The 72,089-nt window shown below is 38.4% G+C and overlaps 1 protein-coding gene and 1 pseudogene across 5 annotated transcripts; one reads left to right on the top strand and one right to left on the bottom strand.

Moving 5' to 3' along the window:
* The first annotated feature begins 14,950 nt into the window (after nucleotides 1-14,950).
* Nucleotides 14,951-63,029, top strand: NAPB (NSF attachment protein beta). 4 transcript variants are annotated; one of them, XM_081293165.1, is made up of 11 exons: nucleotides 14,951-15,144; nucleotides 33,843-33,922; nucleotides 37,781-37,897; nucleotides 39,752-39,798; nucleotides 39,947-40,024; nucleotides 46,496-46,551; nucleotides 46,728-46,812; nucleotides 57,281-57,385; nucleotides 58,543-58,611; nucleotides 59,002-59,052; nucleotides 60,920-63,029. In XM_081293165.1, the coding sequence occupies exons 1-11, from the start codon at nucleotides 15,047-15,049 to the stop codon at nucleotides 61,028-61,030; spliced, it is 897 nt and encodes a 298-aa protein (XP_081149291.1). In that variant the 5' UTR covers nucleotides 14,951-15,046; the 3' UTR covers nucleotides 61,031-63,029. The 4 variants fall into 4 exon arrangements, with proteins under 4 accessions (XP_081149291.1, XP_081149292.1, XP_081149294.1 ...); XM_081293166.1 differs by lacking the exon at nucleotides 57,281-57,385; XM_081293167.1 differs by lacking the exon at nucleotides 39,752-39,798 and having other exon boundaries at nucleotides 15,084-15,144.
* LOC308648430 (small ribosomal subunit protein uS8-like) lies at nucleotides 27,176-27,613 on the bottom strand (annotated as a pseudogene). The gene has a single exon. The product of its transcript is annotated as a small ribosomal subunit protein uS8-like (transcript).
* Nucleotides 63,030-72,089: the final 9,060 nt, after the last annotated feature.

Below are 72,089 nucleotides of genomic sequence, written 5' to 3'. Positions count from 1 at the left end.
ATAAAGTTTTGTTCCTGCTTGAGTGGCTCGTGATTCTGTGCCCAGCCAAGACTGCGGCATTTGGTGGCCCGTACGGGGAACACCTGAAGCTTACAGGTGAGTAAAATTGCTCGCCCCTGAGGGAAGGCGACAGGATGGGTGCCCATCTCAAAAAACAATGTGTTCTTGTTTTGATTTATTTTGTTTTTATTTCGAGCTCCCTAGCCCTAGAATTTTTTCAGGCGAACTGGGAAAAATGGTTGGCTCAAGGTTTGAAGTTATTCGGCCCTGAGAAAGAGAAAATCGATACAACCATTCTCTGCTCCGTTTTTGTTTCATTCTGTTTCGGCTTTGTTTTATCCTATCTTATTGGGTTACGTTACCTTTATAGTAGATTAGAATCCAGTAAAAAACAAACCGAAAAACTGTTAAGTAAATTGTTAGAGGTCCAGACTATGGTAGAAAAAACGCTAGGTCAAGCAAAAGAGAAGGTCTCTCAAGCTAGTCAGACAGAGGAAAATTTAAAGAAAGCAAGCTTAGAGGAAAAGCAGCCATCAGGTGGAGAATTACAACAGGAGGTTGCTACTAACTCCGTTCTATCACCAGAGGGCATAATTCAACCAACAGCTCCATCTACCGCTGAGCGGCCCTCAACTCCCGTAGTTGATGGACGGAATTCTGAGACAGAACCCCAAAGATTAGCATGCCCTGTACTTGAGCAGACAGGAGGGCAACGAATTCACCGTACTTTAGATTTCAAAACAATAAAGCAATTAAAGGAGGCTGTAACAACCTATGGGCCGCAAGCTCCCTTCACAATAAGCATGGTCGAATCTGTTACCAACTTGGACATGACACCAGCAGATTGGGCTAACATGTGTCGATCTGTGCTAAACAGAGGACAATATTTGTTATGGAAGGTTGCCAATGAGGAATTTTGCATGGAGACAGCTAGGCGAAATGCAGAAGCTGGTTACCCTCAAAGAAATATAGATATGCTATTGGGAAAGGGACCTTATGAGGGTCAAAGACAGCAAATTGAATATGACCCTGGCGTATACGCACAAATTGCTGTAGATGCAGTTAGGGCATGGAAAACTTTACAGGGGCATGGAGACTTACAAGGTCAATTATCTAAGGTAATACAAGGAACTAATGAACCTTACGCTGAATTTGTAGATAGACTTATTCAGTCAGCCTCTAGGATATTTGGTAATACAGAACAGGTAATGCCATTTATAAAACAACTGGCTTATGACCAAGCAAATCGTTGCTGCAGAGAGGTCATTAGACCATGGAGACATGAAGATTTAAACACATATATTAAATTATGTAGAGACATTAATGAACAAGGGCAAGTCTTAGCAGAAGTACAACAGGCTTTAGATGCCAGGCCAAAAACATGCTATAATTGTAATCAAACAGGACATTTTAAAAGGAGTTGCCCCATAAGAGGAGGGTTTAACAAAGCTGGGTATCAAAGGAATAGAATACCGGGTATTTGCCCACGATGCCATAGAGGGAAACATTGGGCTAATGAATGCCGTTCTCAAACCACCATAGAGGGTATTCCATTATCAAAAAACGGACAAGGACCAAGTGTTTACCCACGATATCGTGGAGAAAGGTATCAGGCTCCATTGCCAAAAAACGGACTAGAGGGCCCAATGCCCCGGGGCCCAAAACCACAAATATATGGGGCAATGGAGGAACCCAACAGCACCATCAAGGTAGTGCCCAGGACGCATTATCCATTAAATCCCTCATCAGACAAACTAGAGGGAGCGCAGGGCTGGACATCTGCGCCTCTGCCAGAGCAGTACTAACTCCAGAGATGGGAGTTCAAATCATTCCCACAGGAGTAAAAGGACCTCTTCCCCAGGGAACAGTAGGCTTATTATTGGGACGCAGTTCTTCTACACTAAAAGGACTTATGATAAGTCCTGGGGTAATTGATCCCGATTATGAGGGTGAAATAAAAATTATAGCTAGTTCTCCAAGAGGTATATCAGTAATTTCACCAGGAGATAGAATAGCACAGTTATTAATAATACCCAGCCTGCATGATAAATTTTCCAGTTGTATTGTAGAAAGAGGTTCCAAGGGATTAGGCTCCACAGGTGTAGATTGGGCTATGCTGTCTTTAAATTTAGATTCTCGCCCAATGCTAAAATTAAATATTCAAGGACATGACTTTAATGGGCTGCTGGACACAGGAGCTGACCTTAGTGTCATCTCTCGTCAAGAATGGCCAAAACATTGGCCATTACAAAAAGCCACTCAAACGCTTCGAGGCCTAGGAGTGGCGACTAATCCCGATAGAAGCGCAATGGTATTAGATTGGAGGGATCCTGAAGGATGTGAAGGAACTATACAGCCCTATGTATTAGATCATCTTCCTGTAAATTTATGGGGACGAGATGTCCTAGATCAATTAGGATTGACATTAACAAATAACATCAATCCTAACGCGCCCACTACTAGGGCTAAACAAGGCTTTAGGAAAGAAAAAAGATTAAGAGAACAAGAACAAGGTATGACAGCACCTATTCAAATAGATCAAGAAATAAATAGACATGAATTGGGTTTTCAGAAAGGGCCACTGAGACAATCAAAATTACTTGGAAATCAGAAAGACCAGTGTGGGTTCCTCAGTGGCCCCTGACTAAAGAAAAGATACAAGTAGCCCATGACTTGGTCAGACAACAATTAGCGGAAGGACATATACAACCTTCCGTATCCCCCCATAATACTCCCATTTTTGTCATTAAAAAGAAATCTGGTAAATGGAGATTATTACAAGATTTAAGAGCCATTAATAATGAGATGGTTATTATGGGACCTGCTCAATCAGGGATTCCTCAATTGTCTGCTTTACCAAAAACCTGGCATGTTTTAGCTATAGATATTAAAGATTGTTTCTTTTCAATTCCAATTCATCCCGAGGATAGTCCACATTTTGCATTTACTATCCCTGCACTGAATCATGAAGGTCCTGATCAGAGATATGAATGGAAAGTACTCCCTCAAGGGATGGCTAACAGCCCAACTATGTGTCAAATTTATGTTAATAAAGCAATCCAGCCACTTAGAAATCAAAATCCTGAACTACAAATATTTCACTATATGGATGATGTGTTATTGGCACATAAAGATAAAAACACATTACTAGAATGTTATGCCACACTTACAAACTTATTGAAAAGTTATAATCTAGAGATAGCAATAGATAAAGTACAATTAAATCTTCCAATTAATTATTTAGGAGTTCTATTATCCTCAACCATGGTCCGTCCACCAAAAATTCAAATACGAGTAGATCAACTCAGATCACTTAATGACTTTCAAAAGTTATTGGGAGACATAAATTGGATAAGGCCTTATCTAGGCATACCAACAGGAGAGTTAGGACCTTTATTTGATATTCTAAAAGGTCCATCAGATCCAAATTCACCCCGCATGTTAACGCCTGAAGCAAGAAAAACATTAAAAATCATTGAAACATATATGGAAAATATGCATTTGGATAGAATTGATATAAGTTTGCCTTTATTATTTATTGTACTACCAACAAAAAATATTCCTACAGGAGTATTTTGGCAGGAAGGTCCATTATTGTGGATACATTTATCTTATTCTCCTAACACTATTCTTACTAGATATCCTGAGGCTGTAGGACAATTGATACTCAAAGGAATAAAAGCAGCTAAGGGAGTATTTGGGATTTCTCCCAATAAAATTATCACTCCATATACTATGGATCAAATTGATGAGTTAGCTAATGAGTTAAATACTTGGGCAATAATCATGTGTAAAACTAGTATTTCATTTGATAATCACTTACCATCTAATCCTTTGTTGTCTTTTTGGTCTAAGCATCCTGTAGTTTTTCCAAAAATGACAAGAAAAACCCCTATCATAAATGCTCCAAATATATTCACTGATGGGTCAAACAATGGTACAGCAGCAGTAGTTACTCCTGATCAAACTTTTACATTTTTAGTACCCAAGCAATCAGCTCAAAAGGTAGAGCTTAATGCAGTATTACAAGCTTTTATGATGTTTAAAGATTCTGTATTTAATTTATTTTCTGATAGTCAATATGTAGTTAATGCTATAGTATCCCTTGAAGATGCTGGTAGGATTTCACCTTCTTCTACTGTTTTCTCTTTGTTTTCCGCTATACAAAGTCTAATCTGGGACCGAAAAGATCCATTCTTTATAGGTCATATCAGGGCACATACAGGATTGCCTGGAGCCCTTAGTATGGGCAATGAACTAGCAGATAAATCTACACATGACATACATATTTTCTCCACAATAGAAGAAGCTATAAATTTTCATAAAAGGTTCCATGTCAATGCTAATACTTTACAAAAACGTTTTAAAATAACTAAAGAACAAGCCAGACATATAATAAAACAATGTCAAAATTGTGTGACATTTTTACCACAAGTTAATCTTGGAGTCAATCCTAGAGGACTGATACCTAACCATATTTGGCAGATGGACGTCACACACTTGCCAGAATTTGGAAAATTAAAATATTTACATGTTACAGTTGATACCTCTTCCGGATTTTTGATGGGCTCCCTTCATGCCGGAGAAAAAACTAAAGATGTTATAGCTCATTGCTTACAAAATTTTGCCACTGTGGGCGTTCCAAAACAGTTAAAAACGGACAATGGTCCTGGTTATACTTCCACCTCTTTTAAACAATTTTGCTCATCATTTGGCATTACTCACATAACAGGAATTCCATACAATCCACAAGGACAAAGCATAGTTGAAAGAGCTCATCAAACTATTAAAATATACTTATTAAAACAAAAGGAGGGAATTGGAAAGGGGTATATATCCCCCAAAGATAAACTTAAAATAACCCTTTTTACTCTAAACTTTTTAAATTTGGATTCATCGGGACTTAGTGCTGCGGAAAGACATTTGTACCCAAAAAATGTACATAAGCCTAAGGTACTTTGGAAAGATATTCTAACAGGACAATGGAAAGGCCTGGATCCAGTGATAGTCTGGAATCGGGGCGCTGTCTGTGTTTTCCCACAGGATGAACAGCAACCGATTTGGATTCCAGAGAGATTAACTAAAACAATTTCTACAGAAAAAGAAGATGATTTGACTCAAATCCATAACAGCTGACATCCAGAGCTCCAGCTTGGCTATTCTTACATCTGCGACAGTGATTAACCAAGGTTTTTTTTTTTCAATATCTATTTTATTATTGCATTTTTCCTACATCATAAAGTTCTATTTTAATTTTGAGCTCATACAAACCTAGGTTAATGTTTTTCTGATCAGTTTTATTTTTTGACTGTGTTTTATTTTTTTGACTGTGGAGTTTTTAAACATTGCAATGGAGATTTCACCTAGGTATAGTTACAAGGCCTTTATTTACTATTGTCTTATGTGTTGTATGTTGTGTGCACACTTCTGTTTTGTGTTGTATGTCTGTATGTGTGTATGTCCATATTTCTTATATGAGGAGCGCTCATGAAAAAATGGATCCGAATTTTTTCTTTATTCACGTGATTTATATGGTTTAATTTAAATTAGGTGAACAGCTGTTAATGATTGTTTTTAGAGATGGTTAACAGATCTGTTTGTTTACTAATTTAAATTAGGTAAACAGCTGTTAAGGATTGTTTTTAAAGGAGTTTAACAGATCTGTTTGTTTACTTTCACCTTTCCTTTTCATTATATTTAATAATTCTGTTCAGGATAATGTCTCTTTAGCATCATTGCCAGAATTTCCATCTCCATCCCAATTCCGGTGAAGACTGAGATAAAACCAAACTACAGCTTCTATGATAGCTATCACAGTAAACTGTATAAACTGATGCATCAATGAACATAACTCAACAAGTAATGCTCAATCAAGGACTTGATTTACTTTGGGAGGAAATGGACATATTGATAGACTCCTCCAATTTGAACTGCTTGCAGAACTTGCCTGGACTATATATCAGTTGCATACATTGTGAAATATCATCTGGTGCACCGAATTGTGGCACTGCTGGCATATCTTTGCTGATGGTGTCACCAGTGATGCAATTTCCTTGCCAGCTCACCCCATGTTTATTGTGGTAATGCTGGCATATCTTTGCTGATGGTGTCACCAGTGACGCAATTTTTCCAAAGGAGCCATCAATTGGCTTGGTGTCGTGGCATTTCTGTATCCTCCTCCCTTCTACTAGTGATGGTCTAAAATTTGGGGGCCAACAGAGGTGAGGCAAAGAACCTCACCCCCCCACTGGCACCAAGGCTAAATTTGGGGGCCAACAGAGGTGAGGCAAGAACCTCACCCCCCCACTGGTGCATAGGCCTATCCACAAGCATGGCTGAATGCTGGACCGGTAGTCAGTGACGGGTTGATCTGATTACAGTGGATTCAACCTAAGACAGGAAGCTGACGCCTAAATGTCAGTTCTCCCATGACGGGTAAGAACCATATGTTAAATTGGACAACCTACCAGGCACGGTCCCTAGCCACATTGCTTGTTGCTTAATTAAACAGAAGGGGGCAGATGCTAGGAGCCACAAGCAAATATACGATGTATGGCACCTTTGGTTGTAAAGTGACGCCAGCTAGCCACTGAGATATGATTATGTTAAGATTTACATTCATATGGAAATTGGACTCCCGCTGTTCACCTTGGCCTGCTACCGGACTCATGTTACGGGACTCATAGAGAGTTCCCATTGGTTGGGGAAGGATAATAGGAGGAAATTCCGGGGGAGGTCTGGGGGACCCCCGGTTCCGGGAGACGGGAGGTTCCGGTAGACGCCCGCGTGGGAGGACCGGGTTTAGCTTGCCGGCGCCTACAGAGTCTTGGCGGCTTTTTCAAAATAAAGTTTTGTTCCTGCTTGAGTGGCTCGTGATTCTGTGCCCAGCCAAGACTGCGGCAAACAGAATGTGAAAGGGACACTTGTTAAAAGTATGAGAACTGGAACAAGAAGGCAGAGAACACTGTGACCTTAGCTGGGAATGTATGTGTCAGAACATTCATGTTTTTCACCACTCTGAGTATATCCAGGCATGACTGCAAAAGCATCGCAAGTTGTGGTTTTAAGATTACAAATATATTTAAGTGGATTTGCAAATATGTAATCCACGAATAATATGATAGGCTGTAATTTCAAAGCTAGTAACTGCAATGCAGAGCAGGTTTACATAGACTCAGTTTCCAACTGACTATGAAGGATTGCTAGTACTAACCCATTAAATAAGCCTGGCACAGTGTGGTCCAGCTAAGTAAACTCTCTCACTTTTCAGAACGAATGTGAATATTTTCCATAAGAGCCAAATTTGATACAACTCAAACATGACACAATGGGAAAGGGTTATGTAAAATGCAAAGCATTCAATCATTGGCAATTAACAAATAGTCATGTGTTGTGTTATGGTTTGGACAATGAAATATCCTGAGCCTGAGGGGCTACTGGGAGGTGGTGGAACCTATAAGAGATGGGCCCTAGTAGAAGGAAATTGGGTCTTTGGGGGCATGCCCTTGAAGGGAATAGTGGGACCCCCTGGCCCTTTTCTCCTTTTGCTTTCCAGCTGCCATGACGTTAACAGTCTTTACCTCCACATACTCCTTTCTATGATGTACTATGCCACTACAGGCCCAAAGCAACAGAAAAAGTGACCATGAACTGAAACCATGAGCCAAAATAAGTATTTCATCCTTTTAAATTTGTTTTCTTAGGAATTTTGTTTCAGTGATAAAAGCTAACATGTCATTTAATGACAGGAAAACATTCTGAGAAATGTGTCATTAGGAAAATTGTCATTGTGAAATATCATATAGTTACACAAGCTAAGATGGCTACAGTGTTACTAGGCAATATAAATCTTATGAGACTACTGTCACATATGTTGTTCATCATTAACCAAAATGTCATTGTGTTAGTCAACTTTTCTATTACTACAATGAAATAATTAACTTATAAAGACACAAGGTTAATTCTGGCTCACCATTTTGGAGGTTTCAGTTTGTGGTCAGATGGATCCACTGCTTTTGGGTCTATGACAAGGTAGCACATCATGGCAGGGAGCAAGTAGTGGAACAAAGAGAGAGATAGGAAGGGGATGAGTCCGACTATTCCCTTAAAAAACACACCCTCAATGACCTAAGAACTTCTAAGCCTCACCTCTTAAAGTTTCTACCACCACTACTGCACCATGCTAGGGAATAGCCTTTAACATATATAGTTTTGGGAGATAGTCCAGATCCAAAACGTAACAGTTGTTATGTAGCACATGACTAAAATTACAAAGATCTATAGCAACACAAAAAACATGCTTCATAAACAAAAAATATAACCTACAAACCTACACCTTAATAAATAATGAGCATATATCTGGAAGTTTGATGCATGAAGATAAGAATACATATGTTAAAAATGAAAACACTCTCAATAGTTATGTAGAATTATGGGTGAATATCTTTTTCCCAAAAAATTTCTTTGTAACATTAAATAATAAGGTGAAAGAAAATTAAAGGGCCTGGGGGAAAGAAATCACTTTTCTTTCTAAGCAATTATGTCTGCAGCTCAGAACCATAGATTTGAGAAGATCTATCTTAAATATAATGAGAAAGATCTTAGAATATATCATATTAAATTGTCTATTTCATTATATTCCTATTTGCCATCCTTAAAAGCACCAAGATAACTTCAAATTTGTTTATAGACTTTTATACCAACTAATAAAAAGAATATCATTAACCAATGACAATATATAAATAATATGTATTTTCATGTGTTTACTATTTATTATGTTTTATCTAAGATACTTATGAATATTTAAGTTTACCTTTTTCTAATTTATGTGGTCCAAATTTTACAGAATAATTTCTTAAAGAAATGTTAAATTAAGCCAGGCAAGTTGGTGCATGCCTGCAATCCCAGCGGCTCAGGAGGCTGAGACAGGAGGATTGCAAGTTCAAAGCCAGCCCCAGAAAAAGCAAAGTACTAAGCAACTCTCAGTGAGACCTTGTCTCTAAATAAAATACAAATAGGGCTGAGTATGTGGCTCAGTGGCTAACCCCTGAGTTCAATCACCAATACCCCCCAACAAAAAAATATATATATTAAATTATATTTTAAAAGCTGTATCTGGGAATATTTGTAGCAATTTGGAAATAATGTAAAATATCAACTCCCCTACACACAAATACACACAAGCAAATTAATGGTGTTTTGAAAAGTTTTCAATTAAAAAAGACATACCTAATTATTCCTCTGAAATTTGCCATTCATAGGTTGTGGGATTTTGCAAGTCCATGAAGAAAATAAAAAGAATTCACTGTAAGCAGAACAATTAAATTCTGTTTCTAAAGCTGCACAATCTTTGTTATCAATTGTATTTCTTCTTCTGTGAAGTGTCTGTTCATTTATTGACTGGGTTGTTTAGGTTTTTTGGTGTTAAGCTTCTTTTGAGTTCTTTATATATCCTGGAGATTAATGCTCTCTGAGGTGCATGTGGTAAAACTTCTCTCCCATTCTATGAACTCTCCATGTTATTGTTTCATTTGCTGAGAAGTAGCTTTTTAGTTTAAATCCATCCTATTTATTGATTCTTGATTTTATTTCTTATGCTTTAGGAATCTTGTTAAGGAAGTCGGATTCCAAGTTGACATGAAGATTTGGGCCTACTTTCTCTTCTATTAAGCTCAGGGTCTCTGTTCTAGTGCCTATAGAGAAATGCAAATCAAAACTACTCTAACAGAAAATTGGAAAACTTTAAATAGAGAAATTTACTCATCATTTCAGCATTCATATAAAACCAACGTTTTGCAGCATTCCTTTCTAGTCTTTTCATACATGTCGACTGTATACAGAAGGCATATATCTGTGTGTATGTCTATAGATGACATTGTGCAACATTTATCATTTAATGTGTAATGTGTTCTTCATTTGATTAAATCTTCTTCAAAAACAAACAAAAAAACTACTCTTAAGATTTTTATCTCACTCTGATCAGAAAAGCAATTATCAAGAATACAAGCAACGGGCTGGGGATGTGGCTCAAGCGGTAGCGCGCTCGCCTGGCACGCCTGCGACCCGGGTTCGATCCTCAGCACCACATACCAACAAAGATGTTGTGTCTGCCGAGAACTAAAAAATAAATATTAAAAATTCTCTCTCTCTCTCTCTCTCTCCTCTCTCACTCTGTCTTTAAAAAAAAAAAAAAAAAGAATGCAACAACAATCTGAAGCAAGGAATAATGGCCCAGGGCGACGCTGCCCCAGAAGTAACCCCCATTTCCCTCAGCAAACGTCTCCTCTTTGTGTGACTACCTACTACCACCAGAGCACACCATAGCCCTGACCCGGGATCGGCGCGGGCTGCACGCTATGACCTGTACAGTGCTTATGATTATAGCACTTCCTTCTGGGTGTTATGGAAGAGTAGCTCCACGTCCTGGCTTGGCTGCAAAACACTTCATCGATGTAAGAGCTGGTGTCATAGATAAAAATTATAGAGGAAATGTTGGTGTTGTATTATTTAATTTTGGCAAAGAAAAGTTTGAAGTAAAAAATGGTGATCAAATAGCACAGCTCATTTGTGAAGAGATTTTTTATCCAGATAAAGACACTGAAAGGGATTCAGGAGGTTTTGGTTCTACTGGACAGAATTAAAATTTAGGTCAAGTATAGAAAATGAAAATGTTATTTTCTTCTTAAAAATAAAGACTTTCTGCTTAAACTGTTGGTATTTTGCATGACTATAAAGCTAGCTTTAGCTTCTAAAAGTTTACTTTTTTACGATAAAGGAAAGAGTTCCTTTGTTAGTATCACACAGAAACTTTCTTGCATTTTCTTCAGTTTATGGTTGTATGTAAATCTGCTTTATAGTAATCTAATGCAAATTTTTTAAAAAATCAAATGTACATTAATTTCAAAATTTTAAAAAAATATTCAATTAGTCATATCCTTTCAACTTAAAAAAAAAAGAATACAAGCAGTAATAAATGTTGGTGAGGATGTGGGGGAAAAGTTACATTCATACATTGCTGGTGGGACTGCAAATTGGTGCAACCATTATGAAAAGCAGTATGGAGATGCATCAGAAAACTTGGAACAGAACCACCATTTGACCCAGCTATCCCACTCCTTCATATATACCCAAAGGATTTTAAATTAGCATGCTACAGTGGCACAGCCACATCAATGTTTATATATACACAGCTCAATTCACAATAGCTAAACTATGGAACCAACCTTCAACAGATGAACGGATAAGAAAAATGTGGTATATATACACAGTGGAAATTACTCAGCCTTAAAGAATGAAATGATAACATTTGCTGGTAAGTGGGTGGAGCTGGGAATATCATGCTAAGCGAAATAAGCCAATTCCAAAAAACCAAAGGCTGAATGTTTCTCTGATATTCAAATGCTAATTCACAATAAGGGAGGGGGAGCTAGGGAAGAATAAAGTTACTTTGGATCAGGCAGAAGGGAAATGAAGGGAGGGGAGGGGGAATAAGGATAGGAAGGATAGTAGAATAAATTGGACATTAATACCCTATGTGCATATATGATGATGTTAATGGTGTGATTCCACATCATGTACAACCAGAAGAATGAGAAGTTATACACCATTTATGTATGATGTATCAAAGTGGATTCCATTGTCATTCATGTATAACTAATAATAAAAAATATTTTTAAAAAGTTGCACAATCTTATTCACATTTATGGAAGATATTTATTTTCATTAATGTGTTGCTTAATGATTTTGAATGAATAACCTTTTGAAATGGACTCTATTCTTCCCTACTTTCTCAAGCATAGCACACTGCTTTAGAATGGTCTGGCACGGAGCCACTCTACCATTTGTAGACAAAACAAAGGCTGAAATGTCATGAAAGGGGGCAGCTGAAGACTCTGGCAGTAGCCTTAGGAGAGCAAGACCACTGTGAGGAGGGCTGCTCCTCAGCCTTGGGGCTCCAGCTTTATAACTTGCTCAACATAACCAGAGCGGACATAGTGAGGACTGACTTTCTCACCTACCAATGGTTTTAATCTATCTACAAATCTGTTGAAATTCCCTGGCCCTTATCCAGAGTTGGTGTTTCTTATCTCTGCTTGAATGTTTGTAAGCTTTATCAACTTGTTTTAGTGTAGAAAGTGATGCCCTATAACTTTCAATATCATAAAAGGTATACCCATCTGTCAGGAGTGTGATTTGAATCACACAGTGGCACGACTGCACTGGGAACTTCTTGTGCAAAGATGCAAGACAAGACTGCCCAGTTGCTATGGTGACATCCTGCTTAAAGGAAGTTCTGTGCAAGCCAAGGGACTATCAGTCTTGACCCTGAGTTCAGACACCAGCTGCCGGGGTAGAGAATTATGAGCACAAAAAGACAATTATAATAGAACTTAGTCCTTCAGACTGCTTGCTTTGAAGAAACTTTCTCACAGAAAACCCCCTTGATGTTAAAACCTATATAATAAATGTGCTGAGCTAGCTCTGGGTCATGCATCCCTCATCATGGGATGAAGCACCACCCAGCCCCAGCTTTTCTATGTGTGTCTGTTTGTCGTTTCTCTATCCCCCATTGCTTTTTGCCAATTTCAAAATTAATGGCTTGCAGGTTGCAGCACCCATCTGCCAAAAACCCTTTTTCCCCTTCTAGAACACATGCAGATGGCCGCACCTTTTACCCACACAGGCCATTTTCTGACCCTGCTTCTCTTAAGAGAGAGGTCTTCTTAGAGGGCTTCAGTGCTGCCTCTGTGGACAACCCCTTGGAATGGGTATGTGGACATTTCTTCTAATGTAGCCTCCTGTGTGCTGATTCAGACTGAGAGACTATGTGTCCACCCCAATCTGCTCCTGGGGAAAGGTAAGCAGGCTCAGTTTTGTTCTTCCTTGTCCAAGGTGCGTATTTTCCTGCTTGATCTCAGAAAATGACTGAAGCTTATTCCCCTCTTTTCTTAATAAATGTCCAGAGCTATAAGTCAAGATGCTATAGTTCTAATCATTGTCCCCCAAAGGTCCATGTGTTCAACACTTGGACCCTAGAGAGGTGCTTTGGGGAGGCATTGTGAACCTTTAAGACATATGTCTTAGCAGGACGTCCTTAGATCATTGGGGTCGTTCCCTTAAAGGGGGTTGGGGGATCCATGGCCCTTCCTGTCTTTCTCTTGAGTCATGATGTAAGTGATTTCCTCCAACATGTGCAGCTGCCATGATATTCCAGTAGGAGAAAGTACCCATAGACTTACTGTAAGAAAGAAGAGAATGAGGTAAATAACCAGAAACAACAAAAAATGTTAAAATATATCCCTGTCACCTTTCATTGCAAATTTTAGGTTAGAGGAGATTATCCATTCTAGCTCCTTTTCTGCTGACTACAGATTTAAGAGTCTAGAATTGTGATCTTCAGGATGGAGGTAGAGGGCTAGGGATGCAGCTCAGTGGTACAGCACTCGCCGTGTGTAAGGTCCTAGGTTCCATTTCCAGCATGGTGGGGAAAGAAGAAGTACTCTCTATATTAGGGGTGGAAAATTCTTTTTTAAATCTGCACTCCAACTCCAAGAGATACTGACATTAAAAGATAGTGGTCTAGGGATCAGTATTTTCTGAATATCCCGCATAGCTTCTTTGTTGAGCCAGGTTTGGGAACTCTTTTGATCAACACAGTAATAACTTGGGAGTTTTTGAGTTGGCCCAACATGCTCATATACTGCTCTACTTTGCAGATGCCTCTGTCCACTTTTTGCAGCCTTTCCTCTCTTCGCTCATGAATTTACTGCCACCTCCAATTTCCCGCCTTTTCCCCTATTTTGCTCCAAAACACACAAATTCTGCTCCAAAACACACAAATCAGTTTTTCAAAGTCAGAATAATGCACATAGTAACTGCAAATAAGCTGTCCACAAAGAATTGAGATTTCCTTCTCTCTCTAGAATGTCCTGTGGTATATGAACTTAGTGACATGCTTTACTAACTTTTCCTTCTAAGGTTTTGGCCCCTCTTGCTTTGCTTTGTAAAAACAGGCTTCATTTTCTTATGTAAATTTTGCTTACCAGAACCCACAGTGTATTTATTTAATAGCTTAAAATTGTCATAAATTCTCATTTATGATATAAAAGTGATATAAAATTAAATATAAGTGATTTTTATGTTTGCTTTACCACCTCTGCTTTAGCATTACCAAACACAAATGGCCTAGAAATTATGTTAAGAAATAATTCCCTCTGGAACAATCCTGGAAACCATTGGCACAGTATTGCTATCTATGGATACTTCTCTTAGGAGATTATAAGTCTTACCAGCAGATAGGGATTTTGTTCCAGGAGATCCACCCTCTGTGGCAGGCATTATGTAAGGGATAAAAACACTCAAGGGCTCACATCCACTTAATAGAATTCAGTCAATAAAAAGTAGACCGTACACATATGGCATATATTCATTTCTAATGAAGGAGGAAAGGACCAACAAAAAGTTGCAGTTAGGAGAAAATCAGAAACAACTTTGAATTTATATCAGGAAGATGAGCATTCTTAGACGTCTTGTTCTGAGACATAAAAATAACTTCGCCAGCTGTTACTCCTATTTTGAAGAGTTGTGGGGTAGGCATCACATGGTTGATGAAATTGCTCTCAGTGGCTGCATTAGACTTCGTTTTGCAGGAGGCTGAGAATTCCTTCGTCCATCTCAAGTTGAGCAGGGAATCCTGATGCTGTATGTTTTAAGTTATCTTTACAGGAAGCCACAGGTCCTTTTCCAACTCCCGATTCTTAAAACATTCAAGTCCACCTTGGCTCCGGACACCTCCCTAGGGCCACGCCCCCAGCTCCATAGCTGAGGAGTCAACGGTCTGAAAACCCGGCACCTGGCCTTGCCCAACGGCCTTCTGGGAACTGTAGTCGAGCCTCTCGCGACGCCGCAGCCAGGGCAGGGTCGCGGACTACAAATCCCAAAAGGCCTTGCGCTCCGCGCCTGCGTTCCCGCGACCGTGAGAGAGGGCGAAGGCGCCGCGGGCGCTCCTGAGCTGCCGGAGCAGGCTGAGTGGACTGCAGCGGCTGACATGGACAACGCCGGGAAGGAACGAGAGGCGGTGCAGCTGATGGCGGAGGCCGAAAAGCGAGTGAAAGCCTCCCACTCTTTTCTCCGAGGGCTGTTCGGGTGAGCAGCGGAGTGTGCGTGCCCTGAGGGATCTCCGTACCGGGCCCCCTCCCCAGCCGGCAGCCACCGCAGAGTCTCCCACTCGCTCCCTGTGTCCCCCAGAACGTACCTGAAAGCCCTCAGCTCCAAAAGCCCTCTAGAGAACCCCCTCATATCCTCAGCGACCCCTTAAGTCCCCCAGAACGCCCCCGAGGTGCTAGGTGACCTCCGGCGAACCCCTTGGGGCCCCCAGCATCCTCCTTGAGGCCCCCAGAACGTTCCCGGAACCTTTGGGCCCCACATGCCTTCCAGAGACCCCTCTTGGCCTCCAGTGCCACTTTATAGGCTCCTGGGGGCCCTATGCGCCCTCTAGATATCTCCTCAGGCCCTCAGTGTCTCCCTGGGTCCTGGAGAGTGAACCCGGGGCCCTATATGACCTCCAGAGAACCCCCCTTGGATACGAAGAGCACTGGGGCATTCTGGAGGGCCAGGAAGACCCTGCTAGGACCCCCAATGCCTCCCTCAGTCCTCCCAAACGCCCACCCGGACCCATTGACCCCATGCTCCCTCTAGAGACCCCCTCCTGCGTTCTTAGAACGTGCATAGGGGTCTCCAGTCTCCGCGCACACTTTAGAGCCTTCAACACGCCACGCTCTCGGAGTCCCCAGAACCTTTTAGGGGCCCTTAGCCCCCCACACGTCCGCAGAGAACCCCTGGGGTTCTCCAGGAGTCCAAGCACTCGTGGAAACCCCCAGAGGTTCTCAGCCACCATCTGCCCTCCAGAGACCTCCGGGTACCCACTCCCCATTCCCTTCGGCCCCGGAGGTGGCCGCGCGTTGGTGCGCAGGGACCCATACCTTCAGTAGCTAATGCTGGCAAAGGACCCCACTGGCGTGGCGGGTGGGATTTTGCTTTTGGCCGCCTTTAAGCCCACATTGGATAGTGGCGTCGGGGGAGGGGCAGTCAGGGGACTCATCCTGGCGCCTGCCCAAGAGTCTGGTGGCTGTCCGCTGGGGTGCAAGGGGTGGAGCCCCCATTCCAAGCGGTCGTGCAACCGCTGGCCTCTGCCCAGGGGCCTTGTGCCCAATGGTCATTTAGTAGATACTCCTTGGATGAAGAAATGCATTTCCTCAGCATAGTATTTTTCCTTTGCCAAAGATTGATTCATAGCCAGGGCCTCCTGTTTGATTAAGGATAACGCAGCTCTTATTTTAAGTCAGGATCTTTTGGGAAATCCCATTAATTTCCTGTAATTCTTCAACGCTGTCCTTGGGAAGGTTTTAAATTCGGACCTCTTGAAAAGCAGAGGTTGCACTGGCAGCTTGTTGAAGAAATCTGGGTTGTTGATTCTGTGAATGATTCAGCTGTTTAGGATGACAGTGGCAGAAATTTTGTGTGCATGCTTTCTTTTTTTCCTTTTGAAAATGAAAAATCCTCTGCCATCACCGAGAGCAAATTTTTATTCTTGAGAAGGACCAGTGGTACATATTTAGCCATTGCATTATAGACACAATTTTATTTCTATACAAATTCAATTGGCACTCTTAGTTCAGAAAACACACTCAATAGGTTTTGACTTCTTTTTGCCAGCCTGATTCTATACAGTGCCTGGTAGTGCAGCCTTTAAAGATTCATAAAGAAAAGGGGCCCTGTCCTCAAGGACACATAGCTGGTTTCTAAATCTCTCATGTGATATGTGGGTTGAAGATATGGCTATAAATTATGTATTGTATTTCTCCTTTAAAGTTGTAAAGAGTATTGACTAGTATTTGGTGCTAATGCCAAATAATAACACTTTTTCAATTCACAAAACATTTAAAATTTATGCAGATAAAATTGAATGCCATAGCTTCTCACACTGGGAGGTGATCAGTGTATTAAATCAGGATATGCCTGCCTGCGAGAATTTGTATTTGGCAGAGGAAAAAGCATGACAGTGCTGAATGCTTGTCTCAAGACAAAAACTCCATTTGGTCAAAAGGTATTTTGTTGTGTTGGAAAAGTAGGTCAAATCTTGAGCCAAAAATCCTAAAAAGTATTTTTAAGAACCTTTTTGTTTTTAAAGAAACATCTCTTTGGCTGTTGTTACCCTGTCTTATTGTCAGGCCATATAGGAAAACTTCATCATTTATACTCAGTTGGCACAAAAGCTGTTGCATTCTGTGTCTGACACATAGGCACAGCTGGTCAATTTATTATCCTAGCTTTGAGAACTGGTTTGCTTTTCTGTGCCTCAGTCTCTGCTATAGATGGGGATATGACTAGTACATGTTCTAATTTGTGAGGATCAGCGAGTTTATATTTGTAAAACATTTAGACCGTGGATTTGGAGATGATTAAGGGAATATTAATGTGCATATTTATCAAAACTTTAAAATATTGTCAACTTCATTACTTATCAAGGAAGCATAGGGCCAAATGGATTAAGTGACTTTCCCAAGATTTCAGAACCAAAGACTTGGTCATTGACCTTTTAGTGAAATAAACACCTGAAAATCCTAACCAGGTGAAGTACCATGCAAGTGTTATTTGTGTTCTGAGGACTGTTATATCCAGTAATATTTGACTCCTGAAAAGTTCTGGGAAAGAATAATACTTGGAGTTTCATGAGTTTTAATAATACTATATAATTACTTGAAGTAAAAAACTGGACTTAGTTTCACTATTTTAATAGAAAGACTAAGATATAAATTACCACTAAACAGGGAAGAGAGGTGGGAGGGAATGGGAGGGAGAAGGGGAATTGCACGGAAGATGGAAGGAGACCCTCATCCTTACACAAAATACGTATATGATGGTGTGAGGGGGAAGGAAAAAAAAGAGAGAGAAATGTCTCACAGTAGATTGGGTAGAGAGAGGGGAGGGGGGGATAGGGAGGGCAGCCGAATACAACAGACACTAATATTGCTGTATATATATACATGGCTGTATAACCTATGTGATCCTGCAATCTGTACACTTGGAAAAATGAGAATTCATACCCCATTTGAATCAAATGTATGATATGTCAAGATCATTGTATTGTCTTGAGCAACTAATAAAATAAGAAATAAAAAAAAAACAAAAAAAGAAAGACTAAGATATATATCTTATTATACAGATATTATATCAATTTTAAATGTTTAGAGTCCTTTGTTACATGTGGCATCATATGTTCTTGTAAGCATCACCTTTCTGGACTGGAATATGTGTCACTCTATCCTGACTTCCTCCCCATTATCCTGTATTTAAAATATTATAGTCTGTCTCCCTGTCATACTCCTGAATTAACAACACAGAATTAATAACACACATATTGACCTGAGCACCAGCAGAGCTCACATATTTAAGAACTGATTAGCTGGTGCTTTCAAGGGGACAGGTGTTACTTTGAAGAGGTGGCGCCTATTAAAAGATACTTGGCGTATTGCAGGTTTCTTCACATATCATAGATATTCTTAATATTCTAACTGCAGATTAAAGTCTTTCATTAGTTCACCTCCTCCTTTACTCAGTATTTACCCCCCACCCACACTGCTTTTTATAGCATTATTGTATTCTCAGTGCTATTCCATAGCTCTTGCTTTTTTGTTGCTTTTAGAAAAATTAAATAAAAATATTCATCGATACAAGAAAACATCAAATAATTGTTCTGTGTGTAATACACAAATCCATTATTTGTCTGCTTGGTAGGCAAGGTGTCAGTGTTCTTTCCCAAAAGATTCCCCCTTCCCCACTACCTGCAATCCCCCTATAAGGGATGCAAAATTGCAAGAAACCACTGTTAATTAGTGTTCTGTTTTTCTGTTTGACTGCAAGTTAGTTAAATAATAATGTTTTTGTAGCTATGGAATCAAACCTTACTTTTTCTGAAGGCTGTAGTATAATGTAGTGAAACTGCTACCAAAAGAATTGTGTTGTCATTTAATTTGTTGCCACAAATGAGCTATGGAATTTTGTAGTTAATTTCAAATTCTAATTTAGAATCTTAATGAGTTACTAGTATGATCTTAAATTGGCCTGAGTCTGACAGTAAGAGTTTTGAATTGGAAAGATCTCTTTACAAGCTTACCATCTTGTTGCTAGGAGACCATAGATTGAGGATTAGTAACCTTACCAATGCATATCAAGAAGGTGGTACTTAAGAATGACAGTGGAAAGATGTTCCTGATAATGCTATCTTCCCCTTTTTTTTCAGTGTTCTCAATCTCAGAGGTTATTTTTTTAAAAAAGCTAAAAATCTGGCAGTGTCATTGTAAATTTACTGAAGATCCTTACAATCTATAAGCTATTTGTAAAAATTGGGACTATTTCTTAGCATTATAAGCTCTTATCAGTATTCTTCACTAGGCTTTTTCAATGAAGATTGTATATCTAAGTTTTTCCACAATATAATGGACCATATGGTAGCCTTCATAAAACATTTAGTTCTTTCTCAAGTTGTGATTCATAGTCAAATGTAGATTGAATTTTTTAAAAATCATTAATTTCAGATTTATTTATAGAGACAAGTGATATAGTATAAGCCAATACATGTATATTTCTTATAATTTAAGAACTAGAATAATGTACATGCTAGATAATTATTATATATTATATTTAAGAAATAGAATACAAATTATATGTGGGAAGATAATGCATGGACTTTGGCTCTAGTTTACTATTTTAGTGACCAAAGCCTAGTAAGTTAAACTTGGAGCTTCTGATTATTTTAGCTTTCAAATGGGCAGAGGGACAGCCATTGTTAGGACTGAATGAGGTGTGAGAATGCTTAGTCAGCTGCTCAGAGCTGTGTAACTGTTCATTATAATCATTTAGTTTTCTGATTTTATGTCAAGTTACAATTTGTATATCAAATGATAAGTTGTCTGCAGTGGCTTTTTTCTGTTTGCAGCTTTGCATTGTTTGCTGTATCTCTTGTTTTGGAAGTCTGTTTAGAAGAGAGATGGCACAGTGATGGTGTATGGCTCCTTGGGAGTCTATCCTCTTTGATTGTTGTGTCCCAACTCTCACCTAGTTTGTGGCATGCACTAGGCACCTGGTCACTGTTGGTGGAGAGACTGAATATATTAATGTTAATCCTGTTTTGTTTTGTTTTTTTCCTTTAAGAGCAAAGGGTGTACCATAGTAGTTGCACATAGTAGAAAGGTACAAAGTAGTGTAAATGGTTTCAGTTGAACAGTAAAATTCTTCCACAATCTTCCCTCTTCTTTTTTTTTTCTTTTTTCCCTCTTCTGATGGTTACCGTCATAATTCTAAAAAATTTCAGAACATTTCTACTTATAATTTCTTTATCAATATCGATACTGAAAATGTTACAGAATTTACATGATTTCCATTTCTTCTTTGGCCTTCTGATTTTACTTAGTTATTTCTCAATCTTCAGACATTCCCTTTAATATATAAACAATATTTAAACCTGTAATTCTGGATCTATGCTGATTAATGAGTGTCCAGGACACTGGATTACCCTATTTATCGGAGACTTTACATGTTATTTTTAGACCTTTACGTTGTGTTCATTTGATTAGATGATAAAGTCAGTAAAGCCTTTTGTACCTTCAAGTAATTTTTAGGGACTAATACGGTTCACAGTAAAGAAACTTGGAAGTACAATTTCAGAATAACTATTTCTGTATTTAAATGCAGCTTAGTGTAAATAATAATAATTTAATTGAAATCTAATAAATCAGTATGTTCTTAGCTTAAATTATTTTTTCATGGTAAGCAATTATCTGTTGATCCTGCTTTACTGCTTGTTTCCATTAGGCATTATTGTTGTATTTTGAAGGCCTTTTCAGTATCTGTAGAGGTAAACCTTTTGCTCCTTTAGAGTTACTGCTGTGATCAAATTTGTTTTACTTAACAATTTTTTTGGTGTATAGTCTTTATCAGGTTGAAATGTTGATGTTACAGGTGCCTCATAAAAAAAAAAAATGGAGGAGCCAGGCATGGTGGTGCACACCTGTAATCCCAGCAGCTCAGGAGGCTGAAGCAGGAGGATTATGAGTTCAAAGTCAGCCTCAGCAACTTAGTAAGGCCCTAAGCAACTCAGTAAGACCTTGTCTGTAAATAAAAATTAAAAAAGCGCTGGACGTGTGGCTCAGTGGTTGAGCGCCCCTCAGTTAAATCCCCAGTACCCCTCAGAGCCCCCCAAAAAACATGTAGGAGTAGAATCCACTTACTGTGAAACCATTGAGTGTTTTGGTGGTATTTCTTTGGTAACTTTCTGTTTGTTTGGTTTTTTCTTTGGAATTTGGAGTGTTCAACTTTTCTATTTGTATTGAGGTATGTTTTGATAAAGTATTTTTCTAGGAAAATTTTCATGTAAGTTTTTAAAACTTTACTTGCAGAGTTCTACAACTGTTCTATTTCAGTAGTTCTTGTCACTCTTATTTTTGTATCTTGTCACTCTTTCCTCTCTTTTTCCTTGATTCTTTTGATCCTTTCTCTCCAATTAGTATTTTGATTTATTCCACTGGTTTCATGTCTTCTGCCTTATAAAATTCTGCTTTACCTTTATTACTTTATTTCAACTTTATTTTACTTTCTTTTGTTTTTCCTGCAGGCTGTTTTTGGGAAAGAGATATTAATTTGTTGTTTCCATGTTGTTAGTATGGATCCAAATATTTATGGTTTTATTTACAAACTGTAGATCTTTATGTATGATGTTTTCATTTCGGTTTGTTTTCCCTCTGATCCAAGAGTTATTTAGTTGTTCAGTTGTTTAAGGCAGAAGAGCCTTTTTTTGTATACAAATTTCTGGTTTTACTTTATTATGATTAGACAACTTCTTGAGATTTTTTTTTTTTTTTTGCCACCTAATATGTGTTTGTGTTTCATGAATGACAGAGTGAATATTCTCTTATCAGAGGTTGATAGAGATCTGCAAAATCGAATTACTGATTATATTGTCTGTGTCTTCTTTGTATTTATGTATCTATCTAATCTGCTTTGGAATAAAGGGGGTATATTAATGTCTCCTATAATTATTTTTTTTGATTCTTGCATCTTTTGTAGTTTCTGATTTATGAAAATAACTACTGTGCTCTGATACATACATATTCACAACTAATATGTATAATTTTGTTAATTTTATGTTTAGCATTATGAAGTGAACTTTATCGCATTTAATGCTTTGGAGCTCAAATTCTGCTTTGTCTGATTTCAGGATAGTAATCTCTGTTTTCTTGTAGTTTGTATTTGTCTACTTTAGGACTGCATTATGTAAGAGGATCATAACTTGTCCAGTTGCCACATGCTCTGTGCTGGCCAGCTCCCTCTCCCCTTGGAGCCTGTGGAAGCCATGTGACTGATTTGAGGAGGTATCAGTGGAAGAGACAGGTGATCCTTCTGATCCAAAGTATAGGGACTACCAAGGCAGCTGCCGTGGGTTTTCCTTCCCACCCCTGCTTCACAAGAAAATAAGAATATATCCCAGATAGATGCTTTCCAGAATAAAGAATGGTGACACTTAGAGAAAGAACCAGTAGCCATAATCAGCCTGCAGTAATCAGGAAAATGAGCAAGATACACCTTTGGGAGATGTTGGGGTTATTTGTTGTTGTGTCAAGTCTAAAAAAGCCAATTGATATATTTGGTATACTTTTGGCTATTTTAAGACTTACAGAATGGCTTTTAGTTGTGTTTCTTGTACTGTGTTTCTTTTCCCTTCATTTAATTTTCATTCACTTGGTTGTTTTCGTTTTTCTCCTCTATAACAGTAGAACCTATTCTTTTCTGAGATAAAACAAAGACTTCATTTCTGAGATGATTTTATCTGTCTTTCAAGAATGTATAACAAAACTTCATCTTATTTTTTGTACATTTCTTGTCTGAGTTTATATTTTTACTTTTATGATGTACTTATATCTGCAAGATTTTGTTAAATATTTAAATCATATGGGGTTGTTGTTTTCCTCTGCTTTGTGGTTGTTTTGGGAAGTACATTTTTGTCAGCTGCAGTTTTCCTTCTTACTTCATAGATGGTAGCTTTGTGTGAATACTGCTTCTCTTTTCTGTTAAATGTTGTCAAGTTTCCCAGGCCTACATTAGCACAGGTTTTTAAGATGGGAGATGAGGGATTTGAGTGACTTCATAGGTTCTGAGTTTGCTCTTTTTTTTTTTTTTTTAATATTTACTCTTAAGTTTTAGGTGGACACAATATTTTTATTTTACATTTATATGGTGCTGAGGATTGATCCCAGTGCCTCGCACATGCTAGGCAAGCACTCTATCACTAAGCCACAACCCCAGCCCCGAGTTTGCTCTTTTCTGTTAGTACAATTAAATGCAGTTTCTGGGCTGAATGGTGTTATGTGGAGGGGTGGGTAGAGGCTTGGGTGTTTTCCAGTTTTGATACGCCTTTCTTTTGGAAAGATTCTGAATTTTTTTTTTTTTTTTAAAGAGAGAGTGAGAAAGAGAGAGAGAGATTTTTTTTTAATATTTATTTTTAGTTCTTGGCGGACACAACATCTTTGTTGGTATGTGGTGCTGAGGATCGAACCCGGGCCGCACGCATGGGAGGCGAGCACGCTACCGCTTGAGCCACATCCCCAGCCCAAGATTCTGAATTTATCTCCATTGTTTGCCTGCCTTCCTTTCACTGCAAGGCTTCATAGAGCAGCCTCCTCATTGTAAGTTGACCCCTCTGTGCCAGAAGCAGTGTCTTCTGGAGATGGCCACCCTTAGCAAAGGCCCTTCTTCAGTTTCCAGCTGTAGTGCACCAACCCTCCAGGTCTTACTCCTGGTCTTTCCTCACTGTGATGGGACTAACCCTCAGTAAGGAATACTGTCACTGAACCTCCACTGCAAGGACTCTTCTGTACTCCCCTCTTTTAGCCACAACTCCCTCCTGACTTTAGCAGGGGCTCTGTTGGATCTGGTTTAGTATTTGTGTATTTAGCCAATATCATCCTTTAGAAATTGAAAAATCAGGGCTGGGATGTAGCTCAATGGCAAAGCGTCTGCCTTGCATTCGCAAAGCCCTGGGTCCGACCCCCAGTTCCAAAAAAAAAAAAAAAAAGAACCCCACCAGAAATTGAAAAATCATCAATTATTTTTTTAAAGATTGAAAATTTAGTTCAAAGATTTAATTTTTATAAACATTAAAATTTACTGTTGGTAGGGCTGAGGTTGTAGCTCAGTGGTAAAGCATTTGTCTAGCATGTGTGAGGCACTGGGTTCAATTCTCAGCACCACATAGAAATAAGTAAAATAAAGGTCCAACAAAAACTATATATATATATGTATATTTTTTTTTTTTAATTTACTGTTGGCAAGTAAAGTTGTGTGCAACAGCCATTTCTAAGTTCACCTGATAGTTGCTACTCTTAGCTTTCTTATGTATTTATCCTGATTTTATTTATTACTAGATCCAGTCTATATTTCCCTCCATAAAAAAAATGACTGCTCTGCCTATCAAGCTGAAACATTGGAACTGTTGCCAAAGTAAAGTCCAGCTAACTTTCTTTGACATACCTGTTCTCATCAACTATTTCAGGAAATTATGCCTCAACACAGGTACTTTTTGTCAAACAGTCCTTAAATGTCTCAGATTGTTTCCTGTGTCTGAGAATCTATAATTAGTTTTTTCTTACATAAACAAAGTGAAATGTTCTCAGAATTGAATCCAAGAATCCAAGGCGTATCACTGAGAGCTGCTCACCTCACTGACACAGTGCTGGCTGCTGGCCAGGTAGTGTTTCTCTTCCTATCTTCATCCTGATTGCTTATGAGAACAAGCAGCTGATAAATGACTGTACATTTGAAGTGTCAGACTAAAGCTGGGGCCCTGGGCTTGCTAGTGTGCATTGAGCCTCTATATCATCAATTTAATGAAAAGACAAAGGAACTTTCAAAAGCGCCTCAGTCTTCTGGTAACAGTCTTTAAGAATTCATATTAGCATTCTGAAGAGTCTCCCTCCTGCCTACCTTTTTAAAATATATATTTTTTTATTTTTAATTTGCACTCATACATATTTATGGGGTACAATGTGACATTGCAATACATGTAGACAATATAATGGATCAGATCAGGGTATTCCATATCTGTCACCTTAAAATTTTGTCCTTGTGTCAGAACATTCAAAATCCCCTCTACTAGCTTTTTTGAAATATTGAGTTAAATCCTACTTAGCTGTGGAACATTAGAAGTTATTCCTCCTATCCACCTGTACCCCATTAGCCATCCTCTCTCTATCCTCACCCTGCCCAAGTTCTGCTAACTACTGGTCTACTCCGCACTCCTGTGAGATCAACATTTTAGCTTCCACTTATAAATGAGAACACATATTAATTTTTCTGTGCCTGACTTATTTATCTTATTTATGGTAGAACAATATTCTGTTATATGTATCTACTACATTTTCTTTATCCATTCATCCACTGATGGACACCTGGGTTGATTTCCATATCTTGCCTTCTGCCGTTATTTACAGTGTTCCCCTGGAGCCACGATCTCCCCAGCTGCAAAAATCTCTACTTTTTCTATCTCATGAAAAAACTAGACTCTTTTGAAATATGTTAAACCCAGAAATAAAATAATCAAGTGTGATTTACAGAAATAAAGCATCAACTGAAAATAAATTGCTTTTGGAGTTGATTCTATCATTGAATAAATACTTAAACAGATTTTTAATTTGTCCCTCTAGTTCTGAATACTTAACTATATTTCCTTATTGCTTTCAGGGACATATGGAAAACTTTTTAAAAACTGTAGTGTGGACAGGTTTTTCCACCCAGGTACTACTAAGCAGTCAGCATTGTCATGTGGCCTGGGCAGGCCCTATGCTGGTCCCCTAAACCCAGAGATTATCCTAGTGGCTAAGGAGACACTGCTGGTAAATAATGAAGAGGAGAAACTATCTTGTGTGGTAGGGTACCCCACCTGTGTATCCTACATTATGTCCCACGTACTACTAACAGTGATTCCTGATTTTTAGTTCTTTGATATGGTTTGACATTCCTTCAGGGTACCTAATGATGGAGCTGAATTTTTTCTCTGGTTCTACATGCATATCATCACAATGCTGTCATTGTACCCTTTGAGATATTTCTACTTCTGAGGTCTTGTGATTTTAGAGGCATCTTTATTTCTACCTCTGCAGTTGTCACCTTTTTCTTACAGGTACATCTTCTTATGTGTGTGCCATTAATTCCCACCCATCTACTTTGATATCTTCCTCCTCCCACCCACAGTTTTAAAATAGTATGTACTATAGTTGCCAGTGTGATACAGTGCTCCAAAACAGTGATTACTCAGGATGGGGTAAAATCAAGACTTCAGAGTATTTGAGGATTAATTTTTTTTTGCTAGCTGTGTTTACTGGCCCCTTGGTGAAATATTAGAGGAATGTAGTGAGGTTGGATGTGTTCTCATAGACCACTTCTGTCCCTGAAGTTTGATGTGTTTTCCTCAGCATTCTCTCTGTGGGCAAAGTATTTCTTTCCTGAGTCTTTTCTGGCAGGTGTTGATCTCAGTCAAGTATTTGCTCAATAAGCGTGATCAAAAAGAGGGAGTCTGCCTTGCCCCTGAAATTGAGTGGGCTTTTCCACTTCAGCTTCAGGGTAATGGTGGTTCAAGGTCAGATAAGATAGGTTCTTTCACAGTGTCATTTCTGTCTTCAAGATCTTCTACCCCTCTGTGGGGCTCTATAGATAGCAATCAATGGGATTAATTAAATTTGAATTCTGAATATTGTTCTTAATACTTAAAAAAACTAGCTTTCATATGTGTAAAGCAAAGCAATTGGAGTAATTTCAAAAATACATTTTTATTTTTAAGTTTTATAGTTATGTTCTGTTTAGTTATGTTCTGTTTAAAACAAGTAAATCTTCTTTGGTATTTTTAAAGTGAAACTACTTCTGTTTCAAGGGTCATTTAATATTTTTATAGCAATCACTAACTTTGAAGTCAAGAGAGTTAGCCTGTACTGCTGTCCTAGGCTGGTAACCACTGTGGGCCATTGACCTCCAGATACCATTTTCTCATCTTTAAAATGGAGATGGTGTCTTTTGTTGTTGTTGTTGTTGTTTGTTTGTTTATTTGTTTTGTTTTTTTTAGAAAGAGAGTCCAGTGAGGCATTTTACTATATGAATGTTTTACATCCCTGGAAAAAGAATCCTAGGAATTTTCCTCCTGTGTGTTTTCTTGCTTCTTCGTGGTCCAAGATGCCAGCAGAGGTTGTCAATACAATGAAACCAAACTGACGGGATGGGAACAGATTATTCTGCCATTTTTCTAGGTCTTTAAGCTGCACATCAAATATGGGGCTTATCACTCCACACTTGTTTACCTGCCTGTGAGGTTGACAACAATTTTCCCAGCTCTGTGATCATCAGTGATTTCAAATTCGCCAACGTAACCATGCTTCATCATCCCAGTTAGAAACCGGACAATGACTTTGGAGCACGGCCTAATAAGGACCTGGCGTTTGCCTCTCTTTTTGGCATTGTTGATGCTCTTGAGAACATCAGCCAGGACATTCAAGCGCATCATTATGGCGGCACAAAAGCTGTGGTTGTTGTAATAATGAAAATGACATAATGTGAAAATATCAGGTATAAAACCTAGCATAATGTATAAATTTTAATATTCTTAGCTCGTTCTATCTCTGAAAATAATGTCACAGTGGTCCACTTATCCTTTTGAATATATAGCCCTTGCTGCTCTGAGGCTTATTTTCAAAAGGACATATTTTTTTCCTCTATTTCCCCTCCCTGACAGGATTAGAGAGACAGTGTTATCTTTTTGCTTTCCCTAGTTAATTGTCCTTGAACACACCCACCACAGGAAGAAGATATCTACCAAAGGATCTAAGAAGTGAATATCTAACATACCATTAGAGCACCCTGGGACCCCTTACCAGAACACACCTGGAATGTAACCTTTAATGAGTTACTTTAAAATCCCTCTGTTCCTCCTGATGGCCAGAATCACAGCCTCTGGGACTGGACTCCCTTGTGTTTCTCCTTTGCTAGCAAAGCAATAACCCTTCTTTTTCCTTTTTCTCAAAAACCATGTCCTTATTATTAAAATGTCATGAATTGGCATCTGGGGTAGGCCCGAGCTTTTGGTAACAATAATAGGATAATGTACATTTTATTTTATTTTTTTAAGCCAAAATTTCTCTTTAGTTAAGAAACACTTATCAATCCCAAATTGCTCTGACAGCGCATACAACCATGAGTAAACCAGACAAAAATTCCTGCCTTACTTTCTTGTAAGGGAGATACAACACTGAATCAGAATATTAACTCCAGCCAGTGGGGGTGGGTGCAAAGATTCAGGGCTGCTCCTGTGATCACAGGCTTTTGTACAGAGTGGTCTTTAAATACAAAATGTAACTGATGGGCAAGTACAAGAATGAGGAGGGCCAAAGCAACAATGGGACATAGAGGGTGCAGACAGGTCCAAGTGTGAGGGGAGGTTGCTGGCATCATTAGTAGCATTGGCAGTTCACATAACCTCTGCATCCTGCAAGGGCCCTGTAACATGATGTTCCTACCACAGGAAAGAGGAAACTGAGGCAAAGGGTGTTGTGAGTGACAGGCATTTCACAGATTCTCGTATACTCGTTTCTGGATTAATTCTTGGTGTTTTCACATCATATGCTTACTCTAAGAATTCCAATTTCCTTATCAAATGCTATTAAACATTGGAGCTGCTGCTTAAAACAAAAGGACCACCATACTTCATTCTACAGATCCAAAACTCACAATCTACCCAGTGTTCTTACCAATTACATAACAGAGCAGAAGAGAAGCAGGACAGGAAAGACAAAATCAGCATTGTTTATACCTTCCCCCTCAAGGGGTCCATCTTAATGATTTGGAATAGTGGATTTTAATTTTTTTTTAGAGGAGGATAATGTACATTTTAATTAAGCTAGTTTTATTTAGAAACTTTTAATAAGAATGATTGCACTGTAATTGCAATTCAAGATTCCTGGTACTCTTTAGGAAGAAAGAAAGAAGCAAGAGGTTTGTCTTCCTTAGTTCTATTGAGCTATGGCTAAGATTGAGAAGACTCTCATATTGGGAACTTTCCATTTGGGAAACCTATTGGCTAATTGTTTTTTTAAATATGTAGACTTGAAATGGAAAAAAAGGGAACATGAAAGTGTGAGAGAAAGCTTTTCTTATTCTGATGCATCCTTTTTGGTGTGGCTTGTGGCCCCCCTGTCATTCCCCATGTAATATAACCCCCAAATGTTTTTGAGGAGTGGGGGGAGCATTTATTGAGATATAGTTCACATACCATATGATTTATCTATTTAAAGTGTATAGTCCAGGGATTTGTTTGTTTGTTTAGTATATCCAGAGCTCTGCAACCATCACAACAATTTCATCCCAAAAAGAAACAGTGTACCCACTACCTGTCATTCTTAAACATACATTTTTTGAACACCACCAGCTCTGGTGTGTCAGTTTGTTTTGTGTTCCTGTAATCATACTTGAGACTGGGTAATATTACAAAGAACAGAAATTTTTATATCACAATTGTGGAGGCTGGGAAGTGCAAGATCAAGGTACTACGTGTCTTAGTCTTTTTGCTATGTCCTCACATGGCAGAAAAAGCGGAAGAGAACCCACTCACACAGGCCCTTTATGTAGTGACTTAATCCATTGTATAGGGGCTGGGGATGTGGCTCAAGCGGTAGCGCGCTCGCCTGGCATTCGTGCGGCCCGGGTTCGATCCTCAGTACCACATACCAACAAAGATGTTGTGTCTGCCGAGAACTAAAAATAAATATTAAAAATTCTCTCTCTCTCTCTCTCTCTCTCTCCCCCCCCTCTCTTTAAAAAAAAAAAAAAAATCCATTGTATAGCAGCTTAGTTCATTCATCATGAATTTACCAAAAGCTTGGTCCTTGTCCCCAATGCCAATCCAATAATGAGGACACGGTTTTGAGAAAAAGGAAAAAGAAGGTTTATTGCTTTGCTAGCAAAGGAGAAACACAGGGGACTTCAGTCCTAGAGGCTGTGATTCTACCCATCAGAGAAATCAGTGGGCTTATTTTAAAGAAGCTCTTCAAAGGCTACATTCCAGGTATGCCCTTATAGGGGGTCCCAAGTGTACTTGATGGTGTGTTGAAATTCATTTGTTAATTTAGGAGATAGTCACTTCCTAGGTCTTCTGGTGACATCTCCTTTCAGTGGAGCACAGATAACACCAGGTACATTTGTACCCTGCCCCCAGGGTTAGGGAGGGGGCGGGGCGAGAGAGAAAAATGTTCCTTTTAAAATAAGCAGCAAGGGCTGTACTCAAAAGGTAAAGTGGAGCACTGTTAAAATGATCTAAACAATTTTCATTAGGCCTCATCTCTCATCTTAAATAAATTCAACATGAGTTTTAAAAGGGATAAAGACATTCAAACCATAGCACCACACAACCACTCTGTCTCTATAGATTTGCCAACTGTAGACATTTCATGCAAGTGGAATCACAATGTAACTGGCTTCTTTCATTTAGTATGTTTTTAAAGCTCAACCTTATTGTAACATGTTTTGGAACTACATTCCTTTTCATTGCCAGGTGATATTCTAATTGTATGTGTATACCACATTTTATGTATCTATTCATCAGTTTGTTACAGGGCTGGGACCTTCCAGGAACCTGAGGCAGCTCAAAGGCCCCTCTTGAAACCCCAATACTTGGGATCAAGTCAGAAAGATTTCAGACAAGTTGCTGAGAGTAACAGGCATAAGTTTATTAGAAGGAATAGAGGGTTAGAGAGTGGGTCCTCAGAGAGGAAGGGGACAGCTTGCCTCCTGGTGTGTCAGTCTTATTGAGAGTCCGTTTAAGCCAGGGGACAAAAAGACAGTCAGTATAGATAATAAATAATTTGGTCTGATCAGGAAGGTGGAGGCTGGTTGGAAAGGAAAGGAAATCAAATGCTGACATCTCCATAGCCCTTTCCCCCTACTCCTCCAACCTGCCTCAGAGATTGTTCTCCCTGCTGGGCATTGTAAGAGTTGTTAATTAATGCCTCCAGAGCTGCTACCTTCCTAGGTCACTCCACTATTTGGCCCAGGATTGGGAGAGGAAAAAAGAAAGATAAGGGGGGCAGGGAGTAGAGGGCAGGAGAGCAAAAACTATCTAAAATATATAAAGGGGGCAGGACATACCACTTCTTTATATATCATCTCTGGACCCCTTCTTCCTCCAGGGAGAAATGTTTGTATCCTTTAAATACAACTTACTTTCTGTGTTGCCTGGGGTTCAGTCTTCACATCTGGGGAAATGGAACTCTTCGTCATGTCACCGTTATTCCCCATGGAAGTTTCCAGAGAGTCATTTACACCCAGGTCCATCTCTTTACTTTTGACTGACAGCAGGATGACATCAGACTTTCAAGTCCCCATTGCCGTGATAACTCTAAGTCACTTTGGGCCCATGCTGACAAGACCTAATTGGAACTTGTTCTTACAGATTATGTGGTTAGGAGGAATTATCCTTATATTTCTGAATTCTGGATTCTAGTCTTGTGTATAGGTCATAAAAATTCCTGCTTTAGAGTAACTTGTGTTCTTATCAGCATTTCAGGGCCTGCATTTCTCCTACAGATAGCAGGTAGGTTGCTGAGAAACATTACACATATCCTATCCACTTAAGCCATGCAAGGGCTGCAGGTGAAAGCCCGTGGGGGTCAGCACATGGGCCCATTTTACAGAATTACTTCCTAACCTCATGTTCCCACTGCTCCTGCCTATGTGTCCTCTATCAAGTTGATGGACATTTGGGTTGTTTCCATTTTATGACTATTATGATGCATGTGTTACTGTGAACATTTGTGTACAAGTTTTTGTGTGCATTTATGTTTTTATTTCTCTTGGATGTGTGCATAGGGGTAGAATTACTGGGTCACATGGTAACTCAGTGTTTAACCTTATGAATGACTACCAAACCATTTTCCAAAATGACTCCACCATTTTACATTGCTGCCAGTATTACGAGAGAGTTCCTTTCCCCCCAGTCTTCCCCCAAGACTCCTCTTATTTGAATGTAGCCATCCTCAAGGAAGCCAAGTGGTATTGCCCACGTGGTTTTTGTTTGCATTTCTCTGATGGCTAATGATACTGACTTATATGATGTTGTCCTTGGTAGCCACTAGTATACACTTTGGAAAAAAGTCTAATCAGACTTTTGCTCGTTTTAGAATTGGGTGGTTTTTATTATTTAGTAAGTGTTCTTTATACATATATATTCCTTATGAGGTGAATGATGTACAAATATTCCCAAAGGTTTTTATACCCTCAATGCATGGATCTAGTTTATAATAACCACACTGATTAAGGACATGCTTTGGGTGAAACTCTGCAATGGCACCTATATGTGGATTATTTCTTTTGCTTCTCATAATAACCTCAGTTTTCATGTATAAAAACTGTGGCACAAAGAAGTTAAAGAATTAGTTATTGCTCAAGATCTGGTTAGTCACACCTGGTCCTCCCTGTGTATTCAGCCTTGACTCTGCAACAGGACACATACAGGCCCAGAGCTGCATGCCCTCAGCTGGAGCTCAGAGCTTATTAAGGTCATGGCACATATGTTTGCACTCATTCATTTTCATATTGTGTCGAGTCTTTAGGTCAGCCTTGACCTCTCCTATCTGAGTCCTTAATGTCTACACTCCACTCTGAGTTTCTCATTATGTGTACTGTACAGTTAGGGTCTACTGGGTCTTGATTTTCCTCTGGTTATTTTATATTTATATAATGTGGATAGACAAGATAGGTAACTGTCTTTTATAGAGTAACTTTAGCTTAGTAAAAGCAAAATTGAATTAGGAAACTAGGGGGAATTACAAAAGATTAATTTTGGTTTTATGTAAGAAGAAATTTCTGAGCAGCTAAAACTGTCCCTCAGTGGAATCAGCTACGTGGTGAATAATTTTACAGAACTGTGCGTATTTAAGCAGCAATGGAGGACCCTGTGGTCAGGATATTGCAAAATGCAATTCTGTATTGAGTAGGGGCTATGCTGAGGCCACTTCTACATTAGAGAAGGGCTTACCTCTGGCAGGTAATACAGCATGGCTAACTTAGGTAATACAGCATGGCACTTGTCATCTGGCTTCAGATTTTATTTTTATTTTTAAATCTGAACAAATATAGTGGTAAACTCTTGAATAATAAGGTAAAAGTATCTTAATCCTTCAAAATTCAGTCTCCTTTGGGAAAAATACTTCTAATTACTCAGATTGATAGACACCTTGAGTTTTTCTAAATGGAAAGGACTGGGGCTGGGGATGTGGCTCAAGTGGTAGCACGCTCGCCTGGCATGCGTGCGGCCCGGGTTCGATCCTCAGCACCACATACAAACAAAGATGATGCGTCCACCGAAAACTAAAAACAATATTAAAATTCTCTCTCTCTCTCTCTCTCTCTCTCTCTCTCTCTCTCTCTCTCTCTCTCAAAAAAAAAAAAAAAAGTTAAATGGAAAGGACTTTGGTTAAGGGTATAGACTCTGGATTCAGTCTGATCTGGATTTGAGACTCATTTTTGTGGTTTGAGCTATGTGGGTTTCAGCAGTGCCTTTACCATTGTATGCCTCAGTTTTCTTACCAGAAATGGGCATAGTAAGAGTATCTCCTCTGAACAGCTATAAAGATCCTCTAATGTTTGTGTGATGCATACTAAGTGCTCATTAAATGCTTGTTTCTTGAGGGAGGGAGGATGAGGGATATAGATTGTTGTTAGAATTAAATGTGACCTCATGTTTAAATTTTTCTTAGAGGAAACACAAGAATAGAAGAGGCTTGTGAAATGTATACCAGAGCTGCAAATATGTTCAAGATGGCTAAAAATTGGAGTGGTATGTACAAATGTTTTGTTTGCTTGCTTTTTAGACAAATACTTTAAAATCATTTTGTGGAGAAAGTGACTTTTTGTATTCCCTGAAAGAGTGAGACTTCATGCCACAGAGATCCATCTCAGTCCTGCAGGGACTGCCATCTAAGTGAGCCAAGCTTGAAACCTGGCTTGAAGTTGAAGCACAGAGACAGTATCTATCTTAGTTTCTATAAGCCACCTAATATAGTAGGCTTGTGGTAATAACTAGAAAGAATTAAAATTGCATGGAATTAGGAAGAGTAATCTTTGTTTTTTACTAATGTGCTCAAATACATACAGTGCCATAAGGAATGAAAGTTGTAGTGAAACTCATTGAAAACAGGTGGGATAAATAGAATTGCCTGGTTTTCTTTATCTAAGCATTAGTTGGGAATTTTTAACCATTACCTACTCTGAGATAAGTGATTGTGAGCCCATCAAGAATTGCTATGGGGGGAGTTAGGGATCTTCTCATAACCCCCAAGGATTTTTTTTTTTTTTTTTTAGTAATTCCTTTACTCAGTGAAATCACATATAACAGAATTAGCAGGATTTTTCTTTTCATTCCTGAGAGGAGATGGTCCTTTCTAACACTGGTTTGAGAAAGAAAAAAAAAAAAAATTCATTTCACTTCCCCTTGAAACAGAGACATTTCAAGGCCAAATAAGGTATTTCTGAGTGAAGATGGAGATAACCTTAGACCAGAGCAGGGAATGTGGGTCTCTAGCTGTGGCTCATAACTTCAGTGTGCGGGAAAGTGGTTCTCTTACCTTCTATAAGCAATTTGTTTTCCCATTTCCCTTAAAGGCATACAATTTTAAAATTATTTCAAAGGAGAAATGCTTTTGAGTTAGATAAATCTGAAAGGTTCCTTCTGGCTCTGAAGTTCTTTTTTAAGTTTAGTTTTAAAGGTAGACTTTAGGTAAAAGGTAAAAATGGAGAAGAAACAAGTTTTGTCCCAGCATCCCCTCTTTTTTTTCAAATCCTATAATATATGTAGAAAGTGTTCTTAGCAAAGAAGACCAGTCATTTATTTTATCTTGTGAGCAGATAGTCTACTCTTTGAAAAATTCATCTCAGAAAGAGTTATATAATTTATCATTTATATAGCTATGGGGGCTTTTAGTGTAGCCCGTCCCCCAGCCTGTTGTCTGTGGTGATGCACCCTGTATAGTCCACTTGACATCTCCATGCATTTGCACTTTCCCAGTTTGTCTTAATGACTTGAGGTTCATCAGCTTATATTCCAAATAAGAGCTGACCTCCTTATCACCCTTCAGGTACTGTCTCCTTTACCTCTGACCTCATCCTGATTACTCCCCATGTGCTTCCACCTTGAAGCCTTTACTTATTCTGTTCTCTCTGTCTGCACTTCTCTGCTAAATAGAATGTGACCTATCCCTGCTTCCCTCAGGTCCTTTTTCAAATGACATCTTAACCAGCATTTCTCTGGCCATGCCTTTTAAAAATAACAATCTCCTTATTCCTGGAAACTCCCTTTTTTCCTCCAGTGCCCTATCACTGTCTAGCAAAAATACATAGATTATGTGGTGTTTTAATCATTCATATTTATGTGTTTTATTATGTGGTGGTCCTCATTATAATGTAAACCTTGGAAGGCAGAGTGTTTGTGTTTTTTTAATCTCTGCCATATCTCAGGGCCTAGATTTGTGTCTGCAACATAATGGGTTCTTGGTTATGTTTGAAGTGAATTAGTAAATATTAGGCTCTGAAGTTAAACCCATGTTGCTGTGGTAGTAGTCATGACACCTCTTGCATCTCTTTGTAATTTTAAAAGTTCTTAAAAAAAAAAGTTCTTTTATAATGATGAAGCTAATGCTTTTGATATTCATCTTTTGAGAGATCTTACTGACAGGTATTAGGCCAGTTTTGCAAATGAGGAAACTTAGCCTGAGAAATTGAATGACATCCTAGAAGCTGTCATGTTAATGTATGCTCTTTTAATGATACTTACAATTCTGGCAAGACTGAATTGCCGTTATTAGTATCAATTGAAATGAGTGCTCAGAGTGAAAAAGTAAGTCAGCTGCTAGTTTGAGATGGTAGGAACATGAAAATATAAAATTAAAGCACTTACTATTATCTAGGGAAATCGAGTTGCTCAAGAAAGCCTTAATATTGTGGTATTACATTCAGCAAGAGAAAGATAGAACATGATTAATTCTGAACAGTAAACATAAATTATTGAAAATGAAATGCTGGCAGGAGGGGGAGAGCGAAGTTGTAAGAAACAATAACATTTAAACATGCCAAAGCAGTGATCTAAGGATAGATTTGCTATAATAATAGAAATGTCCAACACTGGCATAACCTGAGCCAGGCCCTTCTAAGCACTGTACTTAGGTCTAATTATTTCTACATTCTTGAAGGTAGAGCTCTCAAAGCTACTGTTCAACTGGCATATTCCTGAACTGCTAGTCAGTAATTGGCTGCTTTTCTAAGTACCTCAGGTACCTCCCACAATCCTGGCAATGGCCTTGGCCCTCATTGGGATCCCCTGAGGCCTCATAATTTGCCATTAGCCCAATAGGGGTGCTCCAGTTCCAGCTCCAACCCTGAGGTCAGCATCCACTTTGATTATCTCCTTTATTCTATTCCTGCTCCTTAGACTGAGTAAGTCCAAGATCAAAATGCCAGCAAATTTAGTGTATGGTGAAGGCTTGCTCTCCTCCGTCTAAGATGGTACTTTTTTGTTGCATCCTCACATGGCAGAAAGGAGCATGTCGCATCCTTTCAGCATTTTGGGGAGGGCAGGGTACCAGGGATTGAGTCCAGGGGCACTTAACCACTGAGCCACATCCCTATCCCTTTTTTATGTTTTATTTAGCAACAAGGTCTCCCTGAGTTGCTTAGGGCTTCTCCAAGTTGCTGAGGCTGGCTTTGAACTTGTAATCCTCCTGCTTCAGCCTCTTGTCTCAGCTCCTGACAGCATCTTTTTTAAGGGCATTAATCCCAATCGTGAGGGTACAGCCCTTGTGACTGAATCACTTGTTTAAAAAAGCCTCTTAATCACTTATTTAAAAGCCCAAGTCTTAACAGTATCACATTGGGTATTATATTCCAATATTTGAATTTGGTGGGAGACTCCTTAACATTTAGACCATAACAATGCCCATGTCTTTCTGGGTACTCTTTTTATTGGAAACAGAGACATAGAGCAAGATCTGAACGTGGGCAGGTTGGCTCCAGAGTTTGTATGCTTCTTTTCCCTAAGATGGAAGTTTAGAAACCCACCTGAGAATTATGTACTTACCTCTGAAGAGGGGATTGGAATGAGGGATGCAGCTGAAACTTTAGCAGAATTGGATATTTTTATCTTACAAAGAAATTTAAAACATGTTTAGCATTAGCAATGGATACTACTTATGACTAATATTCTTAATCATGCTTTCCCTAGTAGAGCAGATTCAACAATGATAACTAAATCTATTGAAACATGAGTAAATAATCTTTGTCTCAGTGTTTTCCTTTTTTTAATTGTTTATAACTGTAAGCCCCTTGTCCATATGTATTTTATGATTTTGTAATAGAAATGAATAGGCCAGGTCTTGGCTATTGTCAGAGATTGGAGTCTTATTGTCCAGAGGCACTTGGCAAGCCTACTGAAACTGAGATGGAGAAACTCTCTCACTTTTTGACTTGTTTTTAATTTGTTTTTGTTTTGTTTTGTTGTTTTTTTAATAAATACTTGAAGTGCACACCATATTTATGTGTGCCTCTAACTGGAATTCAGGAAAATGTACCTTCTCTGGGTCCTTATCTGGCAGTTCTGGGGGAGGTATTTTCTTCTGTGTTTTAACTATGGCATTTTCTTCTCTAGCCGCAGGAAATGCGTTTTGTCAGGCTGCTAAGCTCCATATGCAACTTCAGAGCAAACATGACTCTGCTACTAGCTTTGTGGACGCCGGGAATGCTTACAAGAAGGCAGACCCTCAAGGTGAGGCAGCCCGTCTCCCTCTCTGCCTAACTAACTAGCCAATGTTGCCTTCGATATCAAAGTCAGTGTGTCCTTTTCATTCCTACTACAGGAAATTTCTGTATTTAGGAATAATACAGAAATTTTGACAATTAGAAATTTTTATTATTTAATCATTTGGGGGCTTTTATGAAGAGAAAATATTTTAAATTTATCCTGGCTATTTAGTTATCAATACTGTTTTCTTAAGTTCCATTTACGTATTTTGGAGAATTGTTTGGAAATTACCTTTAATTTTATCTAAGACTTCTATTGTCTTGATTTTACAAAATATGTTCTTTATCATGTAGGGAAATTCTAATGTTTCCTTTCTCCTAATATTTAGTGAGTTTTAAGATACAGTTTGAGGAGATTGGATAAAAACATCTCTTGATCACACAGCATTCATTTGTGGTGTGTGTTTTTTTGTTTGTTTTTCAAAGTATTTATTTTGAGCAAAGAATGAAATTAGATAAAGTGGTAAATTTTTGTAAAGGTTGTATAGTTAGCAATTAAAAGTATTCATGACTTATCTCCCACCCATGTGCCTTGAGCCTCCCTTTTTGCTTTCAGTAGTCCCATCTTATTTAACATACAAATTTCAACTTTTGTAAATATGTCATAAAGAAATAAGATAACATCAAGGGCTTTTGTGTAAAGGTTAATCACAGTTTAGTTTTTTCCAAAAGTGAAGAGCTGGGCACAGCCCACATGAACAGTAGGGATAGAGTGGTAGACCTACAGTGCATCAATATTTTAGAATATGATGCAGGCATTAAGATTCCTGAGTCAAAGAATCCTTGGTAAATGTTCACATGTTAATTAAAGAACCACATGGGGGGGTGGGGGAAGAACCACAATGAGACCAATCCAATATTGCATGACCTAGATATTTGAAAAACGTTCATGCACATAGAAATGGATCCAAGAACACTGCAAAGAAAAGTTCATCAAATACTGATACTTAGTTTGAGTGGGATTATAGACAAATGTCTTTCTCTATATTTTTAAAGTTATAACAGTGAGTTCATATTTTTTACATAGCTTAAAGGAAATTAATTTTAACTTTTGTTGTTTACTTTTTTAATTCTTTGTTCAAACTTTTCCACATTGCTGCCTCTTTTAGATCAAATACAATAAACTTGAAGGTGCCAATCACATGCCAGCAGTATAAATACTGCCATTTTGTGAGAGGGAAAAATTTTTGGCTGTTTCAGAAAATATAATTTATTAGCATTATCATTTATTGGATTTTTTTATTCCTTTTCCAGATATGTTAGTATACCAAAATTTAACATCTTTATGCATTATACACAGTGTTTAACTTCACTTAAGGGTTGTCTGAATAGGCATTTCAAGATGCTTTTGATTTGGAGACCATGAAGAATAGAAACTATTGAAATGATCTTTCTTGTGAAGTGATACTGTCTTCCAAAATTAGTATATATCCATACAATATTAATGAAGAATACATTTACACTTAGTTATTAGCAGATATAATTTGTCGGTTTGGTGACAATCCCTATGGTCTATTTTCTTTGTAACAGAGTATGTCATCTGATTGGAGTCCTCACTTTAAGGTTGAGAGTAACTATGAGCCACTATTACTCCAGCCACACCTCCTTAAGTTATACTGTAGCTGCCAGGAACAAAGCCATGCTGGTGTATCTAGATTTGTGCATGATTAGTATTTACTTCTCACTAACTGACCTGCCCACCCTTCACCCCAAATTGTACCTCATTAACGTTCTAATAACAGCCAAGAAGACAGGCTCACCTGAACCCTCTTTGACTGAATGGATTTTTCATTGTTTTTCTTAAATGCCCACGCTTCAGAGGCTATCAACTGCTTAAATGCAGCCATCGACATTTACACAGACATGGTAAGACATTACATTGCTTGAGCGGCTGTGGGGTGGAGTCCTTGAGATGGCTTAGAGTTGTATCTTTTTATTTTTTTTTTCCTGTTCCCAAAATGATTGGCATTCAAATAGGTAAAATATGTGTGTGACACTGGTTTTTCCCCCCTAGGGAAGGTTTACAATTGCGGCCAAGCATCACATCACTATTGCTGAGATCTATGAGACTGAGCTTGTAGACATTGAGAAGGTAAGCACTAGTCATAGCTCCTCATAACTTGATGTGAAGCAAGTGGAGAGTTGGATGCCAGGAGCCCTCCTCTCCTAGTTGACTTCAGTTGTATACAGAGGGCTTCCTAGGGACTTCATGGGTGTGACTGCTTTTCTGGAGTGAGTGTGTAACACATAAGAGCTGGTTAGATTTATTGAACTACCCATTATTTGTACACTCTTACACTCACTCAGCATAGCTGCTTGAATATCATCTGTGTAGTCCAGACTTGCTCCGAACTACAGATTCCTACCTGCTCCTGCCTACTGCTAGCTTTTCCACTTGGAACAAGCAACATCTCAAAGCTAGCAGATCTGAAATTGGATTTTGATCTAAAGTGCTACTGCCCCCACCTTGCTTCCCTCTAAATGGAAGGCTTTCTTGTCCTTTCTCTTACTCTACATCCAACCTATGAGCCAATTCTGTGGGCACTGTCCTTAGTGCTTTTGAGTCTCAGCACTTCTCACTGCATTATTGTTCCCCAGCTTTACTTGATCACTGCAGGAACCTTCTAACCAGTTTTCTGCTTCTACTTCCTCCTTCCCCTCATTTTTGAGCCCTTATGCAACAGAGTAACCAGAGTGATCTTTGTCAGTAGTATATCAGATTCTGTTTCTCTATGGCTGCAATCTTTGGTTGGATCTCTCTTCATTCAGGAACATCTGGAATCTTTTTTTTTATTTTTTATTTTTTTTTTTTTTTTAAAGAGAGAGTGAGAGGGAGAGAGAGAAAGAGAGAGAGAGAATTTTTTTTTCTTAATATTTATTTTTTAGTTCTCGGCGGACACAACATCTTTGTTGGTATGTGGTGCTGAGAATCGAACCCGGGCCGCACGCATTCGAGGCAAGCGTGCTGCCGCTTGAGCCACATCCCCAGCCCAACATCTGGAATCTTGCATGTAGTCTTCATGGCCCCGCTGAATTACTCCTCCCACCCCACCTATGCTCCTCATGCCCTTCTGGAACCTCCTTTCTCTACTCTCCTCCCCTGCTCTGGCTGTAGGACCTTTGCAGTGATGATTCCTCTTCCTGAACAACTCTCCCTTAGATGTCCTGATGGCTAACTTCTCATATCCTTCATGTCTACGTAGTTAACATCCCCCATGCCTTTCAATTTTTGTTAATTTATCACATTTTCTATGAGGATTATCATGACCACCTATTTGGAATTATAACTCCAGCCCATCAGGAATACTTAACCAGACTGCCCACATTTCTCTCAAGTTTTTCTCTTGTTTTGCAGCACTGGTGTGGCTTATATCATGCTCTACCTTATGCTTGCATCTTTCCCTTTACTAGACTAAGTGCCTAAATCAACAGAGAGTTTTGTCTCTGCTTTTCTATTAGGTCCAAAGGGCCCAGAACTCTGGACATAGTAGACTCTAAATAAACATTTGTTAAATGAAAACTATGCCCCAGTGTCTGGCTTAGCAAACTGGGGAAGAGTCCTGGGGGCAGTATAGAAGTTGTACTCTCGTGGTTCACATTTGCCTTTCAGACTTCATGCTGATATCCACCTTTTTTGTTATTCAGTTCAAAACTTGCTATATAATATTCTTTAGTCTCCCCTACCCTATAATTGCCATCTTACTTGAGAAATCATTCTGATCTTGATCACATCAGAGCCATCCTGTGCATTGGTGTGTGAACCTTCGAAAGTTATCTGCAAATCCTGGAGGAAGGTGATGGAGCCTGGACCCAAGCTCTTAGTTGTTCCCTGGTGTGGGATTAATGATGAGTCAGGAAAGAGACATGTCTGGTATGGCTAGGGTCTTTCTTTGGTCAGAGTCTGGGATGGGCATAGTATCTTTATTGAGGTTGAGTAGTCTTTCGAGGTCAGGCAATGTGCAGGGTACTTCCTTGTTTAAGTACTCTAGTAGACCAGGACATTGGCATTATGCCATTTCTGCCACCAGAGCATGGTCTGACACTCACTTCACTATATGGTCTTCATAAAATTAAGGGTGAATACAATGATCCATGGCATACTCTTTTCCTCTTTAAAAAATAAATTAAAAAATTAAAAACCTGATTAGTGCTGGCAGCTTCTGAAAACCTATACCAGTGTCCCTGCCACTCTGAGGATTGACCAGTAGGTGGCACCCTCTTTACTGATATGTCCTGTCCTGTTAAAATGAATTACCCTAATGTAACTTATATGAAATTTTTACAAATGAATTTATTCTCTTTTAATTCTTTCCAGTGTCCGTCCACTGATTCATTCACAGTTTTAGCTATTGGAGAGTGAAGTTTGAAATTTCATAAACTCAGTTGTCTCAACTTGATAAAGTAAAACACTGAACCACATAATAAATAAGTCTTCCTTTAGGTGATCTCTTAAATGATCCAGAGGAACTATGACTCATTTCTGTTTTCAGCTTCTGAGCACACAGCAGGTTCATGGTAGGTCTTGTTTGACAGTATTTGTTCTGAAAGAATAGCTCCTTAAGGCTATTCACCCACACAGTGGACTCTTAAGCGTGAAATTATCAGGTACAACTGATTTCTAGTATTTAAGAATCTATTTGTGCCTGGTAAACTTTAATACATGTTAAAGTTCCACACTAAATGTAAATATCCAAAGATTATATACAGTTACCTCTTTCAAACTTTTCTGTGGAAGCAGTGCATATGCATGTTTTCCTTTCAAGTCTAATCTCTGTCAAAATTATGAATTTGATAATTAGTTTAATTAGCATTATTTAAAAAAAGTCTTCTTTTACTAATATATGTAGTTGTAGTTTACAGCGCTAACATTTTGCTGTACCAGCCATTCTCATTACTTAATAATATTAAGTTAAATCAAATTCCCAACATTTGTACATTTCCCCCTGGAACTGCCCCCCTGCCACCACCACCACCACCACCATGCAGCTATTCCATACGGCTCAGCTCAACCCTTATCATTGATTTCTGATAAGAACTAGGAAGACAAATAGCTCTCCTCTCTGTCCCAGGAAGAGTATTTCTTTGTAGAAAGACTTGATTATGTTTTTCATGATTTAATTTATTTCAATGGGAAATGATGCTAAACTCTGAATTCAGAGAATGAAGACAATTAAAAAGACTTTCTTGAGGGGTGGGAAAGGACTTTTGTGCATGCTAATTAAGCACACACTCTTACCATTGAGCTTCACCTCCAGCCCAAGATGGTTTTTGTTTTACTAATCATATTTATTGAAAAACTTCTGGGCTGGGAATGTGGCTCAAGTGGTAGCACGCTCGCCTGGCATGCATGCGTGCAGCCCGGGTTCGATCCTCAGCACCACATACAAACAAAGATGTTGTGTCCACCAAATACTAAAAAATAAATATTTTAAAAAATTCTCTCTCACTCTCTCTTTAAAAAAAAAAAAAAAAAACTTCTTCTGGTACTTCATATTAATCAAAATATTGGCAGTAGTTTAATAGGCACCTTTATTTGTTATGTCATTTGCATTTATTCCCTTACCATCTATTCATTGAACACCTGTCATGTGCTAGGCATTATAGTAAGCTCAGGGATATAATATTGAGCAATAGCCCCAGTACCTGTTCTCACAGAGCTTACATTGCAGTGGAAGAAGATGTATATTCAACCAGATAATCCCACTTGTGTCTACTTGTGTTCCAAAGGAATATATTCTTCCAGACACTTCTGTATGAGTGTACACTTGCAAAAAGAAGATCACAGTGGGGCTGGGGATGTGACTCAAGCGGTAGCACGCTCGCCTGGCATGCATGTGGCCCAGGTTCGATCCTCAGCACCACATACAAACAAAGACGTTGTATCCGCCAAAAAAACTAAAAAATAAATATTAAAAAATTTTCTCTCTCTCAAAAAAAAAAGAAGAAGAAGAAGATCACAGTGTATCTGTTCTTTGATAACTGTAGGGTTTTTTTTCCCCACATATTTTATTGGTGCATTGGTACATAATGATGGGATTTGTTATTACATATTCATACATGAACGCAATATAACAATATAATTTGGACATTATCACTCCCCAATTAACTGTGGCGGATTTTTGTGGGGGAGGATAGTTACCAGGAATTGAACTCAGGGGCACTCAGCCACAGAACCGCATCCCCAGCCCTGTTTTGCATTTTATTCAGAGACAGGGTCTCACTGAGCTGCTTAGTGCCTTGCCACTGTTGAGGCTGGCTTTGAACTTGAGATCTTTCTGTCTCAGCCTTCCCAGTCACTGGAATTACAGGCATGCACCAACATGTCCAGCTTGATAACTGTTTTAAAACTTAGTATTTTATGAAGAACTTTCCATCTTAATACTTTCTACTCCTTACTTTCAATCATAGTCCAATAGCCCAGCATATCTAACCACTTACGTTGTATCTAGTTATTCTTATTATACATAACACTGAGAAAAATCTGTTCAGGAGCATATTAATTAGCATAGTTAATGACAGAAACAGTAGACTCAAACATAATTATTGAAAATTATTCAAGGTGAATGCTCCATAATACAGATACTAGGATAGTATACAGATACCTCCCATTACTTCAGAGTTGCTCTGCTCTTGGACACTACCTCCTGCAGGAAGGCAGAAGCCTGTGGACTTTATGGGCCAGTTCTATTTGCTTCTTGTCAGCTCCCTATTCCAAAGTGGAATTCTAACATAATTCCCTAGCCTGTTGTTTTATTTGTTGTTTTATTATTCCTATGCCTGTTTCTTAACCCATGAAGAGCTGCCTTGACGCCATCAAAATAATGAATACAGTTTTGGGGAAGGCAACACCTTTAATCTGATTTTTGTATGCTGCTTGCTCCCTGTTTTAGGCTTAATGGGAAACCTTTGTCATTTAAGACAGGGATCTGCAAATGTACCACTTGTGCTCTATATGCCCACAGTTAAGAATGATTTTTATGTTTTTTAATCATTGGGAGAAAAGCATTTGTGACACATAAAAATAATGTGAATTAGAAATTTCATTGTCCATGAATAAAGATTCCTTAGAACACAGACACACATCTTATGTATATGTTGTTCCTGGTCATGCTGCCACAGGAGAGCTGAATCGTTGCAGCAGAGGTTGTTTGGTTCACAAACCCCAAGATATTTATTATCTGATCTATTACAGAAAAAGGTTGCTAGGTTCCTGATTTAAAGCCTTGTACATACTTACCTCTTGCCATTTGAGATGTAGAAGTCATTGCTTTTTCCAGGATTTATACATCTAAAACTTTGCTGAAAACAGCAACATACATCATAATGTATCTCTTTCCAGTGACTTTGCATAGAGTTTCAGGCTCTGATAGACACCTGTTTTACCTTCTGAACTGTCTTATTGCTTAATTTTCTTAATCTTCTGCCACAATATTATAAGAGCTTCTAGATTTCTGGCTTGGAATCTCTGTTTCCTTTCTACTTGATGGTTAATTGAGTGTCACACGTTTTAGATTGAAGGCACACTGTTGTTCAAGATGACTCATGTGACTAAGGAGACTAAAATACAAGGACCACAGATTCTTTACAAGTTAGCAAAACCTTATCTCAAAAATTTAAAAGTAAATAAATAAAAAGGGCTGGAGATGTGGCTTAGTGGTAGAATATCCCTGAGTCCAATTCCCAGTACCCCTTCCCCCCAAAAAAAAGACTTTTATGGCATTAGAGTAATCTGTGCTACAATAATATCTGTAGACTTAAAGTATAATGGAATTTCATATTTTTCCAAAATAGCAATCCGGTGTAGCTATTATGGGTTTGGCAGTGATGGGCACATTAGGGATGGAATGTTTTCTCCCTTTAAGAATATTTAGGGGGCTGGGGATGTGGCTCAAGCGGTAGCGCGCTCGCCTGGCATGCGTGCGGCCTGGGTTTGATCCTCAGCACCACATACAAACAAAGATGTTGTGTCCGCCGAGAACTAAAAAATAAATATTAAAAATTCTCTCTCTCACTCTCTCTTTAAAAAAAAAAAAAGAAAAGAAATTCTCTCTCACTCTCCTCTCTCACTCTCTCTTTAAAAAAAAAAAAAGAATATTTAGGAAGCAGAGTTCTGCCTTCTTCAATATCACTCCAATATCAATATAGGAAGTCTGACTTTAGTGTCATTCTGGAATTGGTGATTGCCATTCTAACTTATGGGAAGTGGAAAAGACCTGGAGAAGGATTCAGAAAAAGTAAGATATATGGCTTGAGCTTGAAAGTGGCCACAGCATGTCTGTTTCTATTTTATTGGAGAGAACTAGTCACATGGCCACCTCTGTCTGCAGTGGAGGCTAGAAAAGTTGGTTTGCTATGGCGGAAGGAAAGATTTTGATGGATAGAAAGCATTCTTCTGCCAGGAGCCCTACAGAGGTGTGCAATCCCTAAATAAAGTTGGCTGAATTGTGAAAGGTTTACCACTGGAATAGATTGATTTATGGGGGGCGGGGGGGGGGGAGATGTAGTGTAAAATGCAACTCTCTGAGTTAATTTATAAATGTGAGTAAAATATATGTATTTTCAGGCTATTGCACATTATGAACAATCTGCAGATTATTACAAGGGAGAAGAATCTAACAGGCAAGTGGTTTTTTTTTAATATTATATGGGTTTTATTATGTGTGAAAAAAAGATAAATCATCATTATACTATGTTAGTGTCTTTGTACCAAATGCAAGTATACCAGGGTTGAAACATGCACATCTTTTATTTTTCCTTTGGACTGTTATTTACTCTGCTCTGGTTGTTGATTTCAGCTCAGCTAACAAGTGTCTGCTGAAGGTGGCAGCATATGCTGCACAACTTGAACAGTACCAGAAAGCCATCGAGATCTATGAGCAGGTGAGAATACTCATGTCTCTTCAGTATAAGCCATTCATGATCATTTTTTTAATTAAATTTTATATTTCCTTTTTCTTTTTACTTAGATCATTCACATATATAAATAAGTAAAATTCATTCATTTTTAGTATATTCCCAAGTTTTATCACCATTACAAACTGTTTAAATCTAGAATCCCAAAATCAGCCCAGTACCTTATTCCAGTCTCTTCCCAGTCCCAGGAAAATATGATGTACTTTCTGTCTCTATGGATTTGCCCTTTAATATACATGGAATTCACAACATGTGTTCTTTTGTGACTGATTCCTGGCATATTATTTTCAAGATTCATCCATGTTGTAACCTATGTCAATATTTCATCATTATCATAGAAAGTGATACTCTATAGTTTGTTTACTCATCAGTTGATGAACATTTGGAATATGTCCATGTTTCCACTTTGGGGCTGTTAAAAAAAATACTGCCATGGGGCTAGAAATATGACTCAATGGTAGAACACTTTCCTGGCATGGGCTAGGCTCTGGATTCAATCCTTAGTACCACAAAAAAAGAAAAAAGAAGAAGAATATTACTATGAACATTTGTAGTTAGTTTTTCTGGGGTATGTTTTTAGTTCTCTTGGTTATATACCTAGGGATGGAATTACAATTGCTGGGCTATATGGTAAGCCTTTAGGGAAACTCAAACAGTGGCTGCACCATTTTACATTACCACCAGTCTTAACACAAGGATTCCAGTTTTGATGTACCATCACCAGTGCTTGTTTTTTTCAATAGCTCTCCTAATGAGTGTGTCTCCTTATGGTTTTGTTTTGCATTTCCCTAATGATTAGTGATGTTGAACATCTTTTTTGCATGCTTATTGAACCTTGTTATATTTGTAGAAATATCTAGCCAAGTCCTTTACCCACTTTTTCATTGGGTTGTCTTTTTTTGAGCTCTGTATATTCTGGGTATTGACTCCTATTAGATAATATAATTCACAAATATTTTCTCTCATTGAGTAGGTTGATTTTCACTCTTTGGATAAGTCCTTTTTCAGTTTCTGATTGGATTGATATGGTAATGAGTTTTAGGAGTTCTTTATGTATTCTGGATATTAATGCCTTATCAGATATGTGATTTGCAAATGTTTTCTCCCATTCTGTGGGTTTCATTTTTACTCAATTAGTCATCTTTTGATGCACAAACATTTTTAGTATTCATAAAGTCTAATATGTCTGTTTTTTTCCTTTGTTGTCTGTGATTTTGGTGTCAGATTATTATTGCCAGATTAAGTGGTATGAAGTTTTGCCCTGTGATTTGTTGTAAAAGTTTTATAGTTTCAGCACTTAGGTTTAAGTTTTTGATCCATTCTTAGTTAATTTATTTATATGCATATTAGGTAAGCATCTCACTTCATTCCTTTGCACGTGGAATTCCAGCTCACCAGCACCATTTGTTGAATAGACTTTGCTATTGAATGGTCCTACAACTCTCATCTTTGTTATTTCAGCAGTCTATGAGTTTATTTCTGGGATCTGTATACCATTATACCAGTATCACCTCATTTTGATTACTGTATCTTTAGAGGAAGTTTTGAAATCAGGAACTGTCAGTTCTATAATTTTGTTGTTCTTTCTCAAGATTGTTATGCTATTGTACACATACATATGCATGGAGGAAAAAGAAGGGAGAGAGAGATGACTTTTTTAATATTTATAGTTATAGATGAACACAATACCTCTATTTAATTTATTTTTTAATGTGGTGCTGAGAATCAAACCCAGTGCCTCACACATGCTAGACAAGCACTCTGAGCCACAACCCCAGCCCGAGAAGAGAAAATTTGAAGGAATTGATTCACATGATGATGGAAGCTGAAAAGTCTAAGATGTAGTCAGGAGGCTGAAGACCCAGGAAAGCAGATAGTAGAAGTTCCAGTCCAAATCTGAGTCCAGATACATGATACTAATGTCTCTGCTCTCGGGCAGTCAGGCATTGAAAATGAATTATCCTTTACTCATTAGATTTTATTCTTTTCAGGCCTTCAATAGGTAAATCTCTCTTACTCATTGTACTGATTCAAATGTTAATCCTATCTAAACACCTTCACTGATATATTAGAATAAAGTTTAACCAATATCTGGGTGCCTGGTAGTGTATTCAAGTTAACAAAAAATTAACCCTCACAGTGTATTGTCATTTTGACTATTAAGTCTTAAGAATCTGCCCATACAGAACATCTTTCCATTTAATTAGATCTTTAATTTTGTTCAAAAATATTTTATAGTTTTCAGCGTGTAAGTTTTGCACTTCCTTAGTTAAATATATTCCTAAGTATATTTTTGATGCTATTGCAAAGGAATGGCATTCTTAATTTCCTTTGTAGAACGTATAGAAATATAATTGATTTTTGCATATCATTCTTGGATCCTGCAGCCTTGCTGGACTTGTCAGCACCAATAGATGTTTCTGTGGATCTCTTAGTATTTTCTATGTATAAGACCATTTCATCTTCAGATGTTTTACTTTTTCTCCCTAATCTGAAAGCCTTTTATTTCATTTTCTTGTCAACTGCCTTGGTTGTAATCTCCAATGCAATATTTAATAGAAATGACTAGGGCAGTCATTCTTGTCTTATTCCTTATCTTAGAGGAAAAGTTTTCAGTTTTTCAGCATTAGGTATGATGTTAAATGTGGGTTTTTAAAAATTGATGTTTATCATGTTGAGGAAGTTCTCTTCTATTCCTAGTTTGTTCCGCTTCCTTTTTTTTTCTCATTAAAGGATGTTATATTTTTTAAATACTTTTATGCATTTATTGAGACAAGCAACAGCTTTTGTCCTTCATTTCATTAATAAGGCATATGACAGTAATTTTCATGTGTTGACCCAAACTCACATTCCTTGGACAAATCCTCCTTAGCAAAGTTTTTCAGTGTCCCCAAGAATACCCTCAAATTCAGTAATTTGCTAAAGGGCCTCAGAAATCACTGAAAGCGGGGCTGGGGTTGTGGCTCAGTGGTAAAGTGCTTGCCTAGCACATATGAGGCACTGGGTACGATCCTGGGCACCACATAAAAATAAATAAATAAAGACATTGTGTTCATCTACAACTTAAAAATTAAAAAAAAAAGAAGAAATCACTGAAAGCTATTATAATCACAGTTATGGTTTATCACAGCAGAATGATACAGGTTAAAATCTGCTAAAGGAGAATCTCATGGGATGTTTCCAGAGAGCTCCAGATATAGCAGTTCTAGTTGACTTTTCCCAGTGGAGTTGTGTAGATAGCCCTTACTTTTCCCAACAGCGATGTGGGAGAAATGCACTTAGGCTGTTGTCAACCAAGGAGGTTTACCTGAATCTGGTATCCTGAGTTTTTAGGTTGGCCTGAACCACATTATTTCAATCTCTCAGGTTAACAGTGACACTATTTTTAGCAAAACATTTCCAGAGCTTAGAGGTAATGTCACAGGAGCTACAAGCACATGTCAGTCTTCTCTTTGGGCAACATTAGTTCTTTACTGTGTAGCCATGGTAAGCAATTGTTTTCGTGAGCTACAAGAATTAGTTTGTTAATATTTTATTGAGGATATTCATAAAGGATATTGATCTTTAGTTTTTCTTTATTTGTGATGTCTTTGTTTGGGAATCAACGGAATTCTGATGTCAGAATAAGTTAGTGTTCTCTGTTTTTGAGTTTGTAAAGGATTGATATTATTATTTAAACATTTGGTAGAATTTGGTGATTTTTCTCTGTTGTTTTGTTTTCATGTATTGATTTCTGTCTTCATTATTTTCTGATACTTTCTTTGGATTTATCTTGCTCTTTTGTTTATTTTTTCCTGAACATTTCAGTGGATGCTTAGTTTCCAGATTCTCCTCTTTGTCGTGTATGCATTTTACTGATTTCAAATACCTTTTCAACACTGCTTTGAACGTGTCTCATGATTGATTCATTATTGTATTTTTTACTCCGACTCTTTTTTTTTTTTTTTTTTTTACTTATTTCCTTTGGGATTTCATTAACTCATGGATCATTTATTTAATTTCCAAATGTTGGAGATCTTCCTTTAGTCTTTTCTCTTGTTGATTTGTAGTTTGATTCATGTGACTGGAGAACACATTTTAGTGGTTTTCATTTTTATGTATTATGGGTTGTTTCTGGGCTCAAGAGTGTGGTCTGTCTTGGCCATGTGTTTTTGGTGTACTATTGCTGGGCAGTCTATTCTCACTATTGGTCAGATCTTGTTGGTTGATGAGTATCCTTGAACTCTGGATACATGCTGATTTTCTGTCTAGTTCTGTCCCTGACCTGGTGGGTTCTTGTGTTCTCTACCAGAAGAATCAGGCAAAGGCAGTGTCACAAGAACAAGCCTTCTTATTGGAGGTTTCTGCTGCAGCCAAAAGGAAAACAACATTGGGCAGACTATTAGGTTGGCTCAAGCAAAGGATAATGTGTGCAGCTTTTATGGCATCTACTGGGTTAACAGGAACTTGGTCTCTTGATATCATCACATTTAAAGTTGGTACTTCAGTTGTGCCTGCACTCTTCATTATTCTTCTTCATGTGTTGCATGCTTTTTTACTACCTTAAGTCTCCACACAAGAGACTGAGTATTATAAGGTAAAGGTAACTTAAATGACTAGTCTACACATACATTTGTTCCTTATCACTTGGTAAAGTACTCAGTATTATTTGTAGAACAGAGCAGGCTGTTTGTTTTTCTTTCTCCCTGGGTTTGATGTTAATGACTTTGTCTGATTCTGACCCTTTTTAAAGTATTTCTGATGGCTGTATAAGTCTAAATAGCTGGGGCTGGGGATGTGGCTCAAGTGGTAGCGTGCTCGCCTGGCATGCGTGAGGCCCGGGTTCGATCCTCAGCACCATGTACAAAGATGTTGTGTCCGCCGAAAAACTAAAAAAATATTAAAAAAAAAAAATTCTCTCTCTCTCTCCCTCTCCTCTTTTTTTAAAAAAGGAAAAAAAAAAGTCTAAATAGCTGAGGTGACTTTTTAGCTTCCAGTCTCCAGGTAAATTATCTTAATTCATAGCCTTGGAGATTATTGTTTTTTTTTTCTTTTTTTGGTATTAGAGATTGAACTCAAGGCCACTCAATCACTGAGCCACATCCCCCAGCCCCTATTTTGTTTTTTATTTAGAGACAGGGTCTCACTAAGTTGCTAAGCTCCTCACTGTTGCTGAGGCTGGCTTTGAACTCACAGTCCTCCTGAGTTAGCCTCCCAAGCCGCTGGGATTACAGGCTTGTGCCACTGCACCCAGCTCACTTTATTTAATTTCTAAGTTACTAGTGTGTTTGTTAACCATATAAGGCTGAGAGCTAGTTTGATTCTCTCATTTCCCCTGAGAGGTTTTAACCACTTAATCCTATGGAATTCTGTTTTTCACGGGGGTCCCTCACTATATCAGTTCTCCCTATTATTGAGAATGGGGGGGGGGGGGGTTGAAGTCTCCAGCTATCATTGTGAATTTATCTTTTGTTCTGTAGTCTTTGTGTTGCATATTTTGTTCTTTGAAAATTGACCCTTTTGGGCTGGGGATGTGGCTCAAGCAGTAGCTCGATCACCTGGCATGCGTGCGCCCGGGTTTGATCCTCAGCACCACATACAAAGGTGTCCGCCAAGAACTAAAAAATAAATATTAAAAAAATTCTCTCGGGCTGGGGATGTGGCTCAAGCAGTAGCGCGCTCGCCTGGCATGTGTGCGGCCCGGGTTCGATCCTCAGCACCACATACAAACAAAGATGTTCTGTCCGCCGAAAAAACTAAAAAAAAAAAATAAATAAATATTTTTAAAAAATTCTCCCTCTCTCTTTAAAAAAAAAAAAATTCTCTCTCTCCCTCTCCCTCTCTCTCCCTCTCTCCCCCCCCCACTCTTTTTTTTTTGCTTTGTTTTTTTTTTTAATTTTTTTTTAAAGAGAGAGAGAGAGAATTTTTAATATTTATTTTCTAGTTTTCAGCGGACACAACATCTTCGTTTGTATGTGGTGCTGAGGATCAAACCCGGGTCGCACGCATTGCCAGGCGAGCATGCTACCGCTTGAGCCACATCCCCAGCCCTCTCCCCCACTCTCTCTTAAAAAAAAAGAAAAAAAGAAAATTGACCCTTTTATTGCTATATGATTTTTTTCTGTCTGGTAATTTTCTTTGTTGTAAAATGTACTTTATCTAACTTCTGTCCTCTTTTTTCTCTGAATTAATGTTTACGGAACTTTTTCTACCCTTTTTTCAACCTATGTCATTATAATCAATGTTAATTTTTTGAGTTCCTTATATTTGGGTCATATTTTTAAATCTGCTCTGCTAATTTCTCTCTTTAAGTTTGTGTATTTAGATTATACACATTTAATATAATTGTTGTTATATCAGGTCTTAATTCTTCCATTTTATGTTTTCCTTTCTATTTGTCCTAGGGGATTTTGGTTTTGGGGTTCCCCCCCCCAGGGGATTTTGTTTGTTCCTTTTGTTTTTATTCTCTTTTTCCTGCCTTCTTGTGGGTTAGAGTGGAGTTGTTGTTGGTGGTGGTGTTTTCTATAGTGTTTTTGAATATATTTCTTGGAAAAGCCTTTTTAGTGGTTGCTGTATTATATTATATTTACATAAATTGTCACAGTCTTATCAGTTTCAGTGAAATACAGAAATCTTACCTCATTTTATGTTCTTCTGCTCTCCCCCTTCAATATATATGGCTTATGAATTTTCTGTGCATATATTTAGAACCACATCTTTCAGTAAAAGAATTGTTGCTTGGGCTGGGGATGTGGCTCAAGCGGTAGCACGCTCGCCTGGCATGTGTGCGGCCCGGGTTCGATCCTCAGCACCACATACAAACAAAGATGTTGTGTCCGCCGAAAAAACTAAAAAATAAATATTAAAAAAATTCCCTCCCTCCCTCCCTCCCTCCCTCCCTCTCTCTCTCTCTCTCTCTCTCTCTCTCTCTCTCTCTCTCTCTCCCCCCTCTCTCTCTATAAAAAAAAAGAATTGTTGCTTCAACTATAAAACATAATTTAGAAAACTCAAGAAGGAAAGCTATTATATTTACTTACATTTTTGTTTCCTGTGTTTTTTCTTCCTTCCCCTTGTTCTAAGATTCCTTCTTTCATTGTTTCCTTTCTATTGAGAAAACAAACCTTTGCCATTATTTTAAGGTACATCAGCTGGCAACAAATTATCTTAATTTTTCTTCTGGGATTATCTTGATTTTTCCCTTCAATCTTGAAATATATTTTCTCTGAGTATATAATTCTGGGTTGATAGTTCTTCTCTTTGAGTTTGGAAAATATGCAATTTGTAGCCTCCTTAGTTTCTGACAAAAAACCTGCTGTCAAATGGCTTTTTTCCCATTTTAGGTAGATGTTTTTCTCAAGCTGTTTTCAGATTTTTTTTCTTTTGTCTTCAGGTTTTAGAAGTTAATTATTATGTGATGTGGGAAGGATCTCTTTGGTTTTATCTTATTTCGTTTTAAACCTGAATATGTAGATATACATTTCATGCCACATTTGAGAAGTTTTCAGTGATTATTTCTTAAGATACTTTTTAGCCCTTTTATCTTTCTCCTCCCCTTCCAAGACTCAGGTAACACAAATGTTAGACCCTGTTTTAGTCCCATAGGGCCATGATACTCTGCTTTTTTTTTCCCCCATTCTGTCTTATGACTGTTGTTTGGTCTCTGTTGTTGAGTAATTTCTATTCTGTCTTCCCGTTTACTGATTCTTTTCCTTTATCCATTCAACCTGCTGTTGAACCCACACAGTTTTTATATATGAGTTTATCAGTTCTAAAATTCCCATGCTTTTTTTAATATTATCTTTTTTTTTTCTTATGACTTTACTTTGTCTTGTCATTGCTTTTTAAATTTTCACCAGTTTTTGTAATTGCTTGTTGAAGTATTTTTGTGAGGGCTTCTTTAAAACTTTTGTTAGATAATTCTTGTTTTTTTTAATCTTTATTTTATTTATTTATTTTTTTAAAATATATATTTATTTTTAGGTGTAGATGGACACAACACAATGCCTTTATTTTTATGTGGTGCTGAGAATCAGACCCAGTTCCGGCCTGTGCTAGGCGAGTGCTCTACTGCTGAGCCACAATCCCAGCCCCAAAACTTTTTGTTAGATAATTCTAACATTTTTGATTTTTTTTATTAATATTTTTTAGTCATAAATGGACATGACTTTAATTATTTATTTATTTTTATGTGGTGCTGAGGATTGAACCCAGTGCTTCACAGACGTGCTAGACGAGCGCTCTACCACTGATCCCCAGCCCCAGCCCCAGCCCAGCAATTTTCATATTATGTCAGAACACTCAATCTTATTTAAACTTTCTCTTTTTTTTTTTTAAAGATAGAGTGAGAGAGGGGAAGAGAGAGAGAATTTTTTTTTAATATTTTTTTTTTTTATTTATCGGCAGACACAACATCTTTGTATGTGGTGCCGAGGATCGAACCGGGCCGCACTAAGCTTGCCTTCGGGTTGGGGATGTGGCTCAAGCGGTAGTGCGCTAGCCTGGCATGCGTGCGTGCGGCCCGGTTCGATCCTCAGCACCACATACAAACAAAGATGTTGTGTCCGCTGAGAACTAAAAAATAAATAAATATTAAACAATTCTCTCTTTCTCTCTCTCTCTCTCTCTCTCTCTCTCTCTCTCTCTCTCTCTCACTCTCTTTAAAAAAAAAAAAAAAAAAAAAAAAACGCTTGCCTTCATTGACACTCCTCTGACTGCAGAAGGTTGGGGTAATGTTGGTGGAGGTAAAAGTTTAGGCCCCCCAGGAGGCCTCCATTAATATATGAATGGAGACCCTCATTCCTCCTGGGCAGAGGTTGTTAGCATTCCTCATTCAATACTTGGTCTCCAATAGCACCATACTGAGGTTGTGCCTTTTTGATGATAATGGGAGTCTTTTCCCTCCACTAAACCTCTTCTGACCCCTCTTCACCAGTGGCAGTTGGAGGGCACCCTGATCCTGCGGGGTGCAGGTGGACTGCAGTCTTCCCATGTGGTTTTCTTTGCTTCTGTGGGAGGTGGAAGGTGGGAATGAAATCTCTATTCTCTGTTTGGCCTCACAAACCACCCTGGCAGGATTAGGGGCTATTCCATACAGTCATACAGGAATGGACATTTACGCTCCCTCTTCAACCTTTGGTGATATAAGTAGGGATGGGGCCATAACATTTCTGTGGTGCGTGGCTGTAAGAGAGTGCTTATTGTCTAAATATTGTCTTTTGAACCTTTCCTAGTCCTTTGTCTAGAGGAAGCAGGCGTTTGTCTGTCTTTTTTTTTTTTGGTCTGCACCTATAGGCGTTTCTGGGTTCTCAGTTCCATATTTGAAATATCAGGAAATAAAAAACCCAGAAGACCCATTGATGTGTTTCCCTTTAATCTCAAGGGTCCTAGCTGATGTGCTGTCTTCTGTTTACCTTTCAGAGATATTTGTTTTATATAAAATGACCATTGCTTTTGAAAGACCCCCAGACCCTCAAATCCCCCGTCCAAAAGAGAACTAGCGTCACACTGGCTGCAAAAGCAAGAGGCAAATTTATTAAACACAGGCGCCTGCGGGTGCACAGCAAAACCTCAGCCGAAGCTTCGGTGAACTGGCACACCGGGCTTTGGGGTACAGATCTTTTATAGGGAAAAAGGAGTTGTTTTCCACCTAGCACAATAACAGGTGTTTTTGAATCCAGCATACACGTCACTTAAAGGGTAAACTTGTTTTTCACTATGATAAACTTGTTTTTCACTATGATAAACTTGTTTTTCACTATGATAAACTTGTTTTTCACTATAGGTTCCCGAAAAACTCATTAATCTCATAGGTTTACATTTTGTTTCCTCCCTGTTCCCGCTTATGATCCCAGTTTGCTCAAGCATGTCCTGTGATGTGGGCAGGGTGCCCTTTCTAACAGGTCATGTGGTGAGCTCACCTGTTTACTTCATACTTTCTACTTTTCATAATCAAGCCTTAGGTTATGGGGCTGGGGTCTTTCACTTTTAGTTGTGCTTAGTGGGAAGAATAAGAGAAAATATATCTTCATCTTCCTGGAAGCAGAAGTCATCTTCTGAGTCTTTTTTTTTTTTTTTTCACAGGATGGCACTTGTCTAATAAAATGTTTTATTGTTTGACATTGGGTTAAAAGAATGTATTCCGGGCTGGGGAGGTGGCTCAAGCGGTAGCGCGCTCGCCTGGCATGCGTGCGGCCCGGGTTCGATCCTCAGCACCACATACCAACAAAGATGTTGTGTCCGCCGAAAACTAAAAAATAAATATTAAAAAAAAAAATCTCTCTCACTCTCTCCTCTCTCACTCTCTCTTTAAAAAAAAAAAAAAAAGAATGTATTCCATGGCTAAACTAACATAAAATGCACAAATATTTTCTAAAAAGTGATAGATGGATGAACAGAATTATTTTGTTTAGTATAAGAAGGTAAAACTTTTAAATCTAACCTTATTTTCTGTGCCTAGGTTGGGGCAAATACTATGGATAATCCTCTGTTGAAGTACAGTGCAAAAGATTACTTCTTTAAAGCAGCTCTCTGTCACTTTATAGTAGATGAGTTGAATGCCAAGGTAAGGAGTCTTTTTCTGATATGGTTTATCCTTGAGAACAGGTACTCTGTTGTTCTTGATGTCATTTCATGTGGGTATTAGTAGTAGCAAGATTAAACTGGGCAAATTAAAAATAATAATTTTGGGCTAGGTGCAGTAGCGCCTACCTGTAATTCCAACAGCTCACAAGGCTGAGGCAGGAAGATTATTAAAAGTTCAAAGCCAGCCAGCCTCTCAGCAACTTAGGCTCTAAGCAACTCAGTGAGACCTTGTCTCTAAATGAAATATTTAAAAAGGGCTGGGGATGTGGCTCAGTGGTTAAGCATCCCTGGGTTGAATCCCCTGTACCAAAAAATAATAATAAAAATTTTATGGTTAACAGCTACCAAAACAGTACTTAAAATTTTCCTTAAGTAATTTTGCTTTTGAAAAGAATTAGGGAACTAAGAGGGAGACAATTAAAGTAGAATAATGTTCTTTTAAGAAAAAAAAAAGAAAGAAAGAAAACTTAGAAATGGAGGTGGAATGCAAATTGGAAAAAGTAGAAATACAAAGTGAAGACAAAGGCAAGGACCCAGGCAGCCTTGGTGTTCACTGAAGAGCAGAATTAAAGCCACTGAGAGGGGCTGGGGATGTGGCTCAAGTGGTAGCGTGCTCGCCTGGCATGCATGCAGCCCGGATTCGATCCTCGCACCACATACCAACAAAGATGTGTCCGCCGAGAACTAGAAAGTGAATATTAGAAATTCTCTCTCTGTCTCCCCTCTTTCACTCTCTCTTTAAAAAAAAAAAAAAAAAAAAAAGCCACTGAGAGAAAAATATTCTAGAGTCCTTCAACCTCAAGCAGTAATCTAAATGTGGTTTATTTGGTGTTTATACAGTGTTCTCCCATGAATGGATGAACACACACCTGGCTGTGACCTTTTGAGAATTATATTTTGACCATAATGTCTTCACAGCAGCCTAATTTAAAAAAAAAAAAAGTTTAGAAATTTATTCTCAATTAAAATTGAAAATTCAAAAATAAATAGGTTTCTGTGTTGATTCTGATGTTGGGATTAACTTATTAAACATTTAAATGGGATTGTAGATAAATCTTACTGAAGTACATAGAAAATTGAAATCTTGTTTCCTAGTTTAGCAAGTCTGACACTGATGAGTGGTCTTTCCTCCCTCAGCTTGCCCTTGAGAAATATGAGGAAATGTTTCCAGCATTTACTGATTCAAGAGAATGTAAATTATTGAAAGTAAGTAATAACAGAACTTTACAGGAAAAAAAAAAACAACAACAACTTTGCAACACCGTAAGTGGGACTGGCTTTAAAATGAAATTTTAGTTAATAAATCTGCTAAGGGGGCCTGGTATTGTCCTGCTTTTTCATAACAGGTATTCAGATGTCATGAGGTTCAACGATGTGAGTGCTGTGTTCTGAAACAAACAATGTGAAAATTTTAATATAAAAGCTAGACCCCTAATTTGGATAATTCTTATACTTAAATTTCTTCAACTTTTTAAGATGCTTGGCAACATCAGTATGATACCACGGCTATTTCTGGGTTGAAGTATCCATTTACAAATGGGACATTTTTGGCCTTAGCCAACCTAATTTCTTCATTTTTTTTTTTAATGACTCCAGAAACTTCTAGAAGCTCATGAAGAACAGAACAGTGAAGCTTACACTGAAGCAGTAAGTTTTACCTTTGGAATATGATATATTTTTTGAAGGTTTATGTTAAGAAACTTTTTCATTGTGTGAGTTCTAGACTTTTATTTAAATGTGATTTTAGTTCCATACCTCCATTTGTGTTTTCCAAGTAATGTGTTATATATTTCACAAGTCAGACAGCCTACAGTCTTTTAACCAAGCACCATGCTGAAATTCCAATAGTATTTAGTCCTGTTTGACTTATGCTCATAACTAATATAGCTCTGAGGCTACATCAGGGGCTAATGTCCCATACTGTTATATGGCTATTTTAATGTTTATTTTTGAAAATTATCTCATCTATAAGTAAGTATAAAGTAAATTTAGTTAAAGTACAGTTGAAAATATAAAAACCAAATACTGGGTTTTTATATTTGTGGTATAAAATAACACAAATATAGTTTTTTGGTTTTTTTTGTTTTGTTTTAGTACTGGAGATTGAACCCAAGAGTGATTTACCATTGAGCCACATCCCCAGCCTTTATTTTTTATTTTATTTTTATTTTTTATTTTTTGAGACAGGGTCCCATGAAGTTGTTTTGAGCCTTGCAAAGTTGCTGAGGCTGGCTTTGAACTTGTGATCCTCCTGCTCCAGTTTGCTGAGTCACTGGGATTACAGTCATGTGCCACTGTGCCTGGCATGTTTTGTTTTTTATGATTGTCTTCTTCCTGTTCTCCCATCTTTTGCTGTCTTATGTTTAGAATCAAGTGGATTTCTTAATGTCCTCTGTTTATATGTTCATCATATCCCTGAAGTTATAGGGAAAAGGAATATTTTCCTATTTAAATTTTCCTCCCAAACTAATCTCATCCTGTTATTTTATTCTTTGGTAATGCATTGAAATGCATTAAAGGAATTCTGCTTCCACACCTCCTATCTCTGCGTTATGTTATTCTATGAACATTAAACTTTTCCATGTTTTTTCTAATTGTTATGCTACATACAGTTTCTTCCATCACATTGAGTGTACTCCTCCAGTTATAATTTTTGCCGTTTGTGTGTGTTTGCATACAGAGCAATATAAAAGCACAGGAACTTGTCACTAGTACCATCAAAATAATCTCAGGGTGGGACTGGGGCTTTGGCATAGTGGTAGAGTACTTGCCTAACACACATGAGGCAGTGGGTTCGATCCTCAGCACCACATAAAAATGAAATAAAGATAGTGTGTCCACCTTCAACTAAAAAATAAATATTTTATTTATTATTTTTTAAATACTTTTTTAGTTCTAGATGGACACAATACCTTTATTTTATTTATTTATTTTTATTTGGTACTGAGGATCAAACCCGTGCTTCACGAGTGCTAGGCAAGCGCTTTACCACTGAGCCACAACCCCAGTCCTAAAAAATAAAATTTTTTTTAAAAAATAGTCTCAAGGGGCTGGGGATGTGGCTCAAGCGGTAGCGCGCTCGCCTCGCATGCGTGCGGCCCGGGTTCGATCCTCAGCACCACATACCAACAAAGATGTTGTGTCTGCCGAGAACTAAAAAAAAATAAATATTAAAAATTCTCTCTCTCTCTCTCTCTCTCTCTCTCTCCTCTCTCATTCTCTCTTAAAAAAAAAAAATAGTCTCAGGATAATGAAAAAAAAACTTTTAATGAGGAAAGTTATAAACTAGAATGAATAATTTCTAATGAAGAGTGTTGGTGGTTGTTATAAAATATTTGAACAGTGCTTTGTTCAAAACACTGTTTTTTTAAAGAATTGTATACTACATCCAGTATTTATTTCATTGTTTTGCACTTTGAATGTATACTCAATGTGTGTATACACATTTCGACTGCTGAAATGTGATTGAATGTATTTCCATGGAATAATCTCTGTTCCTCTTTCCTTAAAATAGGTGAAGGAGTTTGACTCAATATCACGCCTGGATCAGTGGCTGACCACCATGTTACTTCGTATCAAAAAGTCCATCCAAGGGGACGGGGAAGGAGATGGAGACTTAAAATGAAATGTTTGTCTTTGTGGCATGCAGCTAACTCCTTTAGTTTTGTCTTAGGGCCAAGTGATCTTTATGGGATGCCCATTTAATGGCTTCATTTTGTTGCATATGAGCCAGTCTGTGTGTATTGTTCAAGCTCACTACTTCTGTGTTACTGTGAAATGGTCAAATTGGAGGCTCCTCCTGTTCGTGTGGTTATGACAACCAAAGTATATTTCATGCTTGTCAGTATCCCCAGAGTTTTCTTTAAGAAGAACTTCAGAATCTTATCCCTGATATTTACAGATCCCATGTTTGATGTTGCCACATGTTTTTGTCTTTTTTCTTGGACTGTAGTCCTATATCCAATTGTTCTAAGAGATGCTTTGCAAATACTCTGTATATTGGGCATCTAGATGTATTTAAATGTGTGTGTTTAGTTCAGGTAGTTATTAGGAATGTGTTTTTAATTTCGTTAGAAATTGTTTATTTCTGTTCTGTGATTATTTTGTCGGTGCTAGTGACAAGTTTCTTTGCTTTTTGTATTGTTCTGTATGCTCACATATGCATGGCATAAATTTTAGAGCAGCTGGACTCTTGTTGGCATTACTTGCATTGTGAGGAAAAGAAGTCTCTGGTAAGTACTTTTTTGTATATGGATAAATGTCCAGGTGGACTTGATAATTTGGCCTGAACACACACACTCAAATATGTAAGATCTATGAAAGATAGAATTTTTCTTTACCCACCTTTAGTTGGGGTGGAAATCCCTTTCTTTACCTTTGCATAAAAGTGTTTTAAATTGTCACATCCTTTTCTTCATTTTCATATGTATATACTTACCCACATTGAGCTGTTGAGCTTCCATTGAGCTGCCCTATTTACCATGATTGTGTGAATCTTGATCAGGGTTGGATGGGTGATCCCAGTTGGAGCTTGAGAATATTTGTGATTCGCCTGTTCAACATATAGATTAGGTGGGTTCAGCATGACACAGAAGTTCGTGCCTGGTTGGGCAAGAACCCTGTGTCTGAGGAGACTTGGTTTTTCATTGATAGATCTCTGTCCTACTTGCTTGGCTTACATAACATATATATGTTCTCTTGATTTGAGAACTTGATCCCTAGTTACTTTATATGCAGATAATGTACTATAGAAATGGTCTTGTTTTCTGAATCTTCATTGTATATTTTATGCTGAAATGATTTGTTTGAGGTGCATATGTTGCCAGACATAACTCACAGTCTTTTCTAAATTGTGCTGCTGCCATGAGTGACAGTTATATGAAACTTCCTATGTTTTGTCAAAATAGTAGGTTGTATTGCAATGGTGTTCTCATTTTTGGATGGCCCCTTCACTTCGACTGCTGAAATGTTGATTGAGTAGAAGTGAATGGATATTACCAGGTCAGGGGCTGAGTGAGGAGAGTTTGAGGATAGGTGAGTAGCTTGTGTCAGTCTAGGTTAAAAGAGGAAGTGTGGGAGATCAAGTTGGAAAAGGCCCATCAAAAGGCAGCTGCAAAGACTTTGTGACCCAACATGGTGGTTATATGCATGAGGTGTCCTGGGAAAGCAGAAAGCTCAGTGATGTCAGTGGAGGAAATGGGCTCCAGACGCCAATGCAGATTCCCTCTTGGTTTAAAATATCTGGGGTTCTTAAGTAAAAACTGGTTATCTCTGAAGACTAAATTTGGAGTGAGCCTGTTGGTGCTTCTTGACTCCATGTTAGAATTGGTTCTTGTTGTTGTACCTAATGTGTTCTTCAGCCCACCACATGATGTTTGTGAAAACAAAGTGTTGGGAGTAGTTCTGTAGCTCAAGTCTTCTGGGTCTGAGTCAATTCTAGGAGGAAGGCATTTGAATACCAGCCAGTGTGTTGTGTCAGCACTATTCAAGAAGTGTGTGTCCACTTGTTAAAAAGAGAACTGGTCTGATCATTTAAAGTGAAAACCAAGTGATGCCTTTCAGGGCAACCGTTTAACTTTCAGCATGGTCCCCTAGCTGACTCCTGTCTGAAGAAGAGGCATTTTTTTTAAAAAAATAGTGTTTGTACCATTTTTCTATGCTGATCAGAGAGTCTCTTGTTTGTATTAAAACAAATTGTGGGATCAGTGTCTGGGTTAAGAAACAATTTTTGTTTTTAATATTTCACATTAAACAAACAAAAGTAATTATAATGTTAATAACAAACCTGCTAGAAGACAAAAGGAAAATCAGAAGAACCCAGACAATAGTGTGCAAACTCACTTTCTTCAAATGTCCCATGAGTACAGTGGCATGTCTCAAGATGCCTAGAAGTTAGGCTTTCCACACTTGTAGTTATTTATGAACAAAATAGAATGATCATTTATGTAACAGTACTTGTACTTTAGCAAATCTGGGTTAGTTCACAGTTGAAGTCAATTCAAATTTCTTACGGGAAAGCTTTGCTTTTTGTGGCAACATTTTTATATAAGCTTGTGTGAATTCCTTTTTTATTTAATGATCTGAACACAGTATTTTTGCACAATTGTGACCATGTGTGGTGGTGTCACTGTAACCAAAGTCTATGCACCAGCCCTTGTGCATTTATTGTTCCCTCTGGTATTATGCATTTAAAATGTCCAAATCCAAACCTTTGTGACTTTCTTTGGAGGACCTGGCAGCACAGCATGCCCCCGTGACCTGCCCGCTGTGGTGTGACCAGTAGCAGGCTTCCTGCCCTGTGACGTCCTGAGTTGCTCTCAGGCAGGGGATTACATTATGAAAACTAACCATGTAACATTAAACCTACCCTAGCAGAAAGAATATGTTTTATGTGAACCTGTACAGTAAATAAAGTGGAAATTATGAGTAATATTTTGACTAGTTTTTCTTAGCAAAATTGACACAGATCAAAAGTAGCTTCCTTTCCTTCAAATTGTCCTGTCATTGTCTAAGGCCGTGCCATTAATATTCTGTAGGCTCTCTGAACCTCAGTCACTTGATGGCACCTTGGGGCACTACAGTGATTTTGCAGGGTGAGCTTTTTTTTTTTTTTTTTAATATTTTTAATATATATGGACCTTTATTTTATTCATTTAGTTATATGTGGTGCTGAGGATCAAACCCAGTGCCTCACACATGCTAGGCAAGTGCTCTACCACTGAGCCACAATCTCAGCCCAAGGGTGAGCTTTTTTATTTTTATTTTTTTAGTTTTAAGGACACGATGCCTTCATTTTATTTATTTATTTTTATGTGGTGCTAAGTGAGCTAGGCAAGTGCTCTACTGCTGAGCTGCAACCCCAGCCCCCATCCCCAGGGTGATCTTTTTAGAAGGAAGCCATGGTGCCTTCTTGTTGATTCAGGATACTAAGTGTGCATAGTAACTGCTAACTTCCCCTTCTCGTCCTTCTTGAATCCTTTGGGCTCTGTAGTTACTTGCAAAGTTGAGGGAGGAATCTCTTTGCCAGAAAACTGTTAAGCTGGACGAGATAAAGGAACCCCAAAACCGGATTGCCCCCTGTGGGAAGCCATTCTAACACGTGATTGGGTGACTCCCGTTAAGGGCCTGAGGCGCTTTGGCTCTGTCGAAGCTTTCCCGACCCTTTCCTGATGAGAGAGCCCATCCGTATGGGGGTGTGCCTGACCACTGACCCCGGGGACCCAATCACTGACCCTGACCTTGGAGTGCAGTCCCCCCCTCAACCTTCATTGGATGGAATTCTCCCCTGAATCTCTTGTTCCCCAATAAAGGGCTACTCCCAGGCATGTTCGCTCTCTCTCTCTCCTGCTAGCCCTGAGTAATCCTCGCTGCCCTGCTGGGCGGCTAGAGGTGGGAACCAGAGAGGTGAGCAATAGAAATGAGGTAACTGAGTCTGTGTGTTTATTTCGATCTCTTCTAACTAACTTTATGCCTAGAACCTCATTAATGAAACCATTGCGCAGGCCACGTGGTAGAATTGGCGCCCAACGTGGGGCATTTTAGATTAGTTAGTTTGAGTGGGAGCGCGCTATAAAGATAAGGAAAAAAATAAAGATAAAGGAAGATAAAGAATAAAAATAAAGATAAAGGAAGAAGTGACAATTGGGTCACAAAAGTACCTGGAGATATTGAAGGAAAGAGACGTTAAATTACTTAAAATGGGAAATTCAACTTCTACGGATAAGGAAATGTATCTGACTATTTTAGACAGTATAATTAATCAGAAAAGAAAACAAATAAAGAAAACTCAGTTATTACAATTTTTAAAGATTGTAGGTGAATATTGTCCTTGGTTTTGCGACCAAGAGTCTCCAAATTTACTTACTTGGGAGAAATTAGAAAGAAAGTTACAGAGAGTCTGTCTTTCTAATGAACTACCTGGAGGCATAGAAAATATACAGAAAACTTGGACGGCCCTAGAAGTTTGTCTTTTTGAATATATGGGCCAAAGTTCGTGGCCCCCTGAAGACCTTTTAAAAGGCATTCAACGAGCTGTTAGGTCTATTCAAATGGAGAATCAACCTGAGGCTAAGTTAATTACCTTTCCCTTAAGTTGTTTAAAAACAAAGGCACTAAGGGCCAAGCCAAAGGTTAGAAATGTGAACTTAAACTCGCAGCCCCATGCGGAGGATTCAGATGGCGCGGATCAGCCCGCCTTCTCGCCGCCATCATTCCCTCCTAGCAGGAGCCAAGCAACAATACGGGGAATTCCAAGGGAGGTCGCAGAGTGTGACATCACTGGCGCCGACCGGGACAGCCCAGGATTTTTACCAGGACAGAGATCGCAAACAGTTTTCTTAGGACCTTCAAAGACAGTTGAATTAAATCCTGAAACGGGGCCGGAACAAATCCCTACTGGGATTTTCGGGCCGCTTCCTGATAATACTGTAGGTTTGATTTTGGGACATAATGAATTAAAGGGAGCCATTAAGGTAATACCTGGTGTGATAGATTCAGAATTTAAAGGACAGTTATATGTTACTGTAAAATCCAATTATGCCCTAAGGCTCACCCCAAAGGATATTTTTGCTCAATTAATATTATTGCCTTGTGTCTCAGAAAGGCACCTGCCGGTAGATTCAGTTTCTAAACCGCCGGACAGAGTATACTGGTCCCAGTTAGTACGGCAAGAACGCCCTTTATTAAAACTTAAAATTAATAATAAAAATTTCCTAGAAATAATAGACACAGGGGCTAATATCTCGGTATTGTCCAGTAGGTTTTGGCCTAGGAACTGGCCTTTGCATGTAGCACCAGCTAACCTAGAGGGAATAGGACAGGTTTCACAGCCTGCTCAAAGTGCCAACTATCTCCGTTGGGAAGATTCCGATGGGAACAGTGGAGTATTTAAGCCTTATGTGTTAGAGTCTTTACCAGCTAACCTATTGGGAAGAGATATTTTAGCCAAAATGGGATTGTTATTAGTTACTCCAAATTCTATAAGGTCAGTTGAAGAAGTTAATCAGAGGTATTTTCCTGGAGATGATAAGGAGACCCTTCAGGAAGAGTATCTGTTCACAAACCAGTCTCCACGACAAAGATTAGTAAATGCTCCAAACCAAAATTTTTACTAGGGGCCCTGAGTACTTCCCCGATCCCTAAGACAGCTGAAAAAATCACATGGCTCACAGAGGAGCCTATATGGATTGCTCAGTGGCCCATCTCAGGGGAAAAACTTAAAATAATTCATAGATTAGTTGAGGAACAACTTCAGGCTGGTCATATTGAACCAACGCTTAGTCCTTGGAACACACCTATTTTTGTTATTAAGAAAAAGTCAGGAAATTGGAGATTACTACAGGATTTAAGGGCGATAAATCATGCAATTCAGCCTATGGGATCATTACAGCCAGGACTTCCCTCCCCCACAGCCATTCCTTTAGATTATAGCTTGATGGTAATAGATTTAAAAGACTGCTTTTTCTCTATAAGGTTACATCCTGAAGATTGTGAAAGATTTGCTTTCACTGTCCCAGCAATTAATTTTAAGGAACCTGTTAAAAGATATTGCTGGAAAGTACTTCCTCAGGGAATGCGTAATAGTCCTATACTGTGCCAAAAATACGTTGATAAGGCAATAGATCCCATAAGAAATAGCTTTCCTGATGCATATATTATTCATTTTATGGATGATATATTATTGGCTCATGCTAATCCAGAGGTACTTTCAGAAATTTTTACTCAGTTAGAGACTTCACTTACAGCAATGGGTTTATGTATAGCTCCTCAAAAAATTCAAAAGGTATCTCCTTTTCAATATCTAGGTCAGATAATTCAAGGACGTACAATCCGTCCTCAAAATCTTCAGATAACAGTTAAAGAGTTACATACCCTTAATGACTTTCAAAAACTATTAGGAGATATTAACTGGCTAAGGCCATCCTTAAAACTAACTACTTCTGAGTTAAGTCCTTTATTTCAGATATTACAAGGAAATCCTTCTCCAACCTCTCCACGTCAACTAACCTTGGAAGCTAAGGCAGCCTTAAGAAAAGTTGAAATTGCAATTAAAAATGCACAGCTTACTAGAACAGATCCTAAAGAAATAGTGTATTTATTAATATTTCCAACTGAGCATACCCCAACAGGAGCCATATGGCAAAGATTAGGAGTTATTGAGTGGATTTATTTATCCCACTCCCCTCAAAAAACATTAATTCCTTTTCATGATTTCTATAGCTCAATTAGTAATTAAAAGTAGAACTAGGATTTTACAATTAATTGGATCTGAGCCTGATATTATAATTATTCCATTTTCTGTTCAACAGACTAATTGGCTTTTTCAAACTTCTAGCTCATGGCAGATAGCCTTTGCAGATTTTCCTGGGCAGATAGATAGCCATTATCCTCGTGATAAGATTGTACAATTTACATCATTAACGTCACTTATCTTTCCAAAGATTGTACGTGCTTATCCAATAGAGGAAGCTTTATCGGTGTTCACGGATGGTTCCAACTCCGGTAAGGCAGGCTTTTTCAGTTGTGTTCACACAGAGGTAATACAAACTTCTTATACTTCTGCCCAAAGAGCAGAGCTTCAAGCTCTGATTTGTGCCTTAGATTACTTTTCAAATGAGCCTATTAATATCTATTCTGACAGCTTATATACAGTCGGAATTACCAAAAATATTGAAACTTCAATTATTGGGTTTACTTCATCACAGGAGTTATTTGAATTATTTCATAATTTACAAAAGACAGTGCTAATGCGAAAGTACCCATGTTTCATAGGACACATACGTGCCCATACTAATCTTCCTGGACCTCTAGTTTCAGGTAATGACAAAATTGATAAGTTAGTAGCTTTTTGTCAACAGATGTCTTCATATGACTGTGCACTAGCTTCCCATTCCTTACATCATCAAAATGCTTCTAGCTTACGTAAAAAATTTAATATTACTAGAGAACAAGCTCATCAGATTGTAAGCCAGTGCCCTAAGTGTGTTATTCACACTCCATCTCTGCCATCAGGGGTAAATCCCCGTGGATTAAAACCAAATCAAATCAAATATGGCAAATGGATGTAACTCATATTCCTCAATTTGGTAAGCAATGTTATGTACATGTCATAGTGGACACTTATTCTAGATTTATTTTTGCCACAGCACATACTAAGGAAAATATTCAACATGTAATTTCTCATTGCTTAGCAGCTTTTTTCGTTTTAGGGTGCCCTATACAGATTAAAACAGATAATGCTCCAGCTTATGTAAGCTCTTCTTTTCAACAATTTTGCCAAGAGTTTAAAATTAATCATAAAACAGGAATTCCTTATAACCCCCAAGGTCAAGCCATTGTGGAACGAGCTCATTTATCTATTAAGCTTCAATTACAAAAATTAAAAGGGGGGAATAGGATTGTGACTCCCCAAAATAGCCTTAATCACGCCTTATTTGTTTTAAATTTTCTAAACTGTGACTCAGAAGGTCACACTGCTGCTGAGAGACAAATGTCTCCCTCAGTAACAGGCCCCTTAGGCAGAGTTCTGTGGAAAGATTTACAGACTGACTGGTCAGTGGAAGGGTCCGGACCCGGTAATAACATGGGGCCGAGGTCATGCTTGTATCTTCCCAGAAGGTGCTTTCCGTCCTATTTGCGTGCCTGAACGTGCTATCAGACATGGAGGAGATAAAACCCAGATTCAAGCGACTGAGGATCGACCCGGAGGAGCCACTACCCAGAAGGAGGAGATATCGGAAAAAGATGAAGAAAGACCAGATTGAACCAGCCGAAAAGCTGATTTCGTGGAAAGATGTGAAGAAGCTAACAACCCAGGCTTCTCGAATACTTCGACGCCTAGGAAAGAGCAGGACCCCAGTGATGATGGTAGCAACAGTAATTGCCCTACTGGGCTGTCAGGTAAAAGGGAATCAAGTAGACACTTATTGGACATATTTCCCAGATCCACCCCTGGTACACCCAGCTGTGTGGACTGGAGAATCTACTCCAGTATTTACTAATGACTCATTCATGATGGGAGGATTTACAGATACTCATATTACTCCCAGTCATGTGACTAGATTTAATTATTCTGGCTACAGTGCCCAATTACCTTTGTGTTGGTCACATGATAAACATGCTGGCTGTCTGAAAGTATCATTTGAAGAAAAGACAGCGATCGGTAAACCTAGACTGACAAATAATTCTATTTATGGGGACTTAAAACCTAATACTAGATCAGTAATTAAGATGGGACTTTCCCATAACAAGCCAGTCATTTCTGCAAAACCTCCACCAGTACCCCACTGTCCAAATAGTTCTATAATTGAGATCGGCACCTTTCCTAAATGGATGGATTGTGTAAATACCATTCCTGTACAACATAAGGTGTCTAAAGATAGTGGGTATATTTTAGACTGGTCTCCAAAAATTCATAAGAGACAATTACGAAGAAATTCTGCTATGACACCTGCAGAATTTGTTAGTAATATTTTGACTTATAGTGAAGGAGGTGTTCAAAGAGATATTTGGCGTTTAATTGCTGCCTCAGAGTATTTACATTTTACAGATAAACCTTTACCAAAATTTGTCGGTAAGAACTGTAAAGAGGGATCTTGCTATGGCTTAAGAGCCTGTGTCCAATCTTCTTATGTTTTAATTATTGGAAATGTAAAAGTTAAATGGATGGAAGACAGATATGTTGTTACTTGTAATAAGTGCAACCTAAACAATTGTATTACTGGGTATAATAGAGGAAAAGGAGTGCTGATACTTCATCAGCCCTCTTTCGTTTTATTACCTGCTAATATTTCAGAGTCATGGTATGCTGGTGCTGGTTTACAAGTCTTGCAGCAAATTCATGCCCAGCTAACAAGACCTAAACGTGCTATTGGAGTCATAATTGTTGGTGTTTTAGCACTGGTCTCTTTTATTGCCTCAACTGTCTCTGCATCTCTGACATTGTCTCAGAATATTCAGCATGCAAAATTTCTTAATAATTTAGCTCAAAATACTTCCAAGGCTCTGCGTAATCAAGTAAATATTGATGAGAGGATTGAAACTATTAAACGCCTTAGAGGCGACTGTTATGAACATAGGTAATGAACTTTCAGCCTTAAAATTTAAGGAAAGGCTTAAATGCCATGCTAATTATAAATATGTATGTGTTACAGCTGCCAAGTACAATGCTTCTCTCTGGGATTGGGAGAAGGTTAAAAAACATTTATTAGGTATTTGACAAAATAATAATAACAGCTTGGATATTCTGGAACTTCATCACCATATCCAAGACATTCAAAATAATAGAGCTGATTTTTCGGATCCTTCTTCTTTGGCTAACCAAATATTGAAGGAGTTAAATGGATTCAACCCTGGAAATATTCTTAAACACTCCGCTTAGTACATTATTGGATTATTCTCTTTGCTGTTAATTCTCCTTTGTATTGTAACTATAGGATGGCAAGTCTTCCAATCAAGAATCCAGGAACTCCAAAGAGTGAACTGCTGCCTCATTGTTAAGAAAAGAAAGGGGGGATATGTGGGAAGCCATTCTAACACGTGATTGGGTGACTCCCGTTAAGGGCCTGAGGCGCTTTGGCTCTGTCGAAGCTTTCCCGACCCTTTCCTGATGAGAGAGCCCATCCGTGTGGGGGTGTGCCTGACCACTGACTCCGGGGACCCAATCACTGACCCTGACCTTGGAGTGCAGTCCCCCCCTCAACCTTCATTGGATGGAATTCTCCCCTGAATCTCTTGTTCCCCAATAAAGGGCTACTCCCAGGCGTGTTCGCTCGCTCTCTCTCCTGCTAGCCCTGAGTAATCCTCGCTGCCCTGCTGGGCGGCTAGAGGTGGGAACCAGAGAGGCGAGCCGTGTCGGACCTAGCAATAGAAATGAGGTAACTGAGTCTGTGTGTTTATTTCGATCTCTTCTAACTAACTTTATGCCTAGAACCTCATTAATGAAACCATTGCGCAGGCCGCGTGGTAGAGCCCCCTGCCTCCCCAAGAAAGTAAGGTGATTTGGGCAGTGTGGACATTTAATTGAATCTTACAGGTATCTCTACAGGGACAGTAGATGCCTCTGGGAAAGGGTCATGCTCAGTGACCACTAGGACCTGAAGTTCTGGGAAGGAAGAAGACCTGTGGGGGACAGTATAAGCCAACTTATCCTATCATCCTCTCATGGAGCATTAACTTTGGGTCCTAGAGCATATTCAAAAGCAGAGCACAGCAGCACATACCTGTAATCCCAATGACTTGGAAAGCTGATGCAGAAGGACTTTACAGTCCAGGCCATACTTGGCAACAAAATATAAAAGGCTAGGGATGTAGTTTAATGGTGTAATACTCTTAGATTCAATCCCCAGCACCACAATAAATATATATTATACATATATATATATATTTACACATTTATAAATACATATATTTATGTATATTTTTTTAAATCAAAGTGAATTTTTAAAAAATGAATGGTAGAACAGACCATTCCAATAATTCTGAGAAGTTGACATTTGAAAGTCTAATCTTCCATATGTGTCTTTTCAGAGTCAGTTTCCTAACAGAAGTCTTGTGCACCTTCATCAGAGTTCTATACAGATGGTCATAGTGAATGGTTTCTGAGGCTGTTCAGGGGACATGCTGGATGGCTCTGGCCTTCTCCATTCCATCTGCTCCTGTTCAGTTGCATGTGAACGAGTACACTT

This window comes from Spermophilus citellus (assembly GCF_964194105.1).
Source record: "Spermophilus citellus genome assembly, chromosome: 4".
Lineage (NCBI taxonomy): Eukaryota > Metazoa > Chordata > Mammalia > Rodentia > Sciuridae > Spermophilus > Spermophilus citellus.
Note: the sequence above shows the minus strand (reverse complement) of the source record. Positions and strands in the feature narration are given on the sequence as shown.

Coding starts and splice junctions, on each gene's coding strand:
- NAPB (XM_081293165.1), top strand. CDS start 15,047: ATGGACAACGCCGGGAAGGAACGAGAGGCGGTGCAGCTGATGGCGGAG. Junction 39,799..39,946: donor TCGACATTTACACAGACATG/GTAAGACATTAC, acceptor TTTCCCCCCTAG/GGAAGGTTTACAATTGCGGC. Junction 46,813..57,280: donor CCATCGAGATCTATGAGCAG/GTGAGAATACTC, acceptor TTCTGTGCCTAG/GTTGGGGCAAATACTATGGA.